This window comes from Cryptomeria japonica, chromosome 6 (genome assembly GCF_030272615.1).
Source record: "Cryptomeria japonica chromosome 6, Sugi_1.0, whole genome shotgun sequence".
NCBI lineage: Eukaryota > Viridiplantae > Streptophyta > Pinopsida > Cupressales > Cupressaceae > Cryptomeria > Cryptomeria japonica.
In genome coordinates, this window is record NC_081410.1 from 637,802,230 (window position 1) to 637,874,318 (window position 72,089).

Here is a 72,089-nt window from a genome sequence, read left to right on the forward strand (position 1 = left end):
CAACATTGAAACCCGCATGGCTTGAAACTGATCAATGTCCTAGTTTTAGGTTAATCAACAAGAGCACATTACATGTCCTAAGAAGTATCAACCAAGTCAACTTTACATCAATGAAACCTGGTCATCCACTCTAAGTCAGTCACTTGTCTCCTGACTACTGAAGAGTTTTTATCACTGAGTACACAAGCAAAACAAAACTGAAAACAATCACTAAACTGTTTGAGATATGCATGAAATCTTCTCTGTGTGTTGTCTTTTATATTGGTTTGCAATTATTATCCCTCTGAGTAACTCGAGGAAGTCTATCTTGACTAAGAGGAGAAAGGATTAGGGGCATAATATTTTCTTTATTTTCTACTTGTAAGAATGATATCGATGATCTAGAAACATCTAATTAGCTAGGTGTCTGTGATAAGTGCCTGCACATTAAGGTGAAATAGCCACACATACCTCGACTTCACTTATTTGAATTCTATAGGGAGGTTCCCATCATTTCTTTGTCTATTTTGCGCAAATTTCTTTATAATGCAATCCAGGTCCTTGCGAAATCTGTCCAAGGATATGAACGAAAAAAGGGTCATTTTGGACAAGATAATTAATATTGCACATGAAAAGAAAGGAACTCTAATCTGCCTGTTATGGTTGTAAAATGCTCAATGATGAAAATTAAGCTTTTCAAAATCCAGTGACTAGGTTTCGGTTGCATCTCATTTTGCATCTCATCTTGCATTTCATTCTACATCTCATGAATTTAGAGTGACTTCGGTATGGTAACAATGATCTCTTTATTTTCTAAATGAGAGCTAGAAGCATCATCATTTCTTAGCTAAGTGGTCTATTTTTCATCATTTCTCTAATCGAGTACTTGTGTTTTGAGATATTAGCTGCATACATAAACATCTTATATAGATCCATACATTTCATTATTACTCATTCGCGTTCACCTTATTGCATAGAAACATAAAAAAAACAAAAATAGACATTCATATTCATTTTCCTTACATACATTGATGCTAAATAAGAAATGCATACATATAGAATAAATCATATAGAAAGCATCTCAAAATCAAATCAACAAAAGTACAATGAAGTCAAATTAGATCTCGTATGTATATATATATATATATATATATATATATATATATATATATATATATATTGTATAAAGTCTCAGAGTACAAAATGATGTCAGCTGACATATACAAACTCCCATCGGAGCAAGAATCGTATAGGCTACAAAAAAATGGGTGTGTCTACAAAAAAATATCAGAGCTACAAAAAGAATATCTAGCTCTCAGCCTCTCCCTCATCGCCTGGTGGAGGAGGTGGAGCCTATTGACTAGGATCCTGATGAGGTGCCTAAGCTCCCTCTGATCACACCATATACTGCGAGTACGGTACAACCTATTGCGCTATAGGAATAGCTACGTTGTAAGCTGCAACATAATAAGCCGCCCGACTAGTCTGGTGCAAAACCTCCTACTGCAAAGCGTCTGTCTTTGCCCTCCTCTCTGCTCTCATCTCTAAGATCTGACAATCTTTCTCTGCTCTAAGCTTTTCTAGCTGTCGGTCTCGCTCCGCCAACCGAGTCTATGCCATTGTCAACTGTGACTGCAAATCCGCTAGATGTGCTCTCATCGATCGTGCCACGTCAGCCGCCTACTCTCTCACAGGCTCTCAACCTCCATCTCCACCTCCGGCTTCACCCTGGTCCTCTCTCCTATGTCAGACCTATCTTAGTGCTTCTCTCTCCTCCTCTCCTCCACCCTCTGACACCCTCCCTCAGCCAAGCCTCACTCCAACAGTCCCTAGGGATCCACCATCTCCTCTCTACTGCCTACCACCAGCTGGTATCATGTTGTTGCTAGTGCCAGGATCACCACCTACCTGCCTTAGAGCCTTAGCTCTCTGTCCCTGTCCCTATCTCTGGCCCTATCCCTGGCCCTGTACAAGGGCATCATCCAACACCTCCTCTATACAAGGAGCCTGCTCAGCTAGATCTGTGAATCTCGGGAATGGATGTTGTTGGAACCAATCCCTATACAAGGGCAATGCCCCTGCATCCACAACATCATCCATGTAATCCCATCGCAGTCTCTACAATCTAGTCAACTCCTGCATACTCAGGGTGTATGATAACCTCGGTGACAATCCCCGCCTCTCCTCATCAGCATATCTTGCATATGTTGTGTACTCCTGCGAGATCCCCTGAGGCCTACCATACTACCTCATCACTCGAGATACCACAAATCACTCCACTACAGTCTGCAATATGTCAATGAGTGGGTGTGTAAGAAAAATATCTCTGCGTATGATCCTCCTATCATCCCATGTCTCTAAGCCCCTGTAAGGTCTCCATACAATAGCTATCAAGTCATCCAGTTGTCATCTCCAAAAATTGGTCTTGCTTAGATGGGTTTGTGTAACATAACTTGAATACTTGTACACAATCAACTAACCAGGCTCTCTACTATCATCTACAATCAGTCGGCATACAAGGAGGTGCTCCCAAGCCCATATCTATAAGATCAAGACACCTGCGGCCATGCTCTTCCCCTCTTTGTACACAATCTCATGCATCTCATGATACATGTGTGCTAATATACATGAACCCCAGCCTAGTCTCTGCGGGGTCTCCATCAACCTCTCCAGCATCCTACCCCATCCACACTAGAATCCTTGTTGTCCCCTATCTGGCATCAGAAAGCAGTCGATAAAACCTGCTAGAACACAAGCAAGAGGAAACTCCTCATTGTACCTGATCATCATGACATCCCAACTGATGGAACGTGTCAAGATATCAGGATCCCTAAATACATGTCTGACCGCCTGCAATCCAGGAAGTTGTGTTGCATCGTAATCCACCCTACCTCCAGTGAAAGGGATACGGAGAATCCTATAAACATCCTCGGGAGTGATGGTCATCTCCCCAACTGGCAAATGAAAGGTATTATGCTCTGAATGAAATCGCTCAACTAATGTTGTGAGCATACCATGATTCACACGGATATCTGGTAATCTAAGAAGGTGTGTCAAATCACACACATCAATATGTGCCTACTCAACCTCTGAAAGCTATCGAACTAAGGTCATCGTAGGTGGATAAACACACCTGAAGAGCACATGAGGCAATCGAACCTACAAAAATCAAACAATGAAGCATCAGAAAACATCCTAAATAATCCTACACGACAAGTAAAACATCACGCAAATCCAACTATGTCAATTGCAAAATCAAAATTTCAAGTTTAGACCTTCAAACATACTCACTGCTTTCCAAACGACAAAACACGGAAGGGCAGCAACTCGTACTAGTTGGGATTAGGTCCCGTATGACAAAAAACTCCCATATGACAAAAGATTAGACTTCGGATGACAAAATGGTCTCTTATGAATGTTGTCGTACGATAGAAGGGTAGGGTTAGAACGACAAAACTAATGACTCTAAATGACAAAATGAGAATGCCCGACTTCAACATACCAAAAAACTTGAAAAATCAACAAAAAAATTCAAAATTGAAATGATTAACAGGCTTAAGATCGATCACTTACCGTTGGCTCGTAGTTTTGAGGTCGATTATGTCATCTTTGGCACTTGAATCGATGCATATGAGTGAGAACCACCATTTTTCTTCACAAAAGGCTTTGAATTTTCAAACTTGGAGAGTTAAAATGAATTGAAAATGGCACTTTTTACCCATATATAGCCAAAACCCTAATTTTTCAACTTGCTCCGATGGACATGAAAATTGTACCCTTAGCTAATTCGCCCATTCCGATTCCTTTTTGGGATCAAAATCAAAATTAGAGATCATTTTGCTAGTCAATTTCACAAAATTTGGACCACTTAGTGCTTTTCATCAACTGCTCATTCTCTTTCTCCAATTTGCGCTCAATTTCTCGTAAATCAACGCTGAATCTCAATTTCAATTCTACAAATCAACTTTGCGATTAATTTAACATCATCGCCAAATCTTCAAAAAATCCTCTAAATCATTTGTGCTCAATTCATTATCATCGCTCAAAATTGCCTATCATCATGTACCCTCGCTATCTTTCGATTTTGTTCCCAAGGGAGCATACTCGTGACCTTATGACCTCACATCTTCAATGTCGAGAAAATTTTCAAATCTTCATCAAAAGTCAAAAAAAAAAAAATTTTCAACTAAAGAAAATCAAATAAGACCTCATCATTAGGGGCATCTCAACTTCATCGCTTTACAGAAAGTTGAGATATCTCGATCATCTGAATCAAATCAATCCCTAGGGGCATATCAGTTTCATCGCTTCATATCAAGCTGATATTTGTCTTCGTCTGAATCAATCTCTTAACGTTAATCAGTTTCATCGCTTTTCATCAAGTTGATTATTCGTTTAAACTCAATCAAGGGTTTAAAGAGTATCTTTGATCGCATTCAATCTAAGCAGGTGTTCAGTTTCATCGCATCGAATCAAGATGGACAGTTTATCTTCGCTCACCGTATCTTGATCAATCAAGTTCAAGATCGATTTTATCTTCGCTCACTGTGTCTAGTTCAATCAAGTTCTAGATCAGTAAGATCTGCTTCTTGATCAATCAAGTTCAAGTTCGGTATCTTTGCTCTCTATCGTTCCTAGTTTAATCAAGTTCGGGATCTGTATCGCTTTAATCAACTCTGTTCAGCTTCATCGCTTCAAATCAAGCTAAACACCTCGCTTTTCATCTAGTTCGTGATCAATCAAGTTCAGAACTGGTATCTCCTAGACATCAGCTATTCTTTGAACCAACATGTTGCTCGCACATTAATTCAAAGAGGGGCAAATTTAATACCCTAAAAATGGTCATCTAAACCATGGGTCCCTAATCTCGACAACATCACCAAAGTCCTAACCAAAGGCAATTAAATAAATCTTGAGCACACAATTAATTTATAAAATCATCAATGTCACATGGCAAAATTAATCACTCAATATTAATTAAATATTTATTTAATTAATTAAATCATTCCAAGTAAATCATTTTAAACAATTATCTTATTTATTTTATTAAATATCCTAGCATATTTAATTAAATAAATCAATGAGCACAAATCTTCAAAAAAGGAAACAAATCAAAAAAGGAATTAATTGACCAAAAAAGAATTAAAATTTTTGAGAAAAGAAATCAATTAGAGATAATCTTGAAAAACAAATTAAAAAATTGATAAATAATCTCAAAGAAAGCAATTAAAACAATTAAATATTAAAATTGAATGAAATAGAGAATAAATCAGTTTTTTTCTGATTTTATCTTAATTTTAGTTCAATTTCTTTTAAAACTGAGAAAAACATCCAATCACATCAATTCACCTGGATTGTGCTTCCTCTAGGAAAATCTTGACTGCTCATCATCATTTGATCTCAGCCACTGGTTTCTTTCTGAATTTTCTATAAATTTAGGCTCTCGTCTCTCATTCAAAAATCCTGGAGAATATATATATTGTTATTATGTTGTTTTTGCTCTAGGTTCATTGATAATTTGCATTGAGATATTGCATATTAGTTATTTCATATTGCTTAAATCATTTAGCTTAAATATTCATATATTACTTAAATCATGTTAGATTAATCTTGCATATCTAGCTTAAATCTTGCATCCATTTAGCTTAAATTCATGCTCATATAGATTTAAAAATCCTTCGTTTAGGTGTTGTCTAGTCACTGGATAGCTTAGCAATCTAAGAGAAATCTAAACTTGCATCTACTAGAAGGAGATGGGTCTCTTTGTAATGGTTTATTATTCATTGATTATTGATTTACTAACCATACATCTAATGACTTAATTGAAGTGTTGTGTATTCCAGATATAGATACAGGTCCACTTTTCACACACATTTTTTTCATCTAGTTCGTGATGTCTAGGAGATACCAGTTCTGAACTTGATTGATCATGAACTAGATGAAAAGCGGGGTGTTTAGCTTGGTTTGAAGCGATGAAGCTTAACAGAGTTGATTAAAGTGATATCGATCCCGAACTTGATTGAACTAGGAATGATAGAGAGCAAAGATACCGAACTTGAACTTGATTGATCAAGAAGTGGATCTTACTGATCTAGAACTTGATTGAACTAGACACAGTGAGCGAAGATTAAATCAAACTTGAACTTGATTGATCCAATATTAACTAAACTTCATCGCTTTATATCAAGTTGAGATCTCTCGATCATCTGAATCAAATCAATCCCTAGGGGCATATCAGTTTCATCGCTTCATATCAAGCTAATATTTATCTTCGTGATAAATATCCTCATGGGCATATTTCATCATTGTTTCTCCATACATTTTTCATCATCGTTTCTCCGATCGAGTACTTGTGTATTGAGATGCCAGTTGCATACATGAGCATCTTCTATAGATCCATACATACTTGCATTCATATTATTGCATGAAGAATAATAAACATTTGCATTACTAGTTACTCATTCTCCTCATTTATTTGCATCATCATTTATTTACATAAAAAGAAACAAAAATAAACACCCATATTCCATTTGCATTCATTCATCTATACTAAAAAGATATGCATACATAGAGAATAAATCATATAGAACAACATCTCATAATCAATCAACACAAGTACGATGAAATCAAATCAAGAACTCGTAAACGGTTGTCTTGAGTCCATTTTCAAGATCGAAATCAAAATCTGATGTCAATTCTCTCATCAAAATTTCATGACGTTGACCACTTAGTGCTTTCATCAACTGCTCAGTCTCTTCTTCAATTTGCGCTCAATTTCTTGTTAATCAACACTAAATCTCAATTGAATTCTCACATTAACTCTGATTTTAATCTTCAACATTAATCTTTGTGCTCAAATAACTTATAATCGCTCAAAAAAATTGCTTAAAATCACTGCACAACCCTCGCCATCTTTCGATTTTGCTCCCGAGGGGGCATTCTCATGACCTCAAAGTCGAGAATTTCTTTCAAAAATCTTTGTTGCAAGTCAAGCAGCTAATCTTTTCTAAACATCAAACAAGACCTCATCGCTAGGGGTATCTCAACTTCATCGCTTTATATCAAGTTGATATTTCTCGACCATTTGAATCGAATCAATCGCTAGGGGCATATTAGTTTTATCACTTCATATCAAGCTGACATTGTCTTTGTCTGAATCAGTCTCTTAATATTAATTAGTTTCATAGCTTTTCATCAAGCTGATTATTTGTTTAAACTCAATCAAGGGTTTAAAGAGTATCTTTGATCACACTCAATCTAAGAAGGTGTTCAGTTTCATCACATTAAATCAAGTTGGATATTTTATCTTCACTCATTGTGTCTTGATCCATCAAGTTCAAGATCGATTTTATCTTCGCTCACTGTGTCTAGATCAATCAAGTTCTATAACAGTAAGATCCGCTTCTTGATCAATCAAGTTCAAGTTCGGTATCTTTGCTCTCTATCGGTCCTAGTTCAATCAAGTTCGGGATCAGTTTCGCTTTAATCAACTCTGTTCAGTTTCATCACTTCAAAACAAGTTGAATACCTCTCTCTTCATCTAGTTCATGATTAATCAAGTTCAGAATTGGTATCTCCTAGACATCAAATTTTCTTTGAACCAACGCGTTGCTCGCACATTAATTCAAAGAGGGGCAAATGTAATACCCTAAAAATGGTCATCTAAACCATGAGCCCCTAATCTCGACAATGTCACCAAGGTCCTAACCAAAGGCAATTAAATAAATCTTGAGCACACAATAAATCTCTAAAATCATCAATGTCACATGGCAAGATTAATCAACCAATATTAATTAAATATTTATTGAATTAATTGATCATTCCAAGTAAATCATTTTAAACAATTATCTTATTTATTTTAATCCCTGGGGGCATCTCAACTTCATCGCTTTATATCAAGTTGAGATCTCTCGATCATTTAAATCAAATCAATCCCTAGGGGCATATCAATTTCATCACTTCATATCAAGCTGATATTTGTCTTCATCTGAATCAATCTCTTAACGTTAATCAGTTTCATCGCTTTTCATCAAGCTGATTATTCGTTTAAGCTCAATCAAGGGTTTAAAGAGTATCTTTGATCACACTCAATCTAAGCAGGTGTTCAGTTTCATCGCATCGAATCAAGATGGATAGTTTATCTTCGCTCATCGTATCTTGATCAATCAAGCTCAAGATCAATTTTATCTTTTCTCATTGTGTCTAGTTCAATCAAGTTCCAGATCAGTAAGATCCGCTTCTTGATCAATCAAGTTCAAGTGTACTATCTTTGTTCTCTATTGTTCCTAGTTCAATCAAGTTCAGAATTAATATCACTTTAATTAACTCTATTCAGCTTCATTGCTTCAAATCAAGCTAAGCACCTCGCTTTTCATCTAGTTCGTGATCAATCAAGTTCAAAACTGGTATCTCCTAGGTGCCAAAAATGTGTGTGAAAAGTGGACCTGTATCTGTATCTGGAATACACAACACTTCAATTAAGTCATTAGATGCATGGTTAGTAAATCAATAATCAATGAATAATAAACCATTACAAAGTGACCCATTGCCTTCTAGTAGATGTGAGTTTATATTTCTCTCAGATTGCTAAGCTATCCAGTGACTAGACAACACCTAAATGAAGGATTTTTAAATCTTTAGAGGAACTTGTATTAGTATTGGGATTAACTTGGATTTCCATAGGAGATAGCCTTTGAAGGTAAACATGAGAAGTTTCATTGTGTGAAGGAGATGAAGACATCATGGAAGGGATGGAGGCTACATATGGAGCCTTGTTAGACATAGGCTCATGATTTTGATCATGCTTAGAAATAGTTCCTTCTTTTCCTTTAGGTGAGTCATTAGGATCTTCAATTTCAATGACACCATTATCAATGAGATCTTGAATCTTATGTTTTAATTCCACACATTTTGAAGTCTTATGTTCATTTTGTCTATGATATGCACAATAATTACTCACAAATTCACATCCCCATGTGGTCTTTTTAGGCAATATGATAAGATTGTGCTCAAGAAGCTCTTTCAAAGTTGACTCAATAGATTGCCCCAAAGGTGTAAACTGTCTATCTAGAGGATATTTGGAGGAAATGTCTTTATGTCTTGGTGAAGGTGTCTTGTGAGCTTGTTTGAGATTTGGCTTTTGATTGTCAATTATTTGTTGGCTTTTGATTGTCAAATCATATAATCATTTTAGTATTCCTTGAAGTTTCTCACTCTTTCTATCATGCATTTGTATTTCAAATGGAGTCATTGATTTATTTTGTTGGATTTTCATGTCATATATTTCTTTCTTGATATCTTGAAGCATTTGAGCCAAGGTAGCCATGGGAATTGGAGCTAAGGTAGCCATGGGATTCTTACTTTTGTCAAAAAAAATTAGAAGAGCTTCTGGTTTGAACAGGCATTTACAAGCAACAAGACCGAGAGCTAGATGTGTTGTAGAAGTCAAGATCAAATTGTAGCTAGTTGTTCATTTAACGTAGTGATTGAGTGAAGTAACTAAGATTTGGTCTGGTTTTAGGAATGATCTATCCTATGTAAGACGTTATCTAAGTTAACTTAGGTTTGATAAGATGTTGTTTGAACTAGCTTAGAGATGATCGACAAAATTGTGCAACGCAACGACAGGGGTACACTATCAAGACTGTTTATGCTCAGGAGGATGATAACTAGTTTTATGCTTGTTGTAGACTGGTTTAGGCAAGTTTGACTATTCAGAACTAATAAAATCAAGAATTCGTACGACAGAGGATTGGACAGAGACGAGATTCTAATAGACAGAGTTTCAATGACTGACAAAGACTAGTTTTTGATAAGGACTAAGTTTTTGATGTTTGACAGAGTTTATCATTGAGTTATTTGGTATTGTTTTCTCCATTTTTGGTATTCCAGTTTTAGTTTTAGGGATGAAAACACAGAAAACACGCAATATGAATAATAACTTCAATCACAGCATGTAAACCCTATGGAAGTTGACTTAGAGAAGAAAACCTTTGCTTGCCAACTTAGATACACACCCAATAGCTAATCAGAATACGGTCATTGAGTCTCACGCAATGGATTATCAACATCGTATTAGCCAACTCCAAATTCTAATGGGGGCACAAAATGACAAGTATCTTGGGAGAGTTACTATCTCTCTTGCACAAAGATTATCCCCCTTTCGGAGGTGAACCAGGTAGCTTCTATCTTATAGTTCTTAGTCAGGAATTCTGTTTGAAATTACCCCTTGAAGTCACGCAAGCATGATTGAGGCCTATAGCTCTACAAGGTACTAAAACAAGTTGTAGTCATGTAAACATGATTGAGACCATGAGGCTCTACAAAATGCTCGATATGAGAGATCTCAAAGAGAAAACTCAAATAATCCCATCCTCTGAGACTTTAATCACCAAAGGCCTGTTTATTATAGTGAGTTGTAATGCTCAGGTCCAATTGTACTCACTTGGGTTGTTCTCATAGGGTGATTACTTTTTCCCACTATGAGAGGCCCGCTAAAGGTACACAAATCTCAAAACTTAGAAAAAAGCTTCGAGGGTCTAGATTCCTGATTGTCCATAAAAGAAAAGAACATACTCTCCTACCTCTCAGATTTTTCTGAAAACACAAAAGATAGATTTGTTCTTTAACCAGATAGAAATTTAAGTGCTTAAAAATTAATTTAAAGAATACATGATGTTTGGTCGATTCTCTTTAGGCAACCTACAAAACCAACGCATCAGTAGTCATGTTGTTTTTTTATTCTTTGACAGGCATATGTTTGATTGATAAATTCTTTGTCAAGCGAACCTACAAACATTAAAATCCCAAAATTAGCTGCCAAAATAACATAAAAAAAAATCATCAAAAGAAAATTCTAGCATGCAAACTGTAAATTAAAGTAATCTAACAAGAATTTCCATTTTTTATGACTATCCTAGTTATGATAGTTTTGATAGTACTTCACTTTGTCCTTTATAACTTTTCAACCAAATCTAATTCGGAAAATCCCTTCATGTAAATGTGTAAAATTGGGTTTTACATAACATAATAAAATTTGGTTTAGATCCAAAAGGTTCAATAAAAAGTTATGCCCTCTGAACAGAGACCATTTTTTACTGTCACAAAAGAATAAGTAAAATGATAGTACTGTACTCTATCATTCCTAACTTTCAAACTAGAAATGCATAGGAACATCTCTTCAATGAAACTGTATAAAACTTGGTTTTCAACAACATATCAAAAATTGGTTTAGATCCAATGGTTCAATAAAAGCATATGCCCTCCAAAAAGAGACCATTTTTTACTATCACGGAAGAACAAGCAAAAAGAAAGATTTTTATTTGTAAATTTAACACATGTTTATTAGTTATAAAAACCAAACATTAAATTTGTTCAAGAAATATTAAAAATATTGTAGTCGTGGGTTCAAGCCCCACAGTGGGCGCCAAAAATGTGTGTGTGAAAAGTGGACCTGTATCTGTATCTGAAATACACAACACTTCAATTAAGTCATTAGATGCATGGTTAGTAAATCAACAATCAATGAATAATAAACCATTACAAAGCGACCCATTGCCTTCTAGTAGATGCGAGTTTAGATTGCTCTTAGATTGCTAAGCTATCCAGTGACTAGACAACATCTAAACAAAGGATTTTTAAATCTATATGAGCATGAATTTGAGCTAAATGGATGCAAGATTTAAGATAGATATGCAAGATTAATCTAACATGATTTAAGAAATATATGAATATTTAAGCTAAATGATTTAAGCAATATGAAATAACTAATATGCAATATCTCAATGCAAATTCTCAATGATCATAGAGCAAAAACAACATAATAACAATATATTCTCCAAGATCCTTGAATGAGAGATGAGAGCCTGAATTTATAGAAAATTCAGAAAGAAACCAAAGGCTGAGATCAAATGATGATGAGCAGTCAAGATTTTCCAAGAGGAAGCACAATCCAGGTGAATTAATGTGATTGGATGCTTTTCTCAGTTTTAAAGGAAATTGAACTAGAATTAAAATAAAATCAGAAAAAAACTGATTTATTCTCTATTTCATTCAATTTTAATATTTAATTTTTTTTATTGCTTTTCTCTGAGATAATTTATCAATTTTTAATTTGTTTTTCAAGATTATCTCCAATTGATTTCTTTTCTCAATTTTTAATTCTTTTTTTGTCAATTAATTCCTTTTTTGATTTATTTCCTTTTTTGAAGATTTATGGCAATTAAATATGCAAAATATATTTAATAAAATAAACAGGATAATTGTTTAAAAAATGATTTACTTGGAATGATCAATTAATTAAATAAATATTTAATTAATATTGAGTTATTAATTTGCCATGTGACATTGATGATTTTACAAATTAATTGTGTGCTCAAGATTTATTTAATTGCCTTTGGTTAGGACCTTGGTGATGTTGTTGAGATTAGGGGCCCATGGTTTAGATGATCATTTTAGGGTATTACAACATTCTAAGGATGAAATTCAAGTCGACACAATATCATCATAAAATAGAGTAACATGCATAATAAAGATCATTATCATATAGAGTCCATGTCTGCATATAGATCATCATAAAATAGTAAAAGTTCTAGTATACAATGATATTAGATCAAAAGTACAAATGCCTCATCAATACAAAGTCAAGTCAAGGCTATCATGTACCACTGCCACCTGACTCTGTCCATCTTTGTGGCTATGGGTGAGAAGACCCTCCAGATGCTTGTCTCCCATGATCACCACTCCTCTGAGGAGGCCCTGTGACTCCACCGCTGCTAGTATTCATCCTCACAATGGTATGATAGCTACCTTCTCTCTATCTCTCTGTGACTAAATCCTCATATAGTTGTTGCCAATGGGAAGCCTCCTTCTCATCCCAAACTAGTGCTCTAACAGTATCAGCTGAGAGTGCCCAATCCAACCTGTTGAATGTGATCAAGAAGGCTCTGAGTATCCTATTGTCTTCTAACAGTTGTGTCTCTCTCTGTCATGATTGTCTGTATCTGTGCTCTAAGTTGATCTATATGTTCTCTAAGACTATCAATGGTCTCCTTCTATGGCACATGAACCCCAATACCCTCATCTCCACCTCCATGTCCACCTGTTGGAATCTCAGTCCGAGTAGCTCTCAGAACCCGTCATCTAATGAGTGGAACATGATCCTCTGGATCCTCATCCTCTCCACCATGTGCTGCAATAACCCTAGGGTCTAGCTGAATCTGACCAAAATCAATGCCTCTCCCGCAACCCCCATCTAGTCTAGTCATCTTGCATCCTCCGGTCAATGGCAACCCTCTCAGTGATCTTATCCCTGCCCTGCCAGTATCCCTCCCAATCCATCCAACCTCTCTCCCACCCATAGGAACTGGTCTCCCAATCCTACCAACTAGTCCAAACGGTCCTCCACGGACTCTCAATCGACCTCCTCTTCGTTCGGGTCTCCTACCGCCACCACCTCCATCTCCTCCCTCATCTCCATCCCCTCCGACCTCCTAAGAATCTCTAAGCTCTTGTCTCTGTCTCTGTCTCCTGATAACTGGATCATCTGAATCGTCATCCTCATCTCCTAAGCTAGGAGGAGGATCTGTTGGATCGGTAATATGAGGAAACGGGTGTGCCAATATGTACTGAGCATAATCTGCAGTAACCCCAGGATCAAGAATGTGCAGTCTCATATCATAAGCTACTCTAGGAGTAGCCAAAAACTCTGCACGTGGTAACTCAAACAAAAAAGAAGGTCCCCAATCTCGCCTATCTCTATACCGTTGTGCATATATCATGACACCAGTAGTCATGGGTTGAATGATACCAAACTGTCTCAAAATGTGACTAATCAATTGTCTCTCAATAATGAATGGAGTCCGACCAATGAGATATCTACTCTACATAATAAATCGTAATGTTTGTGCATCATCCATCCATGGCTCACAATCGATATAAGGTCCCCAAATAACACTATCCAGTGAATCAAGAACCCAACACCAATACTCCATCTTACCCAGCTATGTTGAGTAAGGATACTTGCATATAGATAAACAAATGGCTGTCTCTCACCACAAACTCTATGATGAATAGGTCGAGTAATAGCAATGTGCTCCCAACACCCAATCTGCAAAAGTGTGCATCCTGTCGACAGACTAGCACCATCATCAAAAACAACCTAATGAAGATCATGATACAAATGAGCAAGCATGCAAATACCCCATGCATATCGAGTTTGACGTTGTATCATTCTCTGAAGAATCTCACCCCAACCAACAACAAAACCTTGAGATCTCCTATCTGGATAGATGAATCCCCCAATCAAACCTGCAAGAATCATAGGGAGAGTCTCGTAATACATAATCATATCCTCCCATCGAATCTCTCCTCTTGAAATGCTCTCATCACCAAATACGGCCCTGCACACCTCTGTCCCTCCACAATCTTGAAAATCATACTAAACTAGCTCATCGATCACTGGGATGTGGAGAATCCTGTAGAAATCCTCAAGCGTCACACTAATCTCACCCGTGGGCAGGTGGAAAGTGTTATGCTTGCTATGCCATCTCTTGGCTAACGCTGTCAACAATCCCCCCTATTATGGGTAATATCAGGCACGTATAGCAAGTGGCGTAATCCGCAGGCATCTATATGTCTCACCTCTGCCTGTGAAAGCTCTGGCACTAAGTGTTGCATCGCCAGGAATTTCTCCTGACACTAGAGAACATCAAGTTTCTCCTGTTTACCAAGAGAATTCGATCATCAATCATCTATCTATCAAATCAACAAAATCACTAATCTCTAACAACAACAATTGATAAAGATTTTCACATGAAGCAAATTGGGCTATCAAATCAATTTAAACCTATCAATCATGGTTTTCTATCAAGCATTGAGTTCAATCAAACTCTTCTATGCTCTTCATCAAAAACTAAATCAGTTTCTTAGAGATTCTTTATCTAATTAAATCAAATTGATCAATCGTTTATCCTATGAATCAACATTATCAAATCAAACAATCAAGTAGCTATTCATCACAATTGCGCATCAAAATGCTTAAATCTAATCATCAAAGTGATTTTTTTTAACTATGAAATACATCAAACACTTTCATCAGAAGCAAAAGCGCTAATCCTTTTAACAAAAGCAATATTCTATTGAACGCAGTCCCTAAATCATACATATGTGTGAACCTTTTTAACAAAAGCACTAAACCTTCGATCATATGCATGAAACGAACAAAAGCGTTGTTTTAAGCATCAAAAGCGCAAACACTGAGAATAAAAGCATTGACCAAGCAAAAGTGCTAACATACATCACACATGTGCTAACCAAATGAGCATATGCACTAAGCTTATCATATGCGCTAACTTTAAATGCAAAAGCACTAAAACATAAAGCAAAAATGCTAAAAATAATTCTGAAAATCGAAAAATTCAAAAATAGCCAAAAACGCGCTAAACAAATATGAAAAATCAAACGACAAGTTGCGAGAAATTCAAGATAAGATACATACCGGATACCCATACTCAGGAGGTCACTGATATCGTCGAACGCGCTCAAATCGATGGTTCTCCAACGGGATCACCATTTTGCCACCTCACCAAGACAATTTCTTCACAAAGCTGACAAGGATGCAAACGAAAATAAATTAACTTTGGTTAATTTTATATTTCCTATTTGGAAGGGTAATTAATGTTTTTCAATGGGGAAATTATATTTATTTTTTATGAATAAATTTAATTGATGGACCTTTTCAATTATCGTGAGATCAATTGCTTATCAAAATTATTGAACAAATTCATGATCAATCTCCCGAGGGGGCACACAATCATGATTTTTATCTCTATCGAGCACATTATCGAGACTTGATTTAATCTTTGAAACAATGTTGTCTTGACATCATTTCAAAGAGGGGCAAAATGTATACACAAAAAAATTGGCTATGAGCAATTAAATAAATATTTTATATTTATTTATTAATTATTTAATTCATTTCATGTCTTTCTATTAATTAATTTAATTGAAATATTGTATTAATTAATTCATCTATCCTATTCCTCTAATAAATTAAATATCTAAATTTAATTATTCTTCTGATCAATTAATTAAATATCTAATATTTAATTATCTCCTTCAATCATTCGAATATCTAATATCTAATGATTATTCTTCTATCCTATAGTCTCAAAATATTAAATGATTTCCTAGATTGATTTAATTTCATTTCCAACTCACCTTCCATCTCCACTTCATCTTCCCTTTTCCAACTCATCCATCATGTGGCTAAATTAATTCAACAAAATTAAAATAAATAAAACATGTATTAGCCACTTATCTTCAACCTCCAAATTTAATGAAATATTGTGTACGTACACATATTTCCTAACCTTCTTCTATATTCTCTCCAACATCCCTACATCTTAGGAAGGACTTGAGTCCACTTGTCCTCTCATGCCTAAATCTTCTCCAACCATCCCTAGATTCCCTCAGTCAGCAACCCAATCAAGGTGAGATGAGTGACAATTGTCTTCTCCTTCCCCCTTTCACTCAACATTCACCTTTGCTCACAGCCATCCAAATTGTAAATCTGATCATAACCGTTGATCTGGGCCACACCATCTTATCCTCTGAAAGTCTATAAAATCAAGAGTTTGAGTTGAGAGAGAGTTAGTCTTCAAGTGAGTTTTCAAGTTAATCATTTGTGAAAACTTATGCATCTGTGAGTTTTAATCTTGAAGCAAATAACATAATTATTTAGCATAATCATTTAGCATAGTCATTTAACATTGCATATCATAGCATTACTTAACTACTAGTTATCAGTTCATTTTTCATATGCCATCTTGGAAGTTATCAGTGTTTGTCTGAGAGCACACCATCTGCAACCAGGAACAGTGGAGTTAGGACACAATGAGACTTAAATCATGAAGGTAATAATAGTGTTTTTATTTTATATGTATTTCATGTAGTTTCACTAGTTGAGTTTGGATTTCCTATAGCATTTCCTTTGTATTTTGTGAAACTAACATGTTGCAAGTAGTATTCTAATGATGAAATTCAAGTCGACACATAATGCATTACCGAATTATTTGAAATGTTAAGAGAAATTGTATTGTCACACATAATAGGAATTGCTTCATCATACTTCAGTCTATTATCACTAAGAGTTTTCTTCATCTATATGACTAGAGTACAACAAGGTGATGCTATAATGTATTGTGCTTCTGCAGTAGATAATGACACTAAATCTTGTTTCTTACTCAACCAAGAGACCAATTTGTCTCCTAATAAAAATGTTCCACCACTTATACTTCTCATGTCATCAATGCATCCAACACAATCAACATTTGTATATGCTTTCAAATGAAATCATCATCCTTCTTATACCATAATTCATAATCTAGAGTCCCTTTCAAATATTTGAATATGCTTTCCACTGCTTTATCATGAGATTTCTTAGGATTAGCTTGATATTTGGTAACCAAATAGACAACCTGCATGATTTTTAGTCTTGAAGCAGTCAAATACAACAATCCCCCTATCATAGATCTATTTTTTTTTAATCGACATTTGGATATCTAGCATCCTTTCTTAACTTACAACTAGTAGCCATAGGGTTTGCAACCAATTTATAATTCTCCATCCCAAACTTCTTCAACATCTCCTTGATATACTTGGTCTAAGAAATGAAAATGCTTTTTTCTAATAGAGTAACTTAAAGACTAAGAAAAAATGATAGCTCACCTATCATAGACATCTCAAATTTCTTTTGCATCTCTTTCGCGAACCTCCCACATACATTATTATCTCCTCCAAATATGATATCATCAATATATACAACAACAATAAATAATTTATCGCCTTCAACTTTGAAATAAAGATTGCTATCTCTAGTACCTTTTCTAAAATTTTGCTACAACAAAGACTTATCCAACCTTGCATACCAAGCTCTAGGAGCTTGCTTGAGTCCATAAAGCACCTCCTTGAGTCTTCAAACCATATTTGGATCTTTTGATAGCTTGAATCCATTAGGTTGCTTAATTTATACTTTTTCATCAAATTCTCCATTCAAGAATGTTGATTTGACATCCATCTGATATACCTTGAAGTTATTGTAAGCAACAAATGCAAGAAGTATCCTTATAGAATCCATTCTTGCAACCGGAGCAAATGTATCCTCGAAATCTATGCCTTCAATCTATGAATAACCCTTACATACTAATCTTGCCTTGTTCCTTATAACTTTTCTATCTTCATCCAGCTTGTTTCGAAACAACCACTTGGTTCCTATCACATTCTTATCCACCAATCTAGGTGCCAGTTCCCATGTTTAATTATTCTCTATCTGATTTGGCTCATCTTCCATAGCCCTAATCCAACTTTCATCTGTACTTTCTTCTAAATAGGTTTTTAGCTCCACTTGAGATAAGAAATAATATTTTTCTTGTTCATTGGTTTCTACAAGTCTTCTTCTTGTCTGAACTCCTTTAATCTTGTACTCAATAATATGATCCCCCAAATGATTCTTCTTCACATACTTTTTTGGTGTCTTAGGATTTTTTTCAAGTTTCCTTTTCTTTTGCACTTGTCTTTGCTTTCTCTTCCAAAGCATCCTTATCTTCTGAAGCCACTAGAACAACCTTTATCTTTGTCTTAAATTCAAGTACAGTCTCAATCTGATTTAGTTTTTCACTAACTCTAACATTTACACTCTCCACAATATTGTTTAGCCTCTTGTTGTAACATCGGTAAGCCTTACTCAATGCAGAATATACCATAAATATTCATTCATCTGATCTTGCATCAAACTTCCCTAGATCTTTCTCATCTCTCTTTATTTAGCACTTGCTTCCAAAGATTCTGAAATACTTGACTGTAGGAGGTTTTCATTCCATAACTCATAAGGTTTCTTTGTGTGATTCACTTTTATCTAAACCCTAGAGAATATAAACAGTTGTACATGCACAACCTTTATAATTGACAACTAGTTCCTCTTGAAAATTTAACCAAGCAACCACACAACCTTTCTTTCTTTTCTCATCACATCACCAATGATACCAAATAAATTGATCTGGTTTGATGTATAATGAATCCAAAGCTTCCTTTTGTTTCCTTGGAACATGGTGAAGGTCAAAGAACTACTCCATTTGGAAGATCCAATTGGCTGGATAGTTTCTATCAAACTTTCTCATATCCAACTTGGGTATGAATTGCCTAGGAATATTATTATTAAAGAGATGGTCCTTCTTGAGATCCAAGTCAAACCCACAAAGTTCATGTCCCATAAAATAATTATCTTCCATCTTATTAGAGGAATCTTGTCCCTTATACTTCATCCATTGAATAAGAATTTCCAACTTCCCTAACAAATCATTCGTGTCCATTACCAACTTCCCTAATAAGTCATTCATGTCCCTTTCCAATTTCCCTAATAAGTAGTTCAAGTCCTTCTTCACACATGATATTCCATCACTCACCTCCTTCCTTATTGAAGCAACATCACCTTTGACTTTGTTTCTCTCTTCATTAGAGATAATATCCTCATTTTGTATGTCCTTAGCTATAGATTTCCTAGGTGTGGTGACATTGTTTTTGCCTCTTGTTAAATGACTAGTCATGATGGAAAATAAAAATTTTGCAATAAATCACACAAATGAAATTTAAATTATCTTAAAAAATGGAAACTTAAGAGGCTCAAAATAACACTTACCCAAAAAAATCTCCATGAAATTAGCAGAATTGTAGCCTTGAGAGTGAAGTGATTGGAAACCCTAAATTTGTAATGGTTACTTATTTCTACTCGAATTTCCTTTAAAATTTAACTAAAGACTCTCCAATGACCTCCTCAAAAACCCTCCAAAATTTAAGAAAATGCCTTGCCTTCACAATGCTAAGATCATGCTCTGATGTCGCTTGTAATGAAATAACTTGCACAAATGAGGAAGATAATGTGAAATATGTTGCATTTATGGTTTATAATAGCTTAAAATAATAAACCACTTCAAGGGAGTGAACCTCCAAATAACCCCAATAAGAACACACTTCACAATATTATGATAAAAGAAAACTCACTACCTCCTATATATACCCTACTTATGCCTAAGATCTCACCCAAGCCGACCTAAAAATGACTATATAGGCCCAAGGACGACCTAACTAACTAAATGTAATAATAATAATATGAAGTTTAATTAGGAGTTAAGGTATCCAAAAGTTGACTACTCATAACCATATGTAGACTCTAGGATTAAGGGTGCAACACTAATACTAAACCTTTAGGGTGAAGCGACAATTTAAAATATATCTTGATATTCACCTTGACTTTTTGCACTTGCCTTAATGATATCACCATTCACCAATGGATTCTTTTCCTCTATAGTTAATGGATCACCCACTTATAAAGCATGGTAAGATGTTTGGCTAACCTCCATGACACTTTCCTCAAGAGCCAAATCGCAAGCCACTATTAATAAGTACAACTCTTAGAGTCCCCACATTGTTCAATATTAATCTCATTATGATGATAGGATCCTTGATGTTTTCAAATTCCTTTTTTTAATTAGAATTAAGAGTTGATCTCCTTTTTTCACCAATGTGAACAAGCACCCAATCATTTCTCATTTTAATGATTCCTTCCTCATTCATGCATTTTTATTAAGTCCACTAACTCGTCAAATCAATATTCATTTCTTAATCTCCTCACTTCTTTCCTAGTCTAATTAATGAAGTGTTCTAGGTCAAACCTCAAATATTTGATATCATTCTTCATTTTTTATTAATTTTGAGTCTAGGAGGTCCTTTGTGGCATTAATTGTGAAATCAGAGAATTTAAGAGTGGATGGAAAGAAAGATGCTTTCATATGGTATCTGAGTTGAATCTTATTAGCTTCATTGAGTTGTCACAATGCCTCAAAGTAAACTACTATATATAGGATCCAAAAGGGAAGGGAATGTGGTTCCACTAGAGTAGGATCTAAAAGGGAAGGGGATGTGGTTCCACTTTAGCTCTATACACTTTGATGATTGTTCTATCTTGACAAAAGAACCATTCTCCCAACTGTACTCATAGTCTATCTCTAGATCAAATTGCTTTGGTCTCAAGAACTTCATAAAATTATTAGATAATCTTCTTCTTTTATGTCCAAGAATAATCATAATTCTCTACACAAAACATTGCTTAAAGATATAATAATCAAATTTGACAATGTGCATCCTATACATACATACACATCTAGATTGGAAAAGCTAGGTGGTCTAGTGATGTGATTGTAACCTTTAGATTAGGATCCCATGTATTCTTCCCTAGGTATAATAAGATATGATATAGAAAAGAATACCATTTAAAACACATAATTCTATTATCAACCATGAGGGAAACAAATTATTGATGAATATGATCTACTACAAAAGAAGAAAAATTAAACAATCTATTAATATACTAATGTTGAATGCTTGCAACAATCATCATGTATGTATAGGAATTTGTACTTTGTAATCCACCCCCAAAATTTTATATAGAGCAATGTAGCCTCAAATGTGTCAACATTAAATAGCTCAACTTTATCTAAAGGAATTGACTTCAATCTAGTCGGGACCTTAGTTCTATGGTTAGGTAACCATTTTACTCTATAGCTATTAGCTAATCTTGTCTTTAACATATTCCTAGAACAACATAGTTAATTTTCTAAATTTCATGGGGATTTAGGTTAAATACCTTTTTAATTAAATCTCTATCACTGTGAAAAGCATCTCACCTACTTTTGTCTTCAGTAGTCTAGACCGTGAATTATATTTCTTGTTGATTGTATATATCAAGTCATTGCTAACAAAACCACTTGGAACAATCAACTTCCCTAGGTTTAGGCACCATATATTTGAAATTGGAGTAGGTGTTCTAACACAATTGTAATAGAACAAGAACAATTCCTAACTAGCTTTATGGGGAAAATGGCTCTCTAGCCGATTTGGACGTATCCTCCAATCTATCAAAAAATATGTCTATACCCAAGTGGCCAAATAGGTATTGGTTAAGACCTCTCTTGGATTTATAAATTTGAGTTGAAGCACAACTCATTTGAATAGTGTGAAGGTTTTAGCCTGGCTATAATGTACTTTAAGTGGATGAAGACTGTGAGGATTTACTTATTCAACAAGCTTTACTAGATTACAACTATTGAATTTGATCAAACCCTAACTTGTTTGAACTACAAGAAATTCAAAAGCCCTCAAAAAACATACTCATTACTTTATGTTCCTAAATGCATGTAATCTTTTCATCTACAATAGCGTATTAATTGATATCACTAATCACTAATCTCTAATTCTAGTTGAACATTTGATTTCTTACTAAATGCTAGAAAAAAAATCAAATAATTTAAGAACCAAGGTTAGAACTACTCGTTCATTCTACCACCTTTGCATTAAATGCATGTACGAGCATAGGAGTGGGATGGTAGATTTTTTATTCCTTTAGTATAGCTTTAAATTCCTACCCTTGACCTTTTGGGATGGGCAATATTAACAGATATCACATGCAACTCTATCTTGTATAGGGAAATTTTGATGGATGTCAAATTTTAACTTTAAATTTGACACATCAAAATATCTGTTTGTGTCATTCCACCTAGCTTGAAGCCTTTGCATAGTCCGGTGAAATGTTAATAGATTGATGACAAGGCTTGTGAACCTTTAATATCCTTATTAATGTGGCCTCATCACTCATTATGCACTTTGAGTCATGCACTCTTTAGAAGTTACAATGCACTAAAGCCAATGTGATGCAATGAAAATTCACCAAGTGTCTTCAACCTCGATAACCCATGCTAAGTCATTATAGTCATCACTCATCATGTCTAAAAAATGGCTTTAAAAGGAACTCATAAGTGAAGACAAATAACAATGCAATGGGATATCAACTAACTATTGTATAAGACAAAATGTCATATTTGACATATAAAAGAGTCATTTTCAAAAAATCAAAACATGCTAGTGATATAGACGACTTGATTGTTGTACAATTTATTCACCCAAACAACTCGCTAAACCTTTACATGTGTCAAGAAAGCACATGCTCACAAGTTCAACAAGATACATGAGAAGTAAGATATTAGTAAAAAAATATAAGCCAAATGAAAACAAATTGCATAAGGAAATATGATATAGCAAGCTATTTATAAGGAGAGGCCAATAAATTGATAAGACTCTAAGGACTTTCACCAATCAAACAAAACTTCAAAAAAGAAAGATGCAACAAGAAAACCATAAGACATCTAAATGAAAATGTAATGTCCCTTTCTTATGAGATTTAATAATAAATTCAAATATTACAAATAAATATTATAATTATAACCTTATTAATAATAAAATAAAAATAATGCATATACTCAAATGAAAGATTGGTATTAATTGGTGTGTTATTTCCTTGAGTTGTTAGTCGTACACTTTCATAAGGAAACCCTCATACTAAAGGAGGCAATTTCTGATGTAAGAAGTTGTCCTATTTGCCTTTATTATATCTTACTAGGCATGGTCATTGTATATTCTCTCAAAAGAAAACATATTATGACAAACCTTATTTGGATCACAAGCCCTTAAAAATATATCATCAACAATATTAATATTAAGGTGTCGAGATAATAAAGGCATTTAAATTAATTTAAATTAAATTATTAAAATCAATTAGTAAAGAAAAGGTGCAACTCTTGCAAAGGGCATAAATGTTGAAGGGGTGTGTCTCCTTGAAGAATAAAGATATAAAAGGGAGATAGAACTCAATTAGAAGAGGCGTCCATGGGATATCTACCCCACTAAGAGCAGAATAAGATCAGATAATAAATTAAGAAATCTGAGTTTATATTTAAGAAAGACATCCATAATGGATCATCCAATGAAAAGAAGAAACATTTTGCAGAATTAATAGAGATCTAGGGCAAACCCAGAAGAGAATAAGGGATCTGAATATAGAAATTCAAATATAGATAATTTGCATAAACCGAATAAGATTCGACTTAGCATTAAGTTGATTAATAATGCATTGTTGTTTATGACTGCCACTACTCATTATTGATTAATGATATGCTACAGTTGGTTTATTCTGAGTGTTCTCAGCCATGATAGAGGGAGATGGAATTGCAAGTAGAGGAATATGTTGTGGTCACCCTCCAACTATTCCACCTCATGGGTTATGACCGGGGAGTCCCATGCAACCAAAGGGGTACAAGGGTACTTATTTTGGGCTTGGAGAGGTTGAGCTTCCCGGGCACCCTATTGCAAACACCTCCATACTCTATATCATGGTCCATGAATGCATTAGGAATTTTCAATTATGGAAATAGGATAGAAGTGGAAAGGTGAGGAAAACGGTGATAGGATACCTCACTAGGCATTCCACCTCATATGGATGGCATGGGCCACATGAGGCCAAGGGGGATAAGGTCCGCCCTTGGGCCTAGGGTAGAGGGTCTCTAGGGCACCCCACTTAGCCATCCTATCTTAGCTTCCCTATGATTTGAACCTTCTCAAAATATTTAAGCAATCTTGTTACTACATCTCTACATTAATGTTTATACTTATTGCTTTTTTATTAAGGAACTATGTTTTTATGAATTATGGTTATGAAATGACCCCTAACTTGTTGCAGGGTCTCAATCAGAGTAAAAGGTACCTCTAAACCCTACCTTGTTTCAATTAAGAATTGTGATCTAGGGCAAAATTTGGGCTTTTACTATTTGAGTATAATTTGGGGACATATCAAACAAGATAACAAGGATTTTAGATGTGATAGATGGATAAATGCTCTAAGTAAAGAATAGCCTCTAAAACTCCAAAATTAAATCATTCAAAATTTTGGGCATACTCCTAACACATCCTTTATTCCAATTCAAACTCTAAATCTCATAATTATATTATTATTATTTAATTCATGTAAAGATACTATTTTCTCTTACAATATCTTAATAATTCAAAAAAAAATGAAATTCTTGTTTGAAGGGAAGAGAAGCACCCAAGTGTTTATTAAAATTGCTGAAAAAACATTTAAAAGAGTTTTGATATACAAATCTTTAATGCGATAGATACCTTCCATTCCTTGACTATTACTCAAAGATAAAGACTTGTACTTCATATCAAATAACTAAAAGACTTGTGTAATAGACTCCTAGTCGAAGAGGTTTCAACCTAAAAACTCATGCTTCATATCAAATAACTAAAAGACTTGTGTAATGGACTCTTAGTCAAAGACTCATGCTTCATATCAAATAATGAAAAGACTTGTGTTTCAGTCCAATGCTTCACTTTCACTTTGTGAACATCACTGAAAGACAATGAGCGTTAAGTGTTCTATTCATTCTCATGAGAGATGGGTTGTTGTGAACAACTACTACTCATGAAACATGAGTCAATTAATTTGACTTGAAAACTACACAATTGAACTCGTTTAACAATATCACAATAACTAAGAATTCTTTATGAATAATATAATGATATAAAATACTAGACACAGATGATCAAGTCCCATTTATTACATGAAATATTTCAAGCTGAACAGGACGAAGAGCAGGAAGGAGTTCAGAGGGACGGCGTGCCGGCGAGCAGATAGACCTCGTATGTACAGGTGCGAATGGCAGGCTCATCACCCCATGCCTCTTTGAACGCCCCCAAAACATCATCACTCAGAAGCTCTACGCCCTTCTCCCTCGCAGTCACAACGGCCGACCAAGATTTGAGCAACCCTAGGTAGCCCTCCAACGACACCTGGCGGTCCATCTGCTTAACCGCCGGCCGTCCCTCACAACCTGCTCCGCCGGGCAGCACGGACAAGAAGGGGAAAGGCAGGGTTCTGTACCCTTCAAACAGATACCCAATTTTAGGGTTCCAGTACCCCATTGTGGACTCCATGAATTTCCTGTAAACCTCGTCCACGGCCGGACTGACGCTCGGATTATGGTACCCCCACACGGCGAGCACTCCCCCAGGCTTTCGCAGTAGGTGCTTCACTTGCGAATAGAAAACCCTAAGGTCGAACCAGTGCACCGCCATGGCTACCGTCACCAGATCCACAGATCCTTCCGCGCCTACAAGTGAAACCAGGGCCTCATCCGTTAGGACGGGCGGCGTAACGGCGTATGTCACTCGTGGATGCTTTTGCGCCAGCTCCAGCTGCTGCTTGCTTACGTCTGTGGCGATCACTCGCTCGTAGTGCTCTGCAATCTGCCATGGCGACGCTTCATCAGCTAGGGTTTTTGAAATTTCAAATAAAAGCGAATTATTTTTGAATTGTGTAAATAAGCTCTGCAATCTATCATGGCGACGCCTTATCAGCTAGGGTTTTCAAGTTTCAAATAAAAGTGAATTATTTTGTGAATGTGTGTAAATAAATAGTACTCACTGCTACAGAAGCTTGGCCGTTTCCGGCGCCCACGTCCCAGGCGAGGCAGTGATTTGGTGTGAGAGACGCCAGTTCGGAAAACCAGGAAGCTGGATAACTTGGCCTTGCGTCCGCGTATTCCTTTGCTTGCTTGTCGAATATTCCCGCCATTTCAGCTTACTGTTATTTTTTTCCAAATAGCTTCCTGTCAAGACGGAATCTTTGAGCCCTGCAGGAGGGAGCAACTGTGAATTATCTAGGCCTGGTATGTAGTGATGACGGAAGCACTTACGCTCCATTTGTCTTGCTCGTCACGCAATCGAAGTAAGCGCCGCCGCACCAGATTCAACATTTGAGGCCTTCTAGTATCTATCCAGACATCAAGTGCATCTTTTATTGTATTTATGGAAAAAATCTGGATAACATTAATGTATTTAAAAGCAAATTGAATTAAAAAAACAAGTCAAATCCAATTTCTATAGGTATTGCATTTTGTTTTCCAGATCATTTTGTTTTACAGACAGAGTTGGGGAGACCTTTTATAGACCCTACCGTACTATTATTGTAGAACACATAAAAATCATTATTAGGTATCTAAAAACAAATTGATTTAATTTTGTTTTCTAAAAATAAAATAAATAAAATTCAATTTTTAATATGGTATATTTTTTTCTTTAAACAAATTAAATCTAATTTCTGCTTTTAAAAAACAAATCAAATCCAATTTCTAGATCTCTTAGAGGATTGAGTTGACCTTTTAGGCTTACTATCATTGTAGATGACGTATTCACTTTAAAATCATTACTAAGGTGTTTAAAAGAAAATTGAATTCAATTTTTTGTTTTCTTAAAATAAATCAAATCCAATTTCTAATACGGTTATCTATTTTTTGAAAGCAAATTAAATCTAATTTTTGCTTTTAAAAAACAAATCAAATATTCTCTCAAAAGAAAAAATATTATGACAAACCCTATTTGGATCACAACCCCTTAAAAGTATATCATCAACAATATTAATATAAAGGTGCCAAGATAATAATGGTTTTTAAATTAAATTAAATTAAATTATTAAAATCAATTAGTAGAGAAAAGGTGCAACTCTTGCAAGGGCATAAATGTTGAAGGGGTGTGTCTCCTTCAAGAATAAAGATATAAAAGGGAGATAGAACTCAATTAGAAGAGGCATCCATGGGATATCTACCTCACTAAGAGCATAATAAGATTAGACAATAAATTAAGAAATCCAAGTTTATATTCAGGAAAGACATCATAATGGATCAGCTAATGAAAAGAAACATTTTGCAGAATTAAGAGAGATCTAGGGCAGACCCAGAAGAGAATAAGGGATCAAATCAGAAATTCAAATATAGATAATTTGCATAAACCGAATAAGATCTGACTTAGCATTAAGTTGATTAATAATGCATTGTTGTTTATGACTATCATTGCTCATTATTGATTAATGATATGCTACAATTGGTTTATTCTAAGTGTTCTCAACCATGATAGAGGGAGAAGGAATTGCAAGTAGAGGAAAATGGTGTTGGGGTCACCCTCCAGCTATGCCACCTCATTTTATATGACTAGGGAGTCCATGCAGTCAAAGGGGTATAGGGTACTGCTTTTGGGCTTGGAGAGGTTGAGCTTCCAGGGCACCCTATCGCAAACACCTCCATACTCTCTATCATGGCCCATGAATGCATTAGGAATTTTCAATTATGGAAATAGGATAGAAGTGGAAAGGTTGAGGAAAACGGTGATAGGATACCTCACTAGGAAATAGATACCTTTTATTCCATGACTCTTAGTCAAAGAGGTTTTAGCCTAAAGACTTGTGCTTCGTATCAAATAACACAAAGACTTATGTAATAGCAGTCGAAAAGGTTTCAACCTAAAAACTCATGCTTCATATCAAATAACTAAAAGATTTGTGTAATAGACTCTTAGTCAAAGACTTGTAAATAACTAAAAGACTCATGTAATGGACTCTTAGTCAAAGACTCGTGCTTCATGCCAAATAATTAAAAGACTTGTGTTTCAGTCCAATGCTATTAGACTTGTGTTTCAGTCCAAGCCTGGAATTTGACGGCCACCCCTATTTGTCGTATCAATTTTTTATGACAGTTTAGTCATTTCAATGTCTTTCATTTGACATTTTAAGAAAAATATTAACTGTAAAAAAATATAAATGCAAAGATTGAAATACAAATTTTTAAAAAGAAATGAAAATCATTGTCCTCTCTTTATTCATTTCACATATCGATATATATATATATATATATATATATATATATATATATATAAAGAACATAAACAATTTAGAAACAATAATAAATTAGTAATATATGCAAAAATCTTAAATTTACTAAGTTTCTAAATTTATGAAAATAGAATATATTCTAAAAATTATATTCTATTTTAACAATTATAATATATTATTTCAATTATAACAAGTTTTTAAGTTCATTTGAAAAAATAGAAATATCCTAAAAATTTATATTAAAATATTATAAAATTAGAAACAACTATATCTTTCCATTTCAAAATATTCTAAATAAATTTATATTTTTATAATAAATGTTTTAAACTAATATATATGAATTTTTAAAATTATAATATTATATGATATATACTACTTACTATATTTTTTTACGATTTATTGTCATATATAGGGTTTTAGAAAAAAATAACACGTCTATGCATCCGGTCGGATAATTTTTTATGCTATCAAATACGGTTCAAAAATGAAAAAACGGCCATCTAGCCTATCAAATTCAAGGCATGAGTCCAATGCTTCACTTTCACTTTGTGAACATCACCCAGATGCAAGAGTGTCAAGTGTCCCATTCATTCTCATGAGAGATGAGTTGTAATGAAACATGAGTCAATTAATTTGACTTGAGAACTACACAATTGAAATCGATTAACAATATCACAATAACTAAGAATTCTTTCAGAATAATATAATGATATAAAATACTTGACACGATGATCAAGTCCCATTTATTACAGTATTTCAACCTGAACAAGACCAGGAAGGAGGAGTCCAGAGGGACGGCGTGCCGGCGAGCAGATAGACTTCGTATGTACAGGTGCGAATGGCATGCTCATCACCACACGCCTCTTTGAACGCCCCCAAAACATCATCACTCAGAAGCTCCACGCCCTTCTCCCTCGCAGTCACAACGGCCGACCACGATTTGAGCAACCCTAGGTAGCCCTCCAACGACACATGGCGGTCCATCTGCCTAACCACCGGCCGTCCCTCACAACCTGATCCGCCGGGCAGCACGGACAAGAAGGGGAAAGGCAGGGTTCTGTACCCTTCAAACAGATACCCTGTTTTAGGGTTCCAGTACCCCATTGTGGACTCCATGAATTTCCTGTAAACCTCGTCCACGGCCGGACTGACGCTCGGATTACGGTACCCCCACACGGCGAGCACTCCCCAGGGCTTTCGCAGCAGGTGCTTCACTTGCGAATAGAAAACCCTAAGGTCGAAACAGTGCACCGCCATGGCTACCGTCACCAGATCCACAGATCCTTCCGCGCCTACAAGTGAAACCAGGGCCTCATCCGTTAGGACGGGCGGCGTAACGGCGTATGTCACTCGTGGATGCTTTTGCGCCAGCTCCAGCTGCTGCTTGCTTACGTCTGTGGCGATCACTCGCTCGTAGTGCTCTGCAATCTGCCCTTGCGACGCTTCATCAGCTAGGGTTTTTGAAATTTCAAATAAAAGAGAATTATTTTGTGAATTGTGTAAATAAGCTCTGCAATCTATCATGGCGACGCCTTATCAGCTAGGGTTTTCAAGTTTCAAATAAAAGTGAATTATTTTGTGAATTTGTGTAAATAAATAGTACTCACTGCTACAGAAGCTTGGCCGTTTCCGGCGCCCACGTCCCAGGCGAGGCAGTGATTTGGTGTGAGAGACGCCAGTTCGGAAAACCAGGAAGCTGGATAACTTGGCCTTGCGTCCGAGTATGCCTTTGCTTGCTTGTCGAATAGTCCCGCCATTTCAGCTTACTGTTATTTTTTTCCAGATAGCTTCCTGTCAAGACGGAATCTTTGAGCCCTGCAGGAGGGAGCAACTGTGAATTATCTAGCCCTGGTATGTAGTGATGACGGAAGCACTTACGCTCCATTTGTCCTGCTCGTCACGCAATCGAAGTAAGCGCCGCCGCACCAGATTCAACATTTGAGGTCTTTTAGTATCTATCCAGTCTTCCAGACATCAAATGCATCTTTTCTTGTATTTATGGAAAAAATCTGGAAATCATTAAGGTATTTAAAAGCAAATTGAATAAAAAAAACAAGTCAAATCCAATTTGTATAGGTATTGCATTTTGTTTTCCAGGTCATTTTGTTTTACAGACAGAGTTGGGGAGACCTTTTGTAGACCCCACCGTAGAACACATAAAAATCATTATTAAGGTATCTAAAAACAAATTGATTTAATTTTGTTTTTTAAAAATAAAATAAATAAAATCTAATTTTTAATATGGTACATCTTTTTTTTTAAAACAAATTAAATCTAATTTCTGCTTTTAAAAAACAAATCAAATCCAATTTCTAGATTGTGTTGACCTTCTAGGCTTACTATCATTGTAGATGGCCTATTCACTTTAAAATCATTATTAAGGTGTTTAAAAGAAAATTTAATTTAATTTTTGTTTTCTTAAAATAAATCAAATCCAATTTCTAGTAGTGTTTTGTTTTTCTTACACCCATCGTTTTAGAATGTCTATCCACGTAAAAACAATAATTAATTAATAAAAAATAGAATATAAGAGATTTTTATTTAGTAATTAAGAATAAGTATATTAAATATACATCCTAATGTTTCGAGCAACAATGATACGATGAGTTTTTTATTTTCAATAAATTAATAAATATGATCAAATATGCATCCTATCCTAATGTTTGGGGCGAGGATAATACAATGGATTTTAATAAATATGATCCAATGTGTGTTCTAATTTTCATTTTATTCTTTGTGTTTTTTGTTTTCACTTAATTAATAATTATGGTCAAATGTGCATCTTGATTGTTGGGTAGATGTCACACTCCAAGTCTTCAAATGAACTCCTCCACAAAATGTAGATTCAATTGACTTCAATTGATTCATTGTGATCCAAAAAATATACACAAAGGGGTTTTTCATTTCAATTAATTAATAAATATGATCAAACATGCATCCTAATGTGATGTTTGGAGCGAGGATAATACAATGGGTTATAAAAAATATGATCAAATGTGAATCCTAACGTACTCCATTGATCCGTCATTTTACTCTTTGTGTTTTTTGTTTTCACTTAATTAATAAATAGTCAAATGTGCATCTTGATTGTTGGGTAGATGTCACACTCCAAGTCTTCAAACGATCTCCTCTATAAAATGTGCAATTAATTAAGATATATGATCAAATATGCATCCTATTGTGATGTTTGGAGTGAGTATAATACAATGGATTTTAATAAATATGATCAAATGTGCATCCTAATGTACTCCATTAAACTATCGTTTTACTCTTTGAGTTTTTTATTTCACTTAATGAAAATGGTCAAATGTGCATCTTGATAGTTGGGTAGATGTCACACTCCAAGTCTTCAAACGATCTCTTCCATAAAATGTAGATTCAATTGACTTGGATTGATTTATTATGGTCATATATATATATATATATATATATATATATATATATATATATATATATATATATATATATATATATATATATATATATATATATACATATATACATATACCACATGACTCACTAAATTAAATAATATTAAGAAGTCAAACTCAAAGTTGTGTTACTTAAAGAGAATAAAATCCCCATTCCATAAAATCTAAATAATTAGATAAATATGTATAGATAAAGTACAATTAATTTGGCTAATGAGATGAATGTACATAAATAAAATATAATTAATATACAATAATTAAAAGAGTGTTTAAGAATGATAATTGTAATAAGTGTTTGAAAATTTAATTCAAGAGGAGAAGATACTTACCTTTTTAAGTAATCAATGAAGAACAATTCACATATAAATCAATGTACATAATTTGGAGAGTGTATGGAGTTCTTATTGTGGTTATAAAGTTTATACTATTTGAGAAAGTGTTGGAGAACTATCTAACACAAATTTCTATTTTGATATGTTGGAGAATTGTCCTATATAATTTTAGTATTTTATTTCTTATTTTTTAGGAATTGTTTTATATATTTTTTTTTTAATGTAGAGGGAAAATTTTCATACTTTACTCTCTGATCTTTATGTTTTTTGTCACTTTACATGGATATATTTAATATACAATTGTAATACATTATTTGGCTCTTTTGTGATACTTGTTATAATCTTGAACTTGTCACTTTGTTATCTTTATTTATCTATCTTAGAACATTCTTGTTTAGTTTCCAATACTTTCCAATTTTAGACTTGATTATATGCATGATCTAGTCCATAGTTTCAAAACTTAGATTTTCTCACTTCTAATACCTACAATCTTATGACATAGTAACTAATCATTTCTATGGGCAACAAAAAGTTTACATTTATGTTGGGTCACATATTTAAGACACTTTCAATCATTCAAAAATATTACACAAGAGTATATCTCCTTGAAATAGAATTAATTCGTATGAGCCACAATCAACCTCTAACTTAACACATATTAATATCAACTAAAATTAGACATAATGATTCAATAATCAACATCTATCATTTCCCAAGTATTTTAGTATTATCAATCATAGTTGGCATCAAACTTATCTTACATTGGACATTAACTAGATATGACATGTATTGGCTACTTTAATTTCTCTTTAAAAACTATCAATTAAACCTTCAATGAAGGTTCATTCTAAATAATGTGAGTTTCTAATGTAGTTATAAAATACATACTATTTGAGAAAGTGAACATTGGAAAATTGTCTAATACAATTTTGTTTTTTGATATGCTGGATAAATATTCTACACATTTTTTTGAATTTCCTTCTATTGATACCTAAAATTACTTCTAGGGAAATAACCTTATGGGAAGTCCAGTGAGTAGGGAACCTATTGCACTTCACTAGACGACCTCCAAGATTTTAGAAGCCATCTCTTCATACTAAGGGAAAAGGGAGAGAGAAAACTAAAATTAACCTAAACTATGGCAATGCACTGAGAATTTGATACTTAAAACTTCACAAAGCATAGAAAGCCATACATAAAAGTATAACCAAAGGCTCAAAGATGATACATCAATTATAAAACATATATATCTTTCACAGATCCATTCAAACTATTGGATATTGTTGTTGCTAAGATATGTTGTTGTCATTGATGTCAACATATTCTTATGTTTTGATGTTGCAAAGAGCTATTTGGTGATCCAGTGATTGCAGTGAGTTGATCTCGTTGGTTTATCTATTTGCTATGTTGAATAAACTAGAGATACTTTATTCTTTATTGATTTTATGATGATATGTGGTGATTTGATCGAGTCGAGGATTTCGTTATGGAGATTGGTTCAGTGTGGCAGTCTTCTAATGTTTGATTTGTTGTGCTCTGGTATTATCATATTTTATGTTGCGGATTTGGGAGAGTGTTTGGGATGTTTGTGTGTATCTTCATTTCATATGGTTCATGATTTGATGCTCCATAGGCTATCTTTCTTGTCCGAGTTGTTGATGTTAAGTGTTCTTGAGTGTTAACGTGTTGATCGATGAAGATTTGATTAAGTGGTGTTGGTGCAACTATTGTGAATGATTCTAATGTGCTTGTTGGTGTTTCTTAATCATGTCCTATTTTTTTATGATCCGCATTGATCATTGTGCATTTTTTTGAAGATCTCATGGGTCTAGTGATATTCTTCATGTTATGTGGTATTTTTGGTGGTGTAACGTATTGTGGTTGATCTTGGTGAGATTTCCAGTGGTGGTGCACATTTGAGGAGTTGATTTGGGTCCATGTTATGTTGTTTATGACATTGTATTGGTCCGGTGGTTGATTTATGTATCGTGTGATGTAATTTTGTAATTAGGTGTTGAGGGTTTGGCCGACCTTGTAGTCAAGGTTGATAATTTGTATAAATAGGTGTTATATTTGTGTAATTGGTGGTTCGCTGATGTGTCGATGTTGATTCTGCATTATCAGAGAGTGGTGTATGTGTGATTAAGCGAATTCATCTTTCAGTTTGGTGTATTGAGCAGAGAGTGTTGTAGGGCAGACAATTGTGCTTAACCAAAATTGTCATCAAGCATTAGCACATGTTATTCTTTGCAGTGCATATTTGCCAGATTGTAGTCTAAATATCTTTGTAAGGTAGTGAACCTTCCCTAAGGGTTGCAGCCATCTGGGTCATTGTATTTTGAGCAGTGATCTCTAGGAAGTGTGCCCGAATGCATGTGCATTCCCCATTGTAATATTTACACATACTATTGCAGAGTATCATCTCATTGTGGGTAGGTTCCCATCGTGGTTTTTCCCTTGATCGGGTTTTCCACGTCAAAAATCTTGGTGTTGTGTGTTTTGATGTTACTATGTTTATCTTTGTTCTTGCTACAGTTGTTCAGATCTGAGATTGTGCTTAATTTGTTTAATCCGGTGAAAACTGATTCACCCCCCCCCCCCCCCCCCCCCTCTTAGTTTTCCTTCATTGTTGTTTCCAACAAGTGGTATCAGAGCTAGATCCTCCGGAAGAAGCTTGATTGCTTGAGGAGATTTGGGATGGCAACCTATGTGTTCAAGAAGGAGAGTCCTAGATTTGATGGAAATAATTATACTGTATGGAAAGATCAGATGGTGTCACGAATCGTTTTATTTAATAAAGTGCAATTTAAAGATTTAATGTGATTTTGAAATTAAAATAGATTAGATCATTCATAATCTAGTGTGAGGAAATATTGTATGCATTTTTACTCCTGTAATTGATATGAAAATTGACATTTAATATTCTTTTGGGTTTGTCAGTGCTTATAAACTTTCGAGTGCAAGTAATGCAGGATCAGGTGAAGGAGGTCGAAGGCGAGAACATGAATCAAGTAGAATTGTTTTTAACTAAATGACTTCAATGGAAAAGGGAATCTCACACACCACAATAGAGAAAATATGCATATATGTTTATGTCTGCAATTATGAGTGAAATATTATGTTAAAATAGGATGAAAAATTGATTAAAGATTTGAAATATATAGTGATTTTTATGATGTCACATCCTTGGTGTCAAAATTATCAAAACTATAATTTATGTTTCATTTTTTTTGGAATTATACTAGATTAGTACGTATTTTAAATATTAGGACTCTATTACAAACTTTTATATTCAAAAGATAATATAGTTCACGTTTAATTTATGTGATTATTTCTATATGACTAATTATATGAATATTTCAATATGATTAATTAGAGTTGAATAAATGAATTCTATGACTTAGTATGTAAAATGATTAATTGTTGGATGGTAGACAACTTGAATGTATCGATTACACATATACGTATATATATTTAGGTGAAATTGTAAATTTAATCAATACGAAAACTATTGTATGCTATAAAACGATTATTCATCAAACATATTATAAATATTAGCATATATTAAATGATGAATATATATTATGAACATTAAATGTTTAAGTTTAATATTTACATAAAGTCGCATGTTAAATTATAAAGGTGGCGGGTTAGTGTTATTTTTGAAAAGCGACTATGTCGCATGAATGAAGGAAGACCGATTAGACTCCAGTCGACAAATGCATATCAACTAAACATGAAGTTAAAAAAACAACGACTATTATGAGTCGATTTACATGGCATAAAACAAATATATTAGCAACACGTAGAAGATAAAGGTTTTAACGCATGAATTAGAAGATTTTAATGTGGAACTTAGCATGCGAAAGACATAAGACCATAGTTAATGTTAGAAGATGGAAAGACTAGCGGATTTAATGCAGAACTTATGGTTTTAACGTGGAGGACATGGGATACAATGGCGTAAACTAAACATAACAAACGTGGCCATGCATGGAGTGTTGAAATAGCCAGCACATGTTTGAAACCTCAGTTTACTTCTCCACTCCACGCAGCATATGTTTGAAACCTCAGTTTACTTTAGTTTTACTTCTCCATCTCCACATAGCAAAAGGAAGACTCCTTGTGGTGGCATAAACCAAGCAAGTTAGCCTCAACGTGGCATAGACCTGGCAGAGATAGCAATGAAACTGCAAAATACAACACATAACAGCTTGTTACATCTTCCAATCTCCCTATTCGACCGATCAGAACTGTTGTAAACATGATCAAGGGAGAATAGAAACAACAGATAACTTAGGGATGAAGTCATATCGTGGAGGTAACATAGAGTTAGACTGCTATCATGGTGTTAAACTTGCACACTAATAGCAGAAATATAACAAAGATGCCATCTCTCTCTCAAACGTGGAAGAATAAGAGGAGATAAAGGTAAAAGACTTCTAAACCTTTGCAATCACCGAGCCCTTAATAAAGGAGTAAACGCAGGAAAAAAGTGAGTAAATAGAGATGGAGGACGAGAGGAAAAGACATTCATTCAATCATTTTCACAAGCAGAGAAGGGTGATAAAATCTTGAAGGGAAGGATAGATTAGAAGAGAGGAGAAGATAATTTGATATTATCAAAAGAGAGAAATAGAATAGAGATAGATTTGATAAGAATAGTTTTGACAGAGACTTGCGAAGAAGGCAAGGAACTATTGGACGAAAAACGTCAAGGTCGTACAAACCAGACCAAGTTTTCAAAAGGTCAGAATTCCTTTGTTTATGGTTGTTATTTGTTATGATTTGGTATAAGAATGCATAGAATTAGAAGCTTTAGATATTAGGTATGATTATCCAAATCTATTTCATATGTCATTATCTTATGTGAAATGCATTGTAAATCATTTTAGAATAGAAGAAAAGAATATAGAGAAAAGATGTTAACTAATTGTTAATAATGTATTTTGTCAAAATAATTAGTTCTAATTCTATTTTAAGAATGTGTTTGCGTACTTTTTGGTTATATATGAGATTAAATTCATACATGTATAACACCTTCTTTTGCATGTACCTTATTTAGTCGAAAGATTGATTTTAAGATTATTACTTATGAAAGTTTATCATTTTCCAAAATATGAAAGATTGTCTTCGATAGATATATTAGACAAGTAATGATTAGTAAAGAAAATGATATCTCTATTTTTGTTTTAAAAGAAAGATTGTATTCTCAATGGAATTTGTGTTTGAGGGAATCAAGCTAGGGTTAAGCTTGAGTTAGAAAATTACCTTTCGGGACAGGTGCCAAATGTGGATGTTTTTAGGGAGAATAGTTGCTTTTTCCAACTATTATTTTGCTGTGCATGGCATATACTCGGCCGAGTTATTGTTTGAATTATATGTAGAAAATGATGGAAATTCCTTATTTATGCTCTCTACCACATCCTAGTATGATAGCGAATGCTTGTTTCTTAGAATGAAGTAGAAAAATGAAAATGCATATATTATCTAGGCATGCACCAGATTCCCTCTTGCTTTCGAATTCTTTGGTTAAACCAATTCGTGCAAGGTCGGGTATTCTTGATTGACCAAGAATTCCGAGGAAGCGTAAGCTTCAAGGTTGGGCGGAAAAAGTGCTTGATTCTTGTTCTCGTCTGCGTTCAAAGGACAGAAGGAAGCAACTCAGACTAAAGATCGACAGATGCATCTTCTTGTATATTCTTAAGGCAATTTGGAAGCCTAAGTAGGAAATAAGAACTTCTAAGTATGAAATTGTATTATTCATTTGCATTATAATGATATATCTATGAATGTTTTTATATCCATATTTGATGTTTGCTTATATCTTGTATAAAATATGCTTAGAGATTGAAATTTAAGTTTATTTATGAATAAAGAGTAGTTTAGGTTTAGATCCTAGATTGATGACTTTACAGATGGAATTTCATTTGAAGTGTATTGGAGAAGATTATTGGAAGATTACAAAGAATGTCTACAATGTTCCTCAGAATGGACTAGATACTACTACTAAAATCAAGGATGTTGAACATAACATAAGAGCTAAGGAATCATTGTTGATTTCTTTAACTAACTCAGAGATGACTAATTTGATGGCACTTCAGACTGCACATGAGATCTGGAAAAAGTTAGAGACCTTGTATGAAGGAGATGCACAAGTTAAAGTTGCTAAGTTGTGGAGTTTGAAAGGAAAGTATGAGAGATTGAAGATGGGAGAAAATGAGAACATAACATCTTTTATGGCTAAAGTGAATGAACTTGTTATGAACATCATATGTGTCGGTGGAACTCTTGAGGAAGATGAAATTGTTGCTAAGGTGTTGAGATCCTTTCCTTCTACTTCAAAGCTAAAGTTGTTGCTATTGATGAGACCTGAAATGTGACTACTGCAACAAGAGATGTGTTGGTAGGTAAGCTAGATGCATTTAAGTTGAGTGAATTTGGAGAATCAAAGGGTAAATCTAAGACTGCATTCAAAGCCTCTATATCTGAGAAGCTGAAGTATGATACGAGGGAGAGTTCATCTAAGGTTTCAAAATATGAAAGAGAAATGAGAGAGATGGAAGAACAGGAAAAGGAGATGGATGAGCTTGAAGCACTTATTGCTCGAAGATTGCCTAAGGGAGCTGGTAAGTATGATGGTAAATTACCTTTGAAATATTTCTCTTGTAATAAGATAGGACATTTTGCTTCTAGGTGTCCTAAAATAATGTCTAGACATGATAAGCATGAAAGGAATGATAGATTTGAGAAGCATGATAAGTATGATAAGCCCTATAAGCCTAACTAGAAGTACAAATATCAGAAGAGATGTTATTATGTTGTTGATGAAGGTGTGACAGATGAGGAATCTGAGAATGGGAATTCAAAAGAAGAATTTGTATTTATTGCTATCAAGGAAGATGATCTGGTACCAATGAATCCTACAAGCTGCATTGTTGAGGAGAAAGCTTTGGCCGCTAAGATTGAAGAGAAATATGAATGGGTAATTGATAATGGTTGTTCACATGATATGATGTAATCTCCCCATTTTAGCCTGACATCAGATGATGTGTCGCTAGCCCATTTTTCTATGGTCCCCAGGGCTAATCAGGACACATAAGGGATCTAGGAGGATTTTGGCCTAGGCAATTTCAATTTCAAGCCAAACCGAGCTCGTTTGATGGAGTTTTGGAGAGATCTACTACTTATAGTAAGTCAATGTTTGGTTCAGAGAGTTCAAATTCTCAATATTCAACTTGGAGCATGACGGTGAGCCCTTTCCGAAGAGCTATAGCACATGGTATTATGAGTTTGATTGATAATATATTTTAATGCCTGAAGTTATTTAATAAATTGACTTAATATTAAAAGTATAATGTAAAGTTATAAAGTCACTTTATGTTAATTGTAAAAAGTGGTCTTCCTAGGCTGAGTCAACTTAATGAGGAGACATGGGACTCAAGTAATTAAAAATTATTAAATATGTAACTTGTTTAGTCTCACATTCATAGTGCATTGGGATTTGTGCCCAAAAAGTGTATTGATGAGAGTTTTTAATGCTAAAGAGGATATCTTGGAAAATTGTGTTTCTTGGTTTTCTGTGTTTCTAGAATTAGTTTTGGAAATATTATTGGCTCTTGAGAACGAAATCCCTCATTAGTGACATTTCCTACGCTTGTGAAAGACCGAGTCTAGGAAATATGGGCATTCTAAATTTTTTTGTGCTGCTAGAAATATCTCAGGAGGATGTCTGGTGTGAATGGTTGAATATCGAACAAGTACCTTCATCTAGGGCATTAGCGTGAAGACTACACAAGTGGAAGGGTTCTTTTTGGTGCCTACAAACAGTGAGTACTATTATGCACAATGAACAGTGAATTGCTACAGTGGCGTGAATAGAAAATTGCTATAGTAATGTGAATAGTATTCCACTACAGTAGTGTGAATAGTGATTTAATGTGAACAGTGGATTGCTACAGTGAATTAACCTAGAGACCACATATGGCGATTGAATGAGGTAAATCTGATTGCTATAGTTGTTGCTTCATTTTGGAAGTTTTTCAATCATACTAGGGGATGAGGAGAGGGAATTATTGTGGTTGCTAGGTAAGTTGTTGCTGGTATGAGTTGATGTTTGGATCGTACCAATATGTTGGGGTCATACTGATCCTGTTACCACCTGAGTTTAATATTGCTGGTCGTGGCATTATGGGGTAGAGTTGTTGGTTGACTTCATTATGGAGCCTAGTAATGCTTGTTGAGACCTAGATAAGAGTGTCATACAGATTTAAGAGTTTTGGAAGAGGGGTCATAGTTGTTCATGATCATTCTGGATGTGTTTGAATGTGTTGTGACCTTTTCTGAGGGTGTCATCTAGTTTGTAGATGTTATTTTGGGAGCTGCAATATACCCCTCCACTATTCTATATTCTAGTTGTGTTGTAAGTGACTAGGTTACATTCTTTGAAGCCAGTTATGTGACAAAAGAAGGATGTGCCTGGAGTTTAGGGGAGAGCTGGAGCTGAAGTTATAAACTATAATCTACAAGAGCACTTGGATTGGTATGTGGATTGTTGTAACTATCTCATTTGAAATGGAGATGACATTATGGTGGAGTAATTTGTAATAGTGTCACAGTTTTGATTTTTTCTAAGTAATATTTAGTAGGTTATGTTTGTATTCCTTGTTATGTCAATTTTACTATACATCTTTGTAATTGTAAGCTTGTTATGAAAAAATCCAAGCAAACATTGTAGCAACAAACCAACAAAAAAGCACCGAGAATCAGTATAAACTTAGAAATCAATCCTAAAATGTTTATATGCCAAGTGTTTGACAAAATGTTAAACCACACAATCTGAAAATATAAGTGCAAGAAGGACAAGGGTTATTTCAGTGGTATCAGAGCAGAAGATTCTGCCAACCTATTGGAGAGATTGGTTTATTTTTCTATTCAACTGCAGATCAGATTTTCAGTTGGTTATTTAGTAAACAGGTGGAAGCTTTGTGGGAACAATGGAAATCAATTAAGGAACATCAAAATTTAATGTATAAAAATTTGGAAAAATGGAATGAAGAACATGAGGCTGCCAAAGTTTTTTAGGAGGAACTTAAGTTTGTAGGTAAAAAATTTAAACTCTTACCTCAGGCTAAAATGTATCTCCTCAATATTTTGGAGGAAGTTGAAAGTTGTCTCTGCAAGATTAATGGGTCACCTTCACAAACAATGGCTACAATTATGTCTCCATTGGTGCATTCATTGGTCAAACCTAAATTAATAAGACATCTAGATGAGGAGATATGGCTAGCAGTTGCCTCTTGTATAAGTGAAATTATGAGGTGTACAACTCCTAAAGTTATCTATAATGATGACAGACTGAAGAAGGTTCTACAACTGATTGTGGAGAGTTTACATGGATTGCATGATGTTAGAGCCTCTACATTTAGTAAGGGATAAAATTTTAGGAATTGTAGCAAGGACTAGATCATTTGTCCTTATGTTGGACCTTCAATGTGATAAGTTTATTCTTCAAATGTTTCATTGTTTCATTGCAGTAATTAGGAGACGTCATCTAGACAAGGTGAAAATAGATATGTTTGATATCATGTCCATGATCCTTGATGAAAAAGATGTTGTTTATAAGCAGTTGTAGTCTGATTTGTTGGGCATTTAGAGAAGAGAGTTGCATGTTTCAGCTACATCTTATGAGTTCTCAAGAAGTCTGGTTGAGTTGAAGATTGAGAAGTTTAGGGAGTAGCTGACTACAAAGGAATTGATCTCTTGGGGTTTACAAGTATCACCTCCTCTTCAGGTGAGGGAAAAACCAGATGTTGATGGGAACATTTCAGCTATGATTACACCTATTACCTTGCCTGAGGAAAACAATAAGGATAATGACTTCCATATAGTTAAGGAGCAGTTTATGGAGTTAGAGTCATTCACTACAGGTGAGGGGTTCTCAAAACTCTTCATTGGTGATGTTCTGATTTTCATTGATAAAAAAGTGGAAGAGAAAAATTTCCTTGAGGAGTCTACTTATGATCACACCACTCCTCCAATAGAACTCCATGATGAGAGCATACCATCTTCTAGTGAATCAGTTGAATGGGATGTTGAGTGTATAGAGAAAACAAGACTTCCTTGTACCGAGACAATTAAGCAGAGCATTGAGGATACTTCTACAGGCAGAATTAGTGTTGATCTAAACTCAAAGCATGACATATGTTCATCGAACTATGTAGAAGAAGGATTTTAGTCACAGTTAGATGCTTCCACATGTGAAGCAGAAGTTGTTCATACTCCTCACAGTCCGCACAGTTTGTAGAACTAGTTGAAGGTGAATGAGGATGGGATTGTGGCAGGATTATCCCATCACAATGAGATGCATAAGCTGGTTGAAAATTACCTTTGGATGATTCACTTAGATAGAATATAGAAGTGAACTAAAGCGGAATTTTCTCTTGATAGCTTGCAGAAGATTAAAGAAGGTATGGGAACAATAAATACAAACTATTTGCACCTTCTTTCAAATCATGATCACCTTCTCAATCTAGTTGAGATCTATTTAGATGCCTTGAGAAGGTTAGAGGAAGAAATTGATGAACTTTGCTTACAATTGAGCATGACTCACTATTCTTTATATATAAAAAAAGGAAACCATTGTTGGTCCATCGATGTCCCAAGAGTATGATGCAAGAACATTGGAAGTCAAACAATAATTGAGGGAATTGAGGAAACCCATAAGTATGAAATGGCACATGTCTTCAGTGTTACAAGTGTGGTTGTTGTTGCACCAAAAGATCGACCTGTTAATGCTCAATACAACCACTAGACTTATAGAATCCATAGGAGATAGTTAAGCCATGTCACAAACCCGAGTGTTACACTGCACAACACAAGGAGACCAAGGGCGCACACTTTGCAACAACCCCCCCAGCGTAAGCGAGGGGTTTGAACCTGTGACTAAGCTTTGATACCACTTGTTACAAGTGTGTTTGTTGTTGCACCAAAAGATCGACCTGTTAATGCTTGATACAACCACTAGACTTATAGAATCCATAGGAGGCAGTTAAGCCATGTCACAAACCCGAGCACTACGCTGCACAACACAAGGAGACCAAGGGTGCACACCTTACAACATTCAATACTTTTCCAAATGATTTCAGTTTACAGTTTGGAGAGGAGCATGTGGGCTACAGTTTTTCAGCACCTTCTTCATGGGTTTTACCTCCTATTTCATTGATTGTTGGTTGTCCTACGTCGCTGATCAGGAAATCTAGCAAGTTATAGTTTGAGAGCAACAGCTATAGATATGGATAGGAGAGATTGGGATTTTCACGTTGGAGTGAGAATATTGGGAAATAATGAGTTCTTACCTTTCTTGGGTGGTAGAGTTACTTTTTTCTCCATCCTAGATTTGGTTTACTAGTTGCATGGTGTTGTTTTGTTCCACACCAGTAGTTTGATAGGGGTTGGTATTTATTTTTATACTCCTATAATGGGCATCATTCATATCTATAGGAGACCACTTTGGGTGGATTGGATTATTGATGATTCAGACACATCGGATTTGATTACAGGTTCGAGTACCTGTGTAGAATTGGGTTCTCGTGAAGGTAATGTTGATGCAGTTGTTCTTCCCACGTTGATGTGTAAGTTGTCTTCTGTGGTTGCCAACATGGAGTGAAATTCACATCACCACTCTAATACTTCTTTGGTGTAGGCAGGGGTGTTTCATATTGACTGTATAGTGAGGTGTGCTTATCAATTTATCTTTAGTCTGCATACATAGGATTTGACTAGGTCATTGATGACATAGAAAGGTGAATTGAGTTTAGAGCATTTGGATTCGCCCTGGTATGACATGTTTTTGATGACAAGTGATGAGACCAAGTTTGGAAAGTCTCTCACTTTGTTTTTACCAGCTATTTTCCTACAAAAGCAGGAGTTTGAGAATTGGTTCATTTGGACTGTAGAGGGTGACAGAGTAGTGCAGCGTCAGCAAGGTGGATTCATTATTTGTGTCAGAGACTCACAATGTGGTTGTATTGTTATTGCTACCCCCTATTTCAGAAATTTTAGGAGGTCATGGTAGCTGTTGCAGGTGGATTGGAGGGAAATTATGACTAGGATTTGGTCTTGTATCAAGCTGATGATGCAGTTTATAGTTTTAGACCTACATACTTGTAGTTTTGAGCACTCATTGACTTTTGCGTTGATAGTTGTAGGGGATATTTTGGGCGTAGTAAAACTATCCTTCTCTTCCATATGGGAGGGGTTGATTTGTTGCATTCATTTCATTCTCCTTTAGGATGGTCTTTGGAGAGGATTTTGGGTTGGTTATTTTTAGAGGATGAGCAAGGTGTATTTTTTAGTTGCCCGGGATCACGTTTGACAACGAGTTTGTTGATATGGACATTCTTAATTTTCTTTGGTAGGACATAACTCATGGGAATGGTTCTTTCTCTTTTAGGAATTCCACCACTGGTTTTGATGATGGTATTGGTGGTCAGCAAGATAGAGCTCAGAGTAGATGATGTTACGTATCTATTGGTTTAATTTGGGATCCTGGGATTATACTAAGTTTTAGCATGACACGAGCTAGTAACCGTGGAGTTACAATAAAATTTCTTGAGGACAAGAAAATTCTAGGGGGGCAGATTATAATGTCCCCATTTTAGCCTAACATCAAGTGATGTGTCGTTAGCCCATTTTGCTATGGTCCCGAGGGATAATCGGGACACATAAGGGATCTAGGAGGATTTTGGCCTAGGCAATTTCAGCTTCAAGCCAAACCGAGCTCATTTGATGGAGTTTTGGAGATAATTACTATTTATAGTAAGTTAATGTTTGGTTCAGTGATTTCAAATTCTCAGTATTGGACTTGGAGTGTGATGACAAGCCCTTTCCAAAGACTTATAGCACATGTTATTCTGAGTTTAATTCATAATATATTTTAATGCCTAAATTTATTTAATAAAGTGACTTAATATTAAAAGTATAATGTAAAGTTATAAAGTCACTTTATATTATTTGTAAAAAGTGGTCTTCCTAGGCTGAGTCGACTTAATGAAGAGACATAGGACTCAAGTAATTAAAAATTATAAAATATGTAACTTGTTTAGTCCTGCATTCATAGTGCATTGGTATTTATGAGAGTTTTTAATGCTAAAGAGGATATCTTGGAAAATTGTGTTTCTTGGTTTTTTGTGTTTCTGGAATTAGTTCTGGAAATATTATTGGCTCTTGAGGACGAAATCCCTCATTAGTGACATTTCCTACGCCTGTGAGAGACCGGGTCTGGGAAGTATGGGCATTCTAAATATTTTTGTGTTGCTAGAAAAATCTCAGGAGGACATCTGATGTGAATGGTTGAATATCAAGAAAGTACCTTCATCTAGGGCATTGGCGTGAAGACTACACAAGCGGAAGGGTTCTTTTTGGTGCCTGCAAATAGTGAGTACTATTATGTATAGTAAACAGTGAATTGCTATAGTGGCATGAATAGAAAATCACTATAGTAACGTGAATAGTGTTCCACTACAGTAGCATGAACATTGATTTAATGTGAATTGTGGATTGCTACAGTAAATTAGTCTAGAGACCACGTATGGTGATTGAATGAGGTAAATCTGATTGCGACAGTTGTTTCTTCATTTTGGAAGTTTTTCAATCATACTAGGGGATGAGGAGAGGGCATTGTTGTGGTTGATAGGTAAGTCGTTGTTGTTATGAGTTGATTTGGGCCGTACTGAGCCTATTACCAACTGAGTTCAATATTGCTAGTCGTGGCATTGTGGAGCAAAGTTTTTCATTGAATTCATTATAGAGCCTAGTAATGCTTGCTGAGACCCAGATAAGAGTGTCATACAGATTTAAGAGCTTTGGAAGAGGGGTCGTGGTTGTTCATGGTCAATCTGGATGTGTTTGAATGTGCTATGACCTTTTCTAAGGGTGTCGTCCAGTCTGTAGATGTTGTTTTGGGAGCTGCAATATACCCCTCCATTGTTCTATATTCTTGTTTTGTTGTAAGTGATTAGGTTACATTCTTTGAAACTAGTTTTGTGATAAAAGAAGGTTGCGTCCAAAGTTTAGGGGAGAGTTGGAGCTGAAGTTGTAAACTATACTCTACAAGAGCACTTGGATTGGTATGTGGACTATTGTAGCTATCTCATTTGAAATGGAGATGACATTATGATGGAGTAATTTGTAATAGTGTAAAATTTGACAGTGCATTTACCTATCAAAACAACACATTTATAATTTTTATCACGCATACACACTATTTGACAACACATTTAGCACAAAATAGTGCATTTGCAATGCAAAGTCATACTTTTGTGACACAGAGTCGCGCATTTTCACAATAGTGTAGTGCATTGGTTACATTGGATAGTGCATTTACATAATTAGGTCATGCTATTTTTTTTGCGCATTCATAACAGAGGGTACTTCCCGCCATCAACTCAAAATTTTGAAAATAGTTCTGGATACCCATTATTGAGAAGAGTTCATTTCAATTTTTACAGATTTAGCAACTGGTCAAATAGATAGGTTTCTCGAGCAATTCGTCCAAAACAATAGATCACACCTAAGGTTATCACAAGTATTTACCTTTAACAAGTCTTAGATCCAACATCTCAAGTGCATGAAATACTTTTTCTTGATAAATTTGATCTTTCAAACATAGTTTCTCAATAGGATACATCATCCTTCATCATGAAACTTTAAAGATTAGATTAACCTTGTTTATTGTCTTGGATATATCATTTCTCCTTGAACCTGGTATTATCAAAATTTCATCAAAACTTGCACTCACATTGGGATCAAAAACTTGTCAACCATTACATGCCTGTATGACCATTTCGTGCCCTCTCAAGAAAAGGAAACTTAGTTATAAGGAAATCTTGAAGAAGAGAAAGTTTTTATACATAAACTGCAAAATTTTGTTGAAGCATCGCACATTCCTACACCATTTTCATAACTATCTACGTGGTTATGGAACAAAGTTTGATGAAGAAACCTTACAAGCACGTTCTTTTCAATAAAGAGACGCCTTATCTCAATGTACTAATAGGGGTGGTAAAATAAACTTAGCTTATCTTCCTAAACAAGTGATCACCTATTGAGTTGCATCTAGAAAATCAAAACTTGAGAAGTTTCAAATCAATCATATGCCAATTTGGACCATATCTCAACACGAGCAATTGAGAAGACAACAAAAAAAAATGGAAGAATAAAGTTCAATGTTCCAAGCATTTGGATACACAAATGTTGATGAAGAAGTAATCAATAATACCATTAGAGACCTTAAACAAGATTCCAGATTTGACAAACTATTGGAAAAACAAAAACAGAGTTATATCCTAATGTTGGCAAATTTAGGAGCAAAATTGCCACAAGGTTTTAATATGGAAAGTTTGAAACAAGATGCAGAAACAAGTCATAATCAAAACACTGATAATCACAATGATGATGACGTAAATCGAGTAAACCACAAAGAAACAAGAAGAGATGGAGAAGAAACAAGAGGAGATAGAACAAGAAGAGACCACAATGATACAAGGAACCAAGATGAAATAAGAAGGAAACGTGGTGATAGAAGAACTTATGAGGATGCAAGGAGAACTTGTGTTGATAATCCTTTATTAACTCTCACTCAACAAATGCAAACTTTGCAACAACAAATACAAGATATGTATAATGGAACAAGTTCCAAGAATTATTCATTGGAGGACATATGTCCATATCCTTTTGACAAGAGTTTAAACATGATACCATTCCCACAACATTCTGAAATCCCAAAATATGATAAATATGATGGGAAATTTGATCCTCAAGATCATATCAGAGAATTTTGCACTATGAGTATGGAGTTTTCACACGATGAAACTTATTTGATATGTTTATTTCCTAGAAGCTTAAGTGGGCAATCAATGGAATGGTTTTCAAAATTGCCATCTGGGATTAAATCTTTTGAAGAACTTGTGAACAAATTCATTTCACAATACTCCTACAACATAAGAAATGAGATAACAATGCTAGACCTATGCAATATCAAACAAAAGAATGGTGAACCTTTCATAGTTTTTCTATAGCGATGGAGACGATTGTTTAATAGGTATCCAAGAGATGTACTGGATTAAGAGAAAATGGACATCTTTATTGATAATCTTACCTGTGAAATGAGTTATAGACTCAAAATGCAATGTCCTCCCGGTTTTGCAAAAAATGATTGAAAATGGTTTGAAAATAGAGGATGCTATGGTCAAGAAGGGAGAATTAAAACTTTACAATTCCTCTAACTACAACAACAACATTGGTAACAACAACAATGGCATTAATAGCAACAATGATAAACCAAAATTCTGGATGAAGAACAAAAATGTTGCCAATGAGGGAGTATCTCATAACAATGATGCTAAACCACAACAACCCATTTTCAATCTCTCAAGTCGAACACCGGTAAACAATAAAGAGAATACTAAACCAAAGTCCTTTTATTCCAACCCCCGCAGAAAATTTACAAACATTGGGGAACCATTAGAATCGGTTCTAAAAATGCTTCTTACAAACAAGTTAATCACATTACCAGAAGCAAGAGATTTTGAGCCTAAGGTCAAACCAAGTTGGTGGAATGAAAATCATTTTTGTGATTTTCATAGAAACAAAGGACGCCAAACGAATGAATGTCAAAGAATGAAACATCTCATTCAAGACTTGATTGATAATGAGGTTATCATAGTAGATGGTCATAAAAAGAATGAATCACACTTGGAATTCAAGACTCCACTCCCTAACTATAAAAAAGGTGGACCATTCAATCCATTAGATGACAAGGGAAAAGAAAAGGTAAACTATACTTACACATGTGACAATGTAGTGAATCTCATCATCGTTAAAGACAAAGCACCTGCAGAACCAGTGAATGTAGTTACTCGAAGTAAGGAAAGGTAACATTTCTAGGTGTAGCAAACAATACAACATCCACTTCAAAATAGTACAACTTAGTGGATCAATTACAGAAAATACCCATGCAAATATCAATCTTAGAGCTTCTCAAGATCTCACCAATGCATAAGGAAATCTAGGAGAAAGATCTAGTGGAAACAATAGTCTCTAAGGACTTGGATGTTGATCAATTTTAAAACATGGTGGGATATCTCATATCCCCTCATTGCTTATCATTCACAGAAAATGATGACATATTATTGCAACATCCTCATAACACTCCCCTACACATTGAATTCACTATTCATACAACCCGCGTCAAATGTGTTCTTATAGATGGAGGAGTTGGCTTAAAAATTTATGCATTAAGTTTGATAAAAGATTTGGGATATTCAAAAAATACAGTGGATCCTAAATTAAAATAACAATCAAGGCCTATGATGAAGAAGAACGTTCTTCTAGAGGAACAGTGGTTTTACCACTCAAAATAGGACCAATTGAGAGAGATACAGTTTGTCAAGTTTTGGAATTGAATTTATCTTACAACATTCTTCTAGGTAGACTATGGATTCATGATATGTAAGAAGTTCCTTCGACATATCATCAATGTGTCAAATTTCCTCATAATGGACAAGAAATAACCATATCAGCAAATTCCGATCAGTATTGCAACAATTTGAAACCAGCTCAAGATGCAAGGGTTCCTCATAATAGAGAAGAATTTTCTCCTACCAAAGCATCTCAAGAGACATCGTATACATCCACTTTGGAAGGATTTAAGAAAAAACTAAAATTAAATGATGCTAGAATGGGAAAGTATTCTTTACAAACTTTACCACTTTCTCCAAAGTCATATGGAAAACCAACAAATGAAAGCAAATCCAACAAAAACCCATTGAAATATTTGATGGAAATTTTGTCAGAGCTGGAACATTATCTGAAGAAATTAAAGAAAAAGGCATTCTTTATTGGTTGTATAAAGATGGAGAGGAAATTAGAGTAGCAACTTTAGATATCACTGTCCCCACAAAATAGTATGGCAATGGATTCAGGATAATGCAGAGAATGGGATATCAAGGAAAGGCCCTATTAGCAAGCATCAAGAAGGAATTATATAACCAATCACACCTCACTCTCAACATGTTAAAGATAAATCTAGACTTGGGTATGACAAGCATACACAACCTATAGAAAAATGAGATCATCATGAAAATACCCAATGGAGAAGAAAAGTAGCGTATAAAGAGGAATCATGGAAAGAAGTGATACATCAAGCAGCTAAAAGGATAAATAGAGAACAAAGAGAAGAAGAATATTGTTGGCATGATTGGCATAACTAATGCAGATGAGTTGATGATTGTATCGGTAGAAGAATGGTGATGACATGATCAATTATTTGTGTTGTCATTGATGGCAACCTATGTCAATTAATGTTTAATGATGGTTACAGATGAACTTTGATGTTTGTCTTGTTGGCTAAGTGATTTGGTCTACTAGAGTATGAGTTTGTAAGTATGATAGTGTTTATCAGCAGGACTGAGAATTAGGACTTCAATCGATAAAAGGAAAATATTTTGATGGAATCGGTACATCGGTGATGGTTGGAGACTTGTGGTTTGAGACATAAGATTTTATGATGGATTTGTGTATGTGACCGGAATTGCATCCTATGATGATTACCAAAAGGCATGTTTTGAAATTCTGAAGGAGTTGTGCTAGGTTTTTAATAGGGTTTTAGGACCGGTGATGAATTCACTCAACTGGTAATGATTTATGTTATGACGGTGATCGATAGTGAGTCTACATGAAGTTGGTAACACGACGCAACCCGCGTGAAATATTTATTTCATTTTTTTGGCACGATTCAAGGAAGAATTTCTTGGGAATCAACAAAATGCTTAGTAGAGTGTTTTGAGGATACAAATCAGATTTTTGTGATGGGTTATGAATAATCAACGGTTGATATTGCATTGTAATTTGTTGTAATGATCTGGATATTGATCTGATATGATCTGTATTATAAATTCAAGATGTAATTAGGTTTTTTGGCCGACCTAGTTGAGATGGCTATTTAGGGTAACACAACTATTGTTTCATGTGTTGGTGGCATTAGGAGAATTTGTTAAGCCATCCCAGAGAAGATAGAGATCTCCCTGAGTGTTGTAGACTATGAAGCATAATTGGATCTGATTTAGCAAGCTGAAAATGAAAAGTAACATATCATTTTTCACGGTTGTTCTCTAACAATTACAACATCATAAATCCCTTAACCAAGTAGGTCCTAACATGCCTTTTCCATCTAAGTCCCTTAACAGGGCAGATCAGAAAAGAGTGTTTAAATCCTCTAACCAGGTTGATCCAAATAGATCATTAAGCTCCTAGCTTGAGTGATAGGTAAATCCCTTAGCCGGGTGACTCCTAACCGGGCATATTGTAAGCTCCTAATAAGGTGTACTTTGAAAGAGTACAAATTGTTATGGGTTCCAATCCCCATCGTGGTTTTTCCCATTTGGGTTTCCATGTCCAAAATTGTGGTGTTCATGTGTGGAATGTCTTTTCATAGTGTTTACATTTTCATGGATTATTTTTTATTACCGGTTATGATAAGTTTACTGTTGTTTATCAGAGATCTGTAAGTGGTTATCGATAATGTTAATGAATTGATAGATGAAGTATTCTGGTATGATAATAAGTCAGTATGAGTATGTGTTGATCAGATATCTAGTTGGTGAATATTCTGATTAATAAGATTGCATAAGTGGGTAACAAGTGTATGAGAATAGCTAAAGGGATAGATTCATTGATTTTAGATTTGTTGTAAATGGTATTTTGATTTGAAGTTATAAATTATCTTAATATTGATTCTCCCCCCTCTCAGTATTAATCAGATCCTTATAGGATTAACAAAATATGAGAAACAACAAGAAGAAATTGATATTCAAAGAGAGGAGGCTTCTTATAAACGGATTCATCAAGTGCAAGCCAGAGCAGAACCTAATCAAGCCCGTGTAGAATCAACAACAGAAGAAACAATTAGAGAACAAAGAGAAGAGGAATATGAGAAACAACAAGAAGAACCTACCATTCAAAAGGAGGAGTTTGTTTATGAACAAATCCAAAGACTACAAGAAAGAGTAGAACCTGAATCAGAACAGGCAACAAAACTAGTATCCATTATTAGTGAGCTCTTCTCGCCATACAATGTTCCCCTCAGATACAATGGTGTAGTCTTAGAAAGTGATTCTAAAACTGACTCACATGAATATGAATGGGGTTCAAATCCACCATCTGATTTATCAAGTCAATAAATTGAAGACAAGGATGCTACTCCAAAAGATAACACATCTTCCAAGAAATAGAAAGAAGAACTTGACAAAAGACAAGAAGAAATCAGAATCCAAAGAAAAGAAGCATATGCTAGAAAATAAGAGGAAGAAAATAAGAGAAAGCCAAAAGCCTCAAACCAAAAGACAACAATGGTCACTACTCAATAGTCAGAAGAACAAAAGGACTTGAGATCTCCATCAATCTCTAGTCATCAAGAACAAAAACTTGGTAGAACCATAGAATAATTGATAGAAAGCCAAGTGGGAGATACAATTAGTCTAGAAGAAGCAGAGTATGAAAGAAGACAAGAAATGACAAGAACTCCTCAAATATGTCAAATACAAGCAAGCGATGAAATTGATTCAAATACTAAAAAAAATCTAAAAAGGTGTGTTATCCAAAAGACATACAAGTTGATATGATCCATTCATTTAAGGGACAAACGTCAGCAAAAAGACCACTTGAGGGTGAATCACAACTTACTCATTCTAACTTTGCTAGAGCTAATTGGAGAGCGATCGGGAGAGTATATCCTAAAGAGAGTGAAATCCTTAACTCAACTAATATACCCAAAAATATTGACAATTATGTTATGTCAATTGAAGACACAGAAATTGATCAAGATTATGACCTACCCATAATCCACCTAGAACTAATTGACTAGGAAAATGATGAAATCCCTGAACTGGATACCTTTCCAAATGACCATGCCATATACATATACCTTAACGTTGTTGAACCTATAAAACCAAATAAATCTTCCATCAGTGAATCAAATAACAATTCTTATAGTCAGAAGGGTGCCAAATCTTCCAGTCACAAAAGTGAAATAATAGAACAAAGAGGAAGGTCTAATGTTGAAAACCATTTTATGGCAACATTAGATCAATCAAAAGATAAAATAAAGGATGTATATAATGGTGAAAACCTCCTTGAGGCACTAGAAGATGGAAGATTTGACACCCTACCAAAATATTTTCAAGAGAGATCAGCTATTTTAATAGAACCCACAGAGGTAGTTAATATTGGATCTCCCAAAAGTCCTAAGATTCTTCATCCTGTGACATCTTTATTAGAACAATAAAGACAAGACTTTATTGAGTTCTTCAAGAAGAGGCAAATCAAATTTGCCTAGTCATACGTTGATATGTTAGGAATTGATCCATATCTTATTATGCATCATCTCAATGTCGCTCCAGGAGCCAAACCAATTAAACAAAAACTTAGAAAGATGCATCCCCATATTTCTCTTCTTGTTAAAGCAGAAGTAAAGAAACTATTAGATGTAGGGTTCATAAGACCAGTTGCATATCCAAAATGGGTGTCAACTATTGTGCCTATATCAAAGCCAAACAAAAGTATCAGAGTGTGCACAGATTTCAGGGACTTGAATAAAGCATTCCCAAAGGATGACTTTCCATTACCCAAAATTGATATCATTGTAGATTTATCAGCAGGACATGAAATATTCTCCTTAATAGATGGTTTTTCGGGGTATAATAAAATCAAGATAGCTCCCGAAGATCAAGAGAAAACAACTTTCACATACCATCGAGGTAATGCCATTTGGGCTTAAGAATGCAGGAGCTACATATTAATGAACTATGGCAACCATTTTACATGATATGATGCATACTTTCACAAAGGATTATGTAGATGATATACTGGAAAAATCACATACAAGAGAGGAACACTTAGAAATATTAAACATGATCTTTGATAGATTAGAACAGTACAAATTAAGGTTAAATACAAAGAAGTGTACTTTTGGAGTTACACCAGGAAAACTCCTAGGTTATATCATATCAGCTCATGGAATAGAAGTGGATCCTGCAAAAGTAAAAGCTATAATGGAGATGGAATCCCCAAATAATATTAGCCAATTGTGTTCTCTACAAGGGAGATTGCAATCAATTGGGAGGTTGATAGCTCAGTTAGCTGATAGATGTCACCTTTTCACTCATTTGTTACATAAAAAAATGTTCCATTTAGATATGAAGAAGCATTCATGCAAATCAAACTGTAGACACCTAAAAATGGTCAACGCTTGCGAGGTCATACTTTAACATTTGCGCATTGCCTCATTTTAGGTTTTTGCATCGCATTAACATTTCTCCTATGTCACGCACTTGGTCTTTATCATTTGCGAGCATCGAGTCATTCTTCTACATTCTTCATCTATCTCGCTTTCGAATTTGGTCTTGTCGACAACAATCTTCAGTCATGATTTTGGTCGATCTTTGTCCTTGTCAATCTTGTCATATTGCGATCGATTCGTCATCGATCCTTGTCCTTTCCAATCATGTCAATTTGGTCAATTTGTCATTAATTTTTGTCAACCAATCTCAATCAAATCATTTATCAACACTGGTCATTTATCAATTCAAAATCATGATCGAATCGATATCAACTATCCTTTGTCAAGACCTAATTGTCGTTCTTGCATTGCTAATTCATCTCTTTAGGGTTTCGTGATTTCATCATTTAACCTTGCTTATCATTTTCTTCCTTTATGATTAATAAATTACTTATTTATCCTAAGTCTTCTCATTGCAATTAAATGTTCATTTAATTGGCTAATTATTCCTCTTTGTGAATTAATTAATAAATGACAAATTATTAATTAATTTACCTATTTTTCATCAATTTCCTAATTTCCAAGTCACTATTTCCAACTTAATTTTCTAGTTTCTCCTAAATGTCTATTTCTATTTCAAAATCTTGTCATAAATCTTTGCATAGCAATTTGTCATAAATTGTCATAAATTGTCATAAATCCTTGCATAGCAATTTGTCATAGACATGTCATAATTTTGCTATTCTTGATTTGAATTTCCATTCGAATCACTATCATGCTAATCTTGTCATCTCTCCAATTCTTCTATAAATTGGATGAATTTCTTCAATCTTGGCTAATAATGAGAATAACCCTTAATTAATAATCCCTAATCAAACTATCGAATTTCTAGTACTCTTGATCAAAAATCCCGTCTACTTGCTTTCAATTGTGTGTGCACTTGTAGGTGAGATCCACAACTATTTGGAGAGGAAAGAAGAACAATGGAGCCGCATGAAGGAGCATTCAAATCGTGTCTATGGTTTGCATAATTTCTTTGCTTTTGAATGATTTTGTTTCATGTCTCTATTGAATGTGTCTTAGGATAGATTCATTGCAATGAATGCATTTGTGATTGAGTTATTATGTTATATATTGTTTGTGATGATTTCCTATTTTCTAATGTACATTAATTGGTGAACCCGTTGTTAACACTAACCTTCTAACCTCTTTATGGTGTTTTAAGTGCTCTCAAGTTCATTTGCAGGCCAAAAAACCCAAAAACAGGGTCATGCAAGGTTTTTTGGAGACTCCTGCGCCTGTGTGAAGCAACCTGCACCTGTGTTGAGCATTCTGCGCTTGTGTAGATGACATTCTGCGCTTGTTTCATGGGTTCTACACCTGTGTCATGAGTTCTGCTCCTGTGTAAAGTCCATAACAGAGGTAAAAAAAAATGCAGTGTTTACTTGAAATTTGTTGTGTTTTTGCATTCTGTTTTCTGTGCTTTGGATTTTGGTACTAATTATCTGTGCAGAATCTTGGCATACGCATGGCAAAGACAATAAATCAAACTACTAACATGCTTTGTGCAGATTCGAAAGTCAAAGAATAAGTGTATTAAACTTCTAACTTGGGTTTTTGCAGGTTGCCTTGGAGAAACAATCAAGCTTTGTGTTTGCATTTAATTTTTAGGCACCTAGTGATTTCTAAATAGGTTGGAATGAAAATTTGTTTTCTTTGATTGTTGAGTATGACATTGGAGTAGGAGAGTATGCTCTCATCCTTCTTAGGGTGATCAGAAATCCAGATCTTCGATACCATGCTTGTGTTGTTGATTGTGTGTCACATTTAGAGGGCCTGCCTTCCCGACCACTTTGCTTTTGCAAGCAAGTGATAATCATGAGAAGGGGACGACCCAAAGTGAGTACGGCTAGAATTCCTTGACATTCTAACTCACTATAAAAAAATACCTGATGAGCGAAAGCTTTGAAGGAAGTATTACGTGGGAATTGCAGTTACTTGGGAAGTGATGACCCTTGGACTCTTTCTCATATCAACATCTAAGTAGGGCTTCTTGGTCTAAATCGTGCTTGCGCAACTACATTTGTTTGGTATCTTGATGGGATTAATGTCTCAATCACGCTTGCGTGACATCAAGGAGTAATGCTTAACAGAAATCCTTACTAAACACCTTGTTTTTAGAGGCCAAAAACCCTTCTAGTTGCTTGAGAAGGACAAATTCGGATACTTGGAAGAGATAATAAGTTCACCATGGGGAGATTTCCATGGGGACTGATGCTTGGCTGCCCTGAGAAGTGAGTGCCGTGGAGGGGAGCCCGTGGGGTCAAGCATCTATGTATTCTCCTTGAATCCCATAATGAGTCTACCTCTCAAGTACCTAATGTCTTTGCCTACCATAAGAAATGTGGAAATGAGCATGATTGTCTTGAGTCTAAGTTGTAATATCTTGTATTCTTTGCTTGTCAAAAGTTTAATTGCATCCCATTTCAAAAGCAAAACAAATTGATCCAACATAAGATTAAACACAAGAGACATTTATCCAACAAAAGTTTATCAAGATTCGAAAAAGCACCTTCAAACATGGTTGTCAAACATTGTTCAAAATCTTGTCTCAACATTCATGTCACTTACATTTAAGTTCATCCTAGGTTGCATTTTGCAAAGTTCATTGTCAAGTACCAAGGTTAGGTTTCACCTAAGTCATACTCCTTTCGCATATCAGTAAAAGTCATCCATTTGCATATGTCCTCTTGCATCAAAGTCATACCATTTTCATACATTCATATTTGCATACCCTAGGTCTCTTCATTAAGCTTAGATCATTACCATATCATATTAGGGTCACTTGCATGGTAATTGTCCCTTTTCCATATAGTCTCAAAACTAGGTTTTGCCATACTTGAGTAATCCAAATCTTTGATAAACCCTAAGTCATTGTTAGGAAGTCTAGACCTTATCAAACCTTTTCTCCTTTTGTCATCTATGTCATTTCGTCAAACCTAGCTTAGTATCCAAGCATATAGGGGAGACATTGTCATCTTGTCCTTTTGTCACTCACGTCCTTTTGTCCTTTAAGGTCTAGATATCATTCCAATTTCCTAAGGGTCTCTTTCTTTAGGTTTGAATTCCAAAAGTTTTGTCAAAATTTTGAAAAACAACCAAAAACATAGGTTGCATTCTTGCCATAGATTGCATCTTCATTTATTTTAGTTTGCATTTAGTTGCATATCATACATTATCCTTGAAAAATTCCAAAAATATTGCATTTGCATAGTGACATGTCTATTAAAACAAGGTTCCAAGAACCAATGATGCAACAAAGTTTGACATATCAACCGACAATGCAATCAAATTTTAATCCAAGGCAATCACAATTATATCAAACCCAACAACAAGGCAATATCGATCAAACTTTTTATGATGAAACAAGTCTCCAAATACAAAAACTAGAGGAGAAACTAGCTCAAGAAGAAGAGATATTGGAACAAAGAGTGAAAAACATTGAGAAGAATAGATCACAAATGTCCAAAATGTTTCGAAAACTTCTAGGTCGAAATCCAAATATTGAGCCAATTGATGTAAGATCTCTTATCGAACGATCAGACATACCAGCTCTCCTCTCCCAAATAGAGATGATGAAACAATTTCAAGAAAGGAGACAACATCAATTTCAACATTATGTGCCTTCACAACAAGAACAAGAAAGTGTTTACTATCAATCAGATTTTCAACCAACGCAATCAATGGTCCAATTTCAACAATATGTCCAACCAACTATACAATGTTAACAAATAGTTCAACCAATAGTGGAATATCGACAAGTTCAATCAACATATCAATGTCAACAACCACAATCACAAATTCAAAAACAAAACTTGCAACATGCACCAAGCCAAATTTTGAACATGTCAAACCAATTTGATTAGCATCTAGTTCAAAATCAAAACATGACATCAAACCAAGACCAAATTCTTGCCAAACAAGTTCAAATTCCAGATACAACTATATCAAAACCTCGAAAGAAAGGTGGCTTTATTGCAATGCTCTTAAGGAAATTACCAAGTGAGTTCTTTGAGGAAGATCAAGATAATACAATTATGTCTAGCAATGCCTCATCCCCTCGCAAGCAAATTGACTCTCCAGTGGCATCTATCCCTACACCTTTAGAAGTTTCACAAAAAGAACCTTCTATATTGTCCTCATCAAACAATACACCCAAGGATGAAATTAGCCAAGGGCTATCCATAATTGATTGCCAAGATAATCCAATTCATGATTCACATCCTTGTCATGTTTCAGAAATACAAGACCCAATGCCACCATGCACTTTATTGCCATTACCTGTTTTAGAGGACCCCATTCGAAGTCCCTCTTCCTCATGTTCAAGCATTGATTCCTTGCCAGAATCCATCAAAAATGTTCAAAGTGCATCTCCTTCATGCCAAAACATTGATTCCTTGTCAGAATCCTCCATGCATATCCAAAGTCCAACCTCATGTCAAGAGGATAATTTAGAGCATGGAGAAATGTGTGTTAAAACAGATCAAGATCAAGATCCTGAAACCTTATCATCCTATCCAATTGTTGACCAGGATCTCATCTTCCCAGAAACTCATGATTATTCCCCTATTCTTGTCCATCCTATCCAAAGTCCTATTGACACTCCATTCCCCGAGCAAGATCAAGATATCCCAGTCCATCAAATCCCAAACGATCCTCTTCCATTTCATGAAAAAAATGTCCTTTCAAATCCCATTGACATTCCAGATATCCCTTCCATCCTTTATGATGATCCCATTGAAAGTCAAGAGCAAAGCACCTTTAAAGAGGATTCCAATGATCTTCCTCCTTGTCAAGATCAAATTATTCCTTCAAATCCTCCACAAGATCCACTTGTTCCTCCATCTCCTTGTCCTAATGCTCCATATACACTCCAAGATCGCATTTCTTTTGATGATCCCATTATTTCTCCCATTCCATCTCTTGAAGAGCCTGTCATTGAGCCATGTCCACAACACAATCCTAGTCCCCCTCATGATCCTAAGCCTCCTCATGATTCTAATGTGTCAGTGCAAGATGTTCATGAACCCTCGACATGCACAATGGGTTCTTCCACTTTAGTCCAATCCGATCCACTTCAAGATCTCATTATTTCTCTCATATCATATCCACCTCATAATGGACTCGCGTCTTCTTCCCAAAGAAAAGAGTATCCCACAAGTCAAGATATTCATAAAGGCAAAGGAGTAGATCTCCATAAGCAAGAATCTCTTTATGTCAAAGAAGATCTTAAGGGTCATGTCTACACAACTCACTCTCAAGACGTTGGTATCCCTCCATCAAAATCAAAACATATCCCTTCTCCATCATCCCTTCCATCCATCTTAGGTCCTTATATCCCTCCATCTCCTATGCAACATCAGCAAAGGCACACATCTTGGAGAACCTTCCATCCATCCCATATGCCTCCATATCATTCCCATCCACACTGACATTCATTCCCTCTTCCAAGCAATTTGAATGCCAAGTATACAAGTCATAAGTCTAGAAATCCACATGTATTCAAGGATCAACATGTCCAATATAATCGACATGTCAAAACAAAGAACAATATGATCTATAAAGAAAAAGAAATATCCAAAAGGCCACAAAGGCCCACTGAGCAAAATAAAGCAAAGTTAAAATATATATGGGTTCCTAAATCCCTTGTGCAAGCAAAGCACTCCAAGGAACCACAAAAGCATGAAAAATCAAAAACCATGTGGATCCCTAAGCGGCTCCTTGAAGCACAAAAGCCTAAAGAAACATCCAACTTGGCATCCAAAATTGCTATTCCTCCATCTAAACCTTCCAGATCTATTTCTCCACCACCTTCTTCATCCGTTTTGGGCCCTTATGTCCCAAAATCCATAGCCTTTCCTCCGTCAAAATCTCAATATCCAAAATACATTTTTCCTCCATCAGTCCATCACCCCTCAAGGTGTGTGCCAATGTCGATCTTGCCAACATTTCTATCCACTCAAGCACAATTCTTCCAATACCCTACCTATTATCCAATGCATATTTTCCATCCGTCCATCCCTTTGATCCAATCCTTTGCATAAATCCTTGCATTAGTTTCATCTTATTTTCCATGTCCTTATCCTACCAACGTCTTTGAGCATGCTTTTTAAGGTCATGGTCCATTTATTTCAAGGCTACTATCCAAACAAAAAGATGCTTGAGTCCTTCTTCCATCCCCTATCATGTGTCCATCTTCTATTGAAAAAGTCAAAATACAAAAAAAATAAAAATAAAAAGTGAAAAAAAGAAAGACAAAAGAAAAAAAGTAAAGAAAAATAATTCGTCCACTGGTGAAAACCTGGCAAACAGGCGCCTTGGGCAAGTACCATGATGAAAACCTGGCAAACAGGCATCGTGCGTAATCCATGAACTTCTTGCACACCACACTTGGGGGTAGGTTTCCTCCTTCATATCCTATTGCCCTTCACTATCCTATCGAACCCCTGTCATTACCCTTCATATCCTATTGTCTCTCATGTCCAGTTTCCTTTTTCCACCTTTGATCTGTACAAGGCTGAGGATCTTCATGAGCATCATGCATCCTGTTTGCAGCTTTCAGTCTATCATAGCTTTTGGTCTTTATCCATTTGCTTATTACAACCTTTCATCCATATTCCCTGTCTTATTGCAACTTTCTGCCACTATCCCTTAGCCAATCTCAACCTTCAGTCCATGTCCCTTATCCATTCTTAGTCTTTTTTATCCTATCCATATCTTATCACTATCCATACACTCTTTTTCATTCCTTGATCTTGATCTGACAAAAGGACGCAAAATTTAAACATGGTTTCAAAAACCTCTTGACATGTCCCTCATGCCATGTCACTGCTTTACATTGTCATATCTAGTCTCTTGTCCCATCACGTAATAGCCCTTGAAAATTGCATCCGCGTTGTCTCCATAATAAAAGGCCTTTGTCTTCCCTCTATCCACCATCATTTTAGCACGCCTATTTATTCACCTGTCATATTCCTTGCCTTGCTAGACACTGGGGGCAAAATCATACAGTTTAAAAATGTCATGAGAAAATCTCATAAAAAATTGAATAATGTCTTGAAAAAATTCAAAAAAAAAAAATCAAATAATGTCCTGCAAAAAAGATCATAAAAATCACAAAACGTCTTGAAAAAAATCATAAAAATTTAAAAATGTCCTGAAAAAAAGATCAAAAAAAATTGAAAAAATGTTTTGAAAAAAATCCCTAAAAATCAAATAATGTCCTGAAAAAAATCTCAAAAACATTTTAAAAAGTCCTGAAAAAATCTTCAAGCAAAAAAATCGAATAAAGTACTAAAAAAAGTATCTAAAAAACTGAAACGTGAAAATCCCTAAAAAGTCAAATATAGTCCTAAAAAAAACGAAAAAAAATAAAAATTGTAAAACTCCAAAAACAAAAACAAACATTTTGCAATACATTATTCCTTTTGTGCATAAGACAAATCATTGAGCATTCATCCAACGACACTCACAATCACACGTTGTGCTTTAATGAAATCATGCTTTAACCAGATGAACTTTTTCAATCAAAACCAAACTTTCAAACTGATCACAATTGTCATATCAATCGAATATCAGTATCAAAATCATTTTCCTTGTCTCTACTATCATGGGTCTTATACAGGGTGTGGTATACTTGAAACCAGACTGTGTCCTGTCTTAGACGTGGTACCACATGTCCTGAAACCAGACGACATGATTGTCCTATCAACGCTTTCAACTTTTGACAATGAAGATCAAGATGTTTGTTTGATTTGTTGGAATTTGTGCATCTTATCTTTTTACTGATTTATCTTTGGCTTCGGTCATGTTCCTATGTTGCTCGATGATGTCACTGAGTGATTTAGAGTGACTGGGATGGATCATGGTCCTTTTCTTGATTGTGATTGTTGTTTGTCTGTGATGTGTCTGTCTTTTGCAAAAAAGGGTTGCATTTCAGCTCTGGCCTTCAATGCCATGATGCTACGCATCCATTTTGCTACATTAAATAAAGGTTCTCACCTACAAAGTGCATTACTGAAAGCAATTTTTTCTTCGTCTCTAACTATCCTCTGTCTAATTTCTTCTTACTAACATTTCTTCCGTCAGTCTTGGCAGTCCGTTCGATCCTATCGTCTCCTATCATTCTTATCGACCAATTGGCCTCTTTTTTAGACATTTCCGGCCAATTCCTCGAGGGGGCATGCATATATCATTGTTATTGTCTGGGGCATTTTCATATGTCATTGTCAACGTATGGGGCATTTTCATTACTATTCTTTGAAACAACGCTTAAAATCGCATTGTCTCAAAGAGGGGCAAAATGTAGACACCTAAAAATGGTCAACGCTTGCGAGGTCATACTTTAACATTTGCGCATTGCCTCATTTTAGGTTTTTGCGTCGCATTAACATTTCTCCTATGTCACGCACTTGGTCTTTATCATTTGCGAGCATCGAGTCATTCTTCTACATTCTTCATCTATCTCGCTTTCGAATTTGGTCTTGTCGACAACAATCTTCAGTCATGATTTTGGTCGATCTTTGTCCTTGTCAATCTTGTCATATTGCGATCGATTCGTCATCGATCCTTGTCCTTTCCAATCATGTCAATTTGGTCAATTTGTCATTAATTTTTGTCAACCAATCTCAATCAAATCATTTATCAACACTAGTCATTTATCAATTCAAAATCATGATCGAATCGATATCAACTATCCTTTGTCAAGACCTAATTGTCGTTCTTGCATTGCTAATTCATCTCTTTAGGGTTTCGTGATTTCATCATTTAACCTTGCTTATCATTTTCTTCCTTTAGGATTAATAAATTACTTATTTATCCTAAGTCTTCTCATTGCAATTAAATGTTCATTTAATTGGCTAATTATTCCTCTTTGTGAATTAATTAATAAATGACAAATTATTAATTAATTTACCTATTTTTCATCAATTTCCTAATTTCCAAGTCATTATTTCCAACTTAATTTTCTAATTTCTTCTAAATGTCTATTTCTATTTCAAAATCTTGTCATAAATCTTTGCATAGCAATTTGTCATAAATTGTCATAAATTGTCATAAATCCTTGCATAGCAATTTGTCATAGACATGTCATAATTTTGCTATTCTTGATTTGAATTTACATTCGAATCACTATCATGCTAATCTTGTCATCTCTCCAATTATTCTATAAATTGGATGAATTTCTTCAATCTTGGCTAATAATGAGAATAACCCTTAATTAATAATCCCTAATCAAACTATCGAATTTCTAGTACTCTTGATCAAAAATCCCGTCTACTTGCTTTCAATTGTGTGTGCACTTGTAGGTGAGATCCACAACTATTTGGAGAGGAAAGAAGAACAATGGAGCCGCATGAAGGAGCATTCAAATCGTGTCTATGGTTTGCATAATTTCTTTGCTTTTGAATGATTTTGTTTCATGTCTCTATTGAATGTGTCTTAGGATAGATTCATTGCAATGAATGCATTTGTGATTGAGTTATTACGTTATATATTGTTTGTGATGATTTCCTATTTCCTAACGTACACAAACAATATTTGGTAAATCCACCCATGCTAGCAACACCAATCAAAGGAAAACCATAGTTGCTATACATCTCAGCAACAAATGTATCATTAGGAGCTCTTCTAGCATAGCATGATATTGAAGAAAGGAAAGAACAATTTATTATATCAGCAGAACCTTGGTCGGATATGAGTTGAACTATACATCAGTGGAAAAGACATGTCTAGCAGTGGTATTCGTAAATCATAAATTATGACATTATATGCTTACCCACTCCATTAAGCTAATTGCAAAGATTGATCCATTGAAGTACTTACTTATCAAGGCAACATTAACTAGTCGATTGGCTAAATGGGTCATGGTATTAAGTGAGTTTGACATTGAGTATGTTGATCGAAAAGCTATAAGAGGACAAGTAATTATAGATCAACTAGCTGAAGCATCCCTGTGTGATGATGCACCTTTACACATTGAGTTTCCTGATGCAGATATTCTTACAATTAGCACAAAGTTATGGGAGTTTTATTTTGATGGATCCTACACACAACATGGATCAAGTGCAGGGATCTTGTTCACAACGCCCTAGGGTCACACAATTCCAAAATCATATAGACTACAGTTTCCATGTATAAACAATATTGTAGAGTATGAGGCACTAATCATTGGGATCAAAATGGTTTTTGAATGGAACATCAAGGAGTTACATGTCTATGGCGATTCACAGCTAATAATCAATCAGATCAATGATGAATATAAAACTAAAGATGACAAATTGATGCCATATAAGAAGTTGGTTGAATATTTCAAAGAGCACTTTACTGAAATCAAATTTACTCAGATCCCAAGGAGTGAGAATAAAGTTGTTGATTCTATGGCAACAATAGCATCTCTCTTGCAAACTCAGGAAAATAAAGAACGTTACGAGTTCCTGGTGGAAGAAATATTTTATCCTACCATTGATTCCCCAAATACCCAAATCATCTGCAACATATCTAGAACCAATGCCTTTCTATATGGCCAAACCTATCTATACCTAAAAGAGAATATCCTTCCCCTAAACCTATCCCTAAACCAAAAGAGAAACTTTATCTAACAATCAGCTCATTATACTATTATTGTCGATACCCTATATAGGCAAGGTTTGGATAGCACTCTCTTAAGGTGTCTCGAACGTGAAGAATCTAAGAAGGTTCTAAATGAAGTCGATGAAGGTATTTATGGCACACACTCAAGTGGTCTTACTCTGGCTAAAAAACTCATTCGATTGGGGTACTATTGGCCTACTATGGAAAGAGATTCCTTCGCATATGCTAAAAAGTGTAAACAATGTTAGATTCATAGGAATCTCATTCATGCATCAGTGCAAGAATTGTATCCTTTAGCAAGATCATGGCCATTCTCTTAATGGGGGCTAGATCTAGTGGGAAAGATAATCCTTCATCTTCTAATGGACACAAATTCATTCTGACTGCAACTGAGTGTTTTACCAAATGGATTGAAGTAGTTCCCTTGACAACAGTGATAGGAAAACAGATCTTATCATTTATCCTAAACTACATAATCTGTTGCTATGGTGTTCCTATGACCATCATCACTAATAATGGGTGACCTTTCAAAAATCAAGATGTGAGAGAACTAGGTGAGTGATTCCAAATCCAACATAGGTTCTCAACACCATATTATCTACAAGGAAATGGTCAAGCCGAGGCATCAAATAAAAAAATCCTCAATATTCTAAAGAAGATTGTCAATGAGGTTGGTAGAGACTCGCACATTCAGTTGAACCCTGCGCTATGGGCATATCGCACTACCATTCATACACCAACGGGGGCACTTGTGTATTGCCTTGTGTATGGATCAAAAGAAATCTACCAGTTGAAGTAGAGATACCTTATCTACGTCTGTCATTGAAAGGACTTGTCCTAGAAGAAGAACAGAGAGTCTCTAGGCTACAAGAACGTTGCCAAAATGATTTAGACCACTTGAAGGCATATCAACAAAGAATGGCGAGAAGCTACAATCACAAGGTGAAGCCAAGAATATTTCTGATAGGAGATCTCATTCTGAGAGAAAATCCACACAACCAACATGATAGAGAGAAAAAGGGCAAATTTGAGCCAAACTAGTTGGGTCATTTTGTCATGGTAGGAGTATATGGATCATGAGCATACAGATTGTCTACACCAGAGGGTGAATGGTTTGATGAACCTATCAATACCATGCAACTCAATAAGTTCTATGCTTGAATATCATCAAAATACCATAAAAAGTATAAAAGCAGCAAAATCCAAAAAATAGTACAAAAGAGATGATAAAATTATAAGACACTGAAAGGGGGGGTGAATCGGTGCAAGAAAAAACTTAATAAATCTGATAACTACTTTCACCAAGTTGAAAATCAATAAGCATGCAAGAAATATAACCACATAAGCAAATACCCAACAAAGCATGCAAACCATAACACAATGATTTTTATCATGGAAACCCAACTGGGAAAAACCACGGTTGGAATTAGTACCCACAAGGATCTTCTAACTGCAGTATAGAGATCTGATCGGTTAAGGTCATACAACCACCTTGTTAGGGGCACACCCGGTTAAGAGTGTTTTAGCCCAGTTAAGAGCTATAAAATAAGGCTTGTTAGGACCCAGCCCTGTTAGGAGCTACCCACGTTACTAGGATTTGCAAACACAAGCTAATGTGTCACTTGGTTAGAGGATTTCACCTTCAGACCTCCTAGGATCCTACTGCACCATGTTAGGAGTGACCTTATTAGAGGATTTTCTTGTTACAACTGTTAGGAAGACAACAAGTTCAACTGATCTGAAGTTAGCACCTATGTGTTTGATTAGATCTGCTTCTGCTCAGCTTCTATCACTGACTAGAGATCAATACCTAACTTCTCATTCAACTGCATGATCAAATTCTCACTCTTGATACATGAAATCATACAACTTACACCTCCTTATAAAGAACTCTGTTAGGTCAGTTAAGAACCTTGGAACAATTCCCAAGGTTCATTGAATCTAGTCACCTTTTACATTTTCCCACTCATTACACTTTTCTCTTGTCGGCAAAATAATTCATAACTTAAAAACATAATAATAGTTCTACCAATTACCGATCAAACTAACTCTTCTATACCAGTTCTCTATTCTTCCTGACTGTGATTGGAAAATCCATCATAACTCCCTCAATACACTGAATCTGCTAATGAAGTTTGGAACTTAGGTGCATGTTCCTATTTCCAACACTCCTATAAAACTACAACATATAACTCTTCACCAAGCATCTGTACTAGTCTCTTGATCATCACTTTGTTCCTATTCACTGGTTGACATCAACTTAGTAGTTTTGTTGTCTAACTAATTCCACTACCGGTTGGTCTAGATGACCTAGATGACTAAACAAAACATGGTTTCCATTAATGACAACACAAATAAAGTTATCAAACAACCTATTACAACTATATCATCGTCATCAAGCCAGCAATCTCCCCCTTTGGCATTGATGGAAACACTTAGGAATTTTTTTGTCTGAGTGTCACATTACAACAATCATGACTCAACTCAAATACATAATGCAAAAATCCCCCTTAGAAATTACATGCTATTATGAAATTTTAACTGACTTATACTACCCCCCCTTTGACAGCAATGACAAAGGTAAGCAAATACATTTGAAACAAATGAATACAACACACCAAAATTTTCATTACCAAATGTATAAGAGTTCAAAAGTTTACAATTACATTTTGAGAAAAATATCAGCAAAATTAGTCTTCAAGACTTTCAAATCATTCTCCCATGTCTCCAAAAGAGTAGGTGTAATCTCAATGCGTGTTCGGACCTAGTATGCAAGCTCTTCCATAGCATCAAGTGTACTCATTTCAGGTGTAGTCAAAATTGCCTCTGTCTCTTTGTATCCTCTCTACAACATTTCTAATTTGTGGACTAGGTGAGTTTGTAACTCCTGCAATGATGTAGTCCTCTTAATCTATTGTACCTCATATGCCTTAAGCTTATATTGTATTACTATGATGGATCTACCAAAAATTATTGCCAAATCATTTAGTGGATCAAATGATTCACTCAAACTCTTTATCTCTCGCCGAACTTCCTTTCTCTTCTTATCAAGATCATCAAAGAACAATGAAAAGTTACAGATTGTAGAAAAAAATTTACCTCCATTCTTCAAGGCTTCTTTGATTTGGTCCATATTCACAGTAAGATCTTCTTTGTCTTTGCCAATTGCCTTGATCAATGTCTCAATTATTTTCTTTTCATATTCTTTCTCTACATTATGTAGAGAAGCCTCTCCAAGAATTTTCTTTTGCTCCCCTACAGTTGTGACCAAGTGGTCCAGTTTTCCAATGGGAGTTGTGAGACTATCAGTATCAGTCTCAAGTAATAGACTAGAAAATATGTCAACTACAATCTATATAGTTTGAGCTTCTCTCCTTTGAGCTCTTATTATCTTCGTCTTGGCCTAAGATTGCATTGCAGATGCAATCTCCATCAGTTATGTTGGACTCAACATATCCATATTTATTGGCCCTTGGATAGCCATTGTATCATCATCCTCATCATCATCAATGATTTTATTTGAATTAAGTGATCGGTGGGTCACTTTCTGCTCGTGTGTCTCTTCTTTCTGCTTCTCTTATGTCTTCTCTATTGACTCTGTAGATTGCACAACATCTATTTGTACACTCTCTTGTGTATCTTTTTGTATCTCTTGTGCCTTTTCTAGTGTCTTTGTGGTTTGCACATCACCTATTTGTGCATTCTCTTGTGTCTCTATCTTCTCTTCATCTTTACTAGTTGGAATAACTTCTGATATCACTTGTTGTTCTTCTGTGATAGTAGGAACTGATGTGGCACCATCTTTTAGTTCTTTCTTTGTTTGAGTAACACCTGATGTCTCATCAATTTCAATCACATCCGGTAGTTCACCTTCAATTACTAGTACTTCAAAGAGATCTTCTTCCTCAGAAGAATCTATCTTCTCTAGTTCCTCTTTTTCAGGTCCTAAAAACTTTTTCAAAATTTCGTCAGTTTCAGCTTGCACAGACTGGGAATCACCAACAAGCAATCTTGTTAACCTATTTTTGGTATGAACTAATGGTTTTGATTCTAAAATAATTTCCTTCATTCCCTCCTTGGAGGTCTCCAGTTGTAATTGAATAAATACATACTCTATAATTTCTTTATCCTACTTAATTGCAATCTACCATCTAGCTTCCAATTTGTTATACAAAGAATCAAGGACTTCATCGGTGGCCCATAATTTGATGACAACATGGATGGCCTCTTTTGTGATCTCATGCAGTCTATCCAACCACATAAACTGATCGTGGATCCTGCTCAGAACATATCTCACATGCTCTTCTTCAAAATCATCTAGAAAGTTTATAGCATGCTGAAAACCCTTATCAAATACCCTTTTGAGTTCATCCTTCATCAATCCTTGTTTATCACATAGTGTTATGTATTGATCATAGATGGAAAATGTACCCAAATCCTCTAGTTTGCAATGGATTTATAATTGAATGTCCTCAACATACAAAACCCTGTAGGGCACACTGGATAGGGCTCCAACTGGATTTGTCTTCATGGACTTATGAGGATGTCTCGTAAAGTCTGGTCAAGTTCTTTTGATAATATCAACAATATGTGGTGTAGCCATTATGAAAATTCAAACACATATTTAGATTCACAGAGAAATACCTTTAGAATTCTTTGCAACTAAGGTTTCTGGTCTGAATTCTCTTCCACAGATTCACTTTTCCACAAATATTCACAATATGTTATCAACTTTTCCAAAGTAGCAATCAAATACTCTTCTATGTTTCTATCGCTCTCCAAATGCACTCTTGAAAATGCTAAGTGAAAAATGAGACTATAAAACACCTTTTTATTTGCCTTTTACCAATTGCATTTAATGCTAAACCGGTTGAACATACCCTAATCACTGTTCAACCCTAGAACTTGCTACCAGTTCACATATCACATCCAATTTACTAGTTACATCTCAAAATCACTTCATAACATCATTTGCATCAGAACATGTAGATTTGATTTACTGCACACCATTTTGGGAGTCTGGAAATGGATCTGATAATATGCTCCCCCTAAGCTTCATACATAGCTTATTTTTCCGATGAGGGATTCTCCACACCAAGTGAAGAATTGGAGTCATTTGATGGTTTCTTCTCACTTTTCTTCCTCCATATCTTTTCATCTCACTTCTGGTTTCTTCCACATCTACCAACTTCTTTCCTTTCTGGTACTTAGATCACTCACATCTAAGTATGATACTAAGTTCTCTGCTATAAAGGAAGCCAAGGATTTGAAAACCTTCACAATGGATGAGTTATTTGGCTCCTTAACTGCTTATGAAATAAGGACAACCGGAGAAGGATCTTCAAGGAAAGAGGCAACTTTCAACTCCATCAAAAAGGGCAAGGAAGAGGCTGACCATAAAAGATCTAGTGAAGACTCAAATGTAGAGGTAGAAAACTTTGTCAGAAAGCTCAAGAGAGGATCCGGTAAGTATAAAGGAAATTTACCACTCAAATAGCTCAACTGTGGTAAAATTGGACACTTGCTGCAAAATGTCCCTATAATGAAACCGATGGAAATGAGAAAAGGAGTTTTCACAGATTTGTCGGTAAAGACAAAGAGAAGAAATTCTACCGGCAAGGAAGAAGAAGCTACTGGAAGTAGAACGACCTATATACTATTGAGGATGATGCCACAAATGAAGAAAATGCATTAGAAGATGACTACCATGAGGATGAAAGGGAAGTTAATCTCTTTATAGCACTAGATGAACCGATTGGTGAAGATAAGGAAGAAGAAGACATTGAAGCTAAAGTGGATCTAGAAGGTGAGCTCATAAGTTCTCTTAAGGAGTTAAGTAAGAAAATAAGAGAACTCAAGAAGTCCAAGCTTGTTGTTGCAGAAGATCAAGATCTCTTGAAGAAATCTCTAGATGAGTCCAATCAAGTTATTTCTGACTTGAAACTCCAGTTGGAAGAAGCCAAGAGGACATGTGAAGTTACATCCTTTGATTTGATGAAGAAGGAGAAGGTGCATCAAAATATGGAAGAAGAAATGGCAAATCTCAGAAAGGAGCTTGAAAAGAGAGGATGAACTAAAAATAAGGAGCAAGTATGAGAGTAGCACTGAAGCTTTGGACAAGATGTTGAATAATCAAAAGCATTCAAAAGATACCGGTGGCTTGGGATTTGAAGAAGGACAAAGTTCCAACAACAAAGACACATTTGATGAGGAGATACAGTTTGCATCTTCAAGTGAAAGTAAAGAGAAGCAAATCTTTACAGTCAGCAAGGATGTTGGCAAGAAAACCTATGATGAGGCTACAAGAAATCATCCTGTGAACCGATATGCTCAAAACCAGAAGGCTCACATATCGTACCGGTATGCAAATCATAAAAGCAAGCCCATGGTGGATAGTGAAGCATTCACTAGAATCAACAGCATGAGAGGAAGACATCCGATGAGACAAAGGTTTTCTGGCTCAAAGAAACAAGACTAGTATGTACCCAATTTCCATGGTTATTGCTACCGGTATAATAAGTTTGGGCATAGAGTTGCAGATTGTAGACTGATGAATAAGCCCCCTGTTAGTTTTGAAAGTAGAAACTCTTTTGTACACTATGGGAGATGAATATCATTTTCTATCAATGTAATGAATTAGGTCATAGGAGTTATGAGTGTAGGAGAAGTCAACTAGTTTCCTACAATAATTTTTCAAACTCATTATTTAATATATATGAATGTGAAGTTTTATAATTATCATGAGTTTAGACATA

General features: G+C 35.2%; 2 protein-coding genes across 2 annotated transcripts; both read right to left on the minus strand.

The window, feature by feature from the left end:
- Positions 1 to 25,411: 25,411 nt before the first annotated feature.
- LOC131068667 (uncharacterized) lies at positions 25,412 to 26,809 on the minus strand. The gene is made up of 2 exons (XM_058003906.2): positions 26,348 to 26,809; positions 25,412 to 26,169 (listed from the first exon to the last, which is right to left on the minus strand). Exons 1-2 carry the CDS (start codon positions 26,495 to 26,497, stop codon positions 25,528 to 25,530), a joined length of 792 nt encoding a protein of 263 aa, XP_057859889.2. The 5' UTR covers positions 26,498 to 26,809; the 3' UTR covers positions 25,412 to 25,527.
- Positions 26,810 to 29,238: 2,429 nt separating this feature from the next.
- Positions 29,239 to 30,645, minus strand: LOC131068666 (uncharacterized). Its single transcript, XM_058003905.2, has 2 exons — positions 30,193 to 30,645; positions 29,239 to 30,013 (listed from the first exon to the last, which is right to left on the minus strand). Exons 1-2 carry the CDS (start codon positions 30,340 to 30,342, stop codon positions 29,342 to 29,344), a joined length of 822 nt encoding a protein of 273 aa, XP_057859888.2. The 5' UTR covers positions 30,343 to 30,645; the 3' UTR covers positions 29,239 to 29,341.
- Between the last annotated feature and the right edge of the window lie 41,444 nt (positions 30,646 to 72,089).

Coding starts and splice junctions, on each gene's coding strand:
- LOC131068667 (XM_058003906.2), bottom strand. CDS start 26,497: ATGGCGGGAATATTCGACAAGCAAGCAAAGGAATACGCGGACGCAAGG. Junction 26,170..26,347: donor ACGGCCAAGCTTCTGTAGCA/GTGAGTACTATT, acceptor TCGCCATGGCAG/ATTGCAGAGCACTACGAGCG.
- LOC131068666 (XM_058003905.2), bottom strand. CDS start 30,342: ATGGCGGGACTATTCGACAAGCAAGCAAAGGCATACTCGGACGCAAGG. Junction 30,014..30,192: donor ACGGCCAAGCTTCTGTAGCA/GTGAGTACTATT, acceptor TCGCAAGGGCAG/ATTGCAGAGCACTACGAGCG.